Source organism: Sinohyriopsis cumingii, chromosome 2, assembly GCF_028554795.1.
Source record: "Sinohyriopsis cumingii isolate HCF-2022 chromosome 2, ASM2855479v2, whole genome shotgun sequence".
Taxonomy (NCBI): domain Eukaryota; kingdom Metazoa; phylum Mollusca; class Bivalvia; order Unionida; family Unionidae; genus Sinohyriopsis; species Sinohyriopsis cumingii.
In genome coordinates, this window is record NC_142962.1 from 15,099,416 (window position 1) to 15,171,504 (window position 72,089).

At 36.1% G+C, this 72,089-nt stretch overlaps 1 protein-coding gene across 1 annotated transcript; it reads right to left on the reverse strand.

Annotated features, from left to right (window-relative positions):
- Positions 1-4,209: 4,209 nt before the first annotated feature.
- On the reverse strand, positions 4,210-50,109 carry LOC149804372 (ribosome-releasing factor 2, mitochondrial-like). The gene is made up of 8 exons (XM_089939504.1): positions 49,744-50,109; positions 46,760-46,888; positions 36,799-36,879; positions 30,603-31,408; positions 25,458-25,760; positions 17,935-18,286; positions 6,880-7,046; positions 4,210-5,357 (listed from the first exon to the last, which is right to left on the reverse strand). The coding sequence occupies exons 1-8, from the start codon at positions 49,988-49,990 to the stop codon at positions 5,091-5,093; spliced, it is 2,352 nt and encodes a 783-aa protein (XP_089795630.1). The 5' UTR covers positions 49,991-50,109; the 3' UTR covers positions 4,210-5,090.
- Positions 50,110-72,089: the final 21,980 nt, after the last annotated feature.

Below are 72,089 nucleotides of genomic sequence, written 5' to 3' on the forward strand. Positions count from 1 at the left end.
GCAACAAGCACTTTAAGACATCTATTGACAGCATGACTTATGTCACGACAAGCAATTTATGACATCTATTGACAGCACAACTTATGTCATGACAAGCACTTTAAGACATAACAGTTAAAATAAAATTGCATACTGTACTGAGTCCCTTTTTAAGTGTATGACTTTAAACTAATTGGTGGGAGATTTTGCACATCACTGCTCTCCAAGTGGATGAATTTGCAAAACTTATGTGTGATTTACACACAAGTGTGCACTAGAAGCATCTCTGAATCTGCAACCCAAGATGGTCCCCTTTAGTGCCAAATGATATCCTACAAGGCTCAGTGGTTGTTTCAGACCAAATTTCATTTCAAAGACTTATGTGCTGCTCCTAGTTATAATTGATATTGAAAGGATATCATCAGATTTCACTGTCATTTTTGTGTGCAAACAACCTAAGGTTAATACTTCCTCAATTAATGAAGAGAAATATAATTGTATGCAAGTGATATTCAATCAGAAATGTTTTGACTTGAGCATGACACACTAACCTATTGAGTCATGAGAAATTGTAACATGTAAAAAGAAAACTCATAAATAAACTCAACAGCACTGGTTAAAACAATGTAATGCATCCTTCCTTATTTGTCATTGTAAAAATGAAGCCATTTCTGAAGTTCCATACAATAGCCTATTAATTTAAATACCATACGTATCAATATTAAAGACTCCATACATGGGCAACACATTTATCACAATTTATCAATGTTAAAGATCACATACATGGTCCCACATATCTGGTATCTTGGTATGATAATTCTGTCACAAATTATTAATTAGCTCTTTCACTAACAATTTTTTTAGTTTTTTCACATCAACAGTGGTCAAGACAGTTCAAGTCCAAAAATTTTCAGCTTCTTCTCCGAGAATTATATGCAACACAGAATACTTCATTTCTCGATTTCAGCTGTATTATTGAAGAGACAGAATACTGCAGGCAAGAGACAGTATAAGGCAAAACAATAATAACAGTGATACAACAAGATCATAGTGAGGGTGCTGATCTGACTGGAGCACTTCGTGGGAACTTCACTATGGGGGCTCACATGGGTTACAATCACAGATGCATGTTTGTGTAAAAATCCATAGTGAGAAAAAGGTCATGGGCTTTCGGAATTGGGAACAAAATTGGCCAGTCAGTCATATACACTAAAAAGCTACTACATACTACTCTAATGGTTTATGAGATTGAGTACCCTTTTCAAAGTGCTAAAAATGATGATAATTACATGAATACATGTACATACATGAAAGGTTTCTAACAGCATGAAGAGTAAGTTACTGACTGTGAGTCTTTGTGGTTTTGTTTATCGATCAACTTACTTATCTTCAGCTTCTCAAAAAATGCCATCAAACTCTCATGACAATACCTATTCCTCTAATTTCTGAATAACTCAAAGAATTATCTCAGCTTTACTTGAGTAATAATTCAGGTTCATATGTTTTTCATTAAACTGTCATAAGTAATTACTATCAATGCCAAGGTGTTAACTTGCTGTGTACATAGCACTTCAACAGAAAGCTTGTATTGCCAGATTTCTGGACAGTCAGAGTAGGACAAGTACAGCCTGGTCAGTCTAAATGATAGGTAGTACATGGAAACCCATTTCGTGCAAAGATGCCTGGTATTGAATAAAGTATCCAACAACCCATTTTCTTATTTATACTTAAGTAGTTTTAATTACAAGATGCAATATTATCGTTCTCATTGACCTAGTTTAATTTGTCCATTGCTGGTTGGTTACTAGATACATTCTTCCTCTAGGATCTACAAACATTAGAAACTGAGCAGTGGCCAAGTTTCATCAAATGCGCTGTGTTGAATATCCTTTTCCAAAGTTATATTATCAGATTCAGTGGATGTTGTTGTGGGTTTAATGCCATTTGTCAACACCAGTTGGACTATAAGTAGGGGCTAGTATAACTGGTGTAGTAAGAACATGGGAAGAACTACTGACCCACAGAAAGCTATTGGCAAGCTTTCTCACATATCCACATATGCTGTGCCTGAGACTCAAACCCATGCAGACAGAGGTGAAATGGCAGCATAAAGGTAAGTGCTTTAGACAAGTCAGCCACACAGGGCCTTCCTGGTAGCTGTTAACTCAACCTGATGCATTGAATAATAGAGGTATACACCCAATTTTTCCATGTGATGTCGCATTACCATACAAATTCAATTATAAGTCACGATCAACTGCAAACAACATAGACCCTGATCTGCCATCATATAATGTGCCAGTAGATCAGGGTCTATGTTGTTTTCTTCTTTTGATTAAAAACACTATAAATCCTGATCAGTCAGCTCATCATATAATAGCAGATCTGGGTCAATGATTTCCAACTCGACCAAAGTTAAAAGCAAATATATATATATATATATATATATATATATATATATATATATATATATATATATATATATATATATATATATATATATATATATGGTAAAGAATTAACAGATAAAATTACTAAACAGCCCTTAAGCTGAGATTTAGAAATATGTCGTTTGGTAAATTTTTACACTTATTTATTTAATTAAGCTAAACCTGTTTATAACCAGGTCACACCAACATTATAGGAAAGTTTTACAATTTCAAATGAAAAGACTCCAACTTTAAAGTGGCAACTAAACTAGAATAAAGAAAGTATATGACCATTCTACAAAGAAAGACAGGCAATAAAAGACAGTGATATAGACAGTCGTCAAAGAAAGCCAGGCTATAAAAGACAGTGATATAGACAGTCTTCAAAGAGACAAGCTATGAAGGTCAGTGATATGGACAGTCATCAAAGAAAGATGGGCTATAAAGGACAGTGATATGGACAGTCGTTAAAGAAAGACGTGCTATGAAGGACAGTGATATGGCCAGTCGTCAAAGAAAGACGGGCTATAAAGGATAGTGATATGGACAGTCATCAAAGAAAGACGGGCTATGAAGGACAGTGATATGGACAGTCATCAAAGAAAGACGGGCTATAAAGGATAGTGATATGGACAGTCATCAAAGAAAGACGGGCTATAAAGGATAGTGATATGGACAGTCATCAAAGAAAGACGGGCTATGAAGGACAGTGATATGGACAGTCATCAAAGAGACGTGATATGAAGGACAGTGATATGGACAGTCGTCAAAGAAAGATGGGCTATGAAGAACAGTGATATGGACAGTCGTCAAAGAAAGATGGGCTATGAAGAACAGTGATATGGACAGTCGTCAAAGAAAGATGGGCTATGAAGGACAGTGATATGGACAGTCATCAAAGAAAGATGGGCTATGAAGGACAGTGATATGGATAGCCGTTAAAGAAAGACATGCTATGAAGGACAGTGATATGGCCAGTCGTCAAAGAAAAACGGGCTATGAAGGACAGTGATATGAACAGTCATCAAAGAGACGGGCTATAAAGGATAGTGATATGGACAGTCATCAAATTAAGATGGACTATGAAGGACAGTGATATGGACAGTCATCAAAGAGACATGATATGAAGGACAGTGATATGGATAGTCGTCAAAGAAAGATGGGCTACGAAGGACAGTGATAGTTTAGGTAAGATTCACTGTACTAATTAATATCTTTTAGTTCAGAAAATTATTTTCCAACATGTAACTTTCGAATGATATAAAAGGTGTCCCACAAGTTACAATTTGAAAAATGTGTCCCAGAACATACAGAGCATGAAAATAATTAAATTAAAAATTAATTTTTGGTGTCCCAACAAATACGATGTCCAAACATTAATTAATCACTAAACAAAACAGTAATCTGTCACATGACAACACTTGTTAGACTGTCATTAGTGACCAAAAAGTATACATGTATGATTTTGCCTAACCATTTCTGCAAAAGTATCTAAGGAAATGAGCTATATTAAATATTTAAAAAATACTTATTAATGCAGAGCGGCAAATAAGTCAATGCCTCTGGTTGTGATGACCAGAACCCAACAAATCTTTGCAACGATGAAGATTTTAAGACCATTTGTTTATATATATACAGAAAGAAAGAGAAAGAGAAAGAGAGATTGGTTATGCTTAATACTCAATTTACACGATAGATTTGCTCCAGAGGTTATGGTGTAAATCAAAATTGGCCTGAATCAATAGCAATTTTCCCATAGAATAAGTGTAAATTAAGAAGTTCTTGGGCAAATTATACCACAATGTTTTCAATCTTTTATCTTCAGTATAAAAAGCATTAAAATGAAAGTGTGTAAACTGAATTGGTGAACAATATCATCATCTGTATACATGCACACACACACACACACATGCACACACACACAGAGCCTAAGAAATAAATTCACTGCAAAGACTGATATAATTGCTGGAATTATAAAAGTTAATGTTATCTATTTTCCAGTGTTGGGAAATATTATCACTTAAGATAAATCCATATGAAGTTTAAGAACTATAAATGTAATATTTTTCTTTAGAAAGAAGTATTTAAAGAAAAGATCTGAGTAACAATCATAATGAGAAAGATACCCCCAATTCCATGGGAACAGTGATGCTTCTGCCAAATTTTTCTTTGCTGTTTGAAAAATAAATAAAAAAGAAAATGTTCATAATGTTGAGAAAATGTATGCATTGTAGTAAATTTATTAGTCATATTGATGTATCTTTGGAAACCTTTGTCAATGAAAATACAGCTGACACACTTTAAAACAGACACATTTCCTTTCAGAAATAAGCGATGCTGTTTCTTCAGGCATTAGATTGATACCTATTTCATCACATTTTACCTTCATTTAGAAAACTAAGCTCAAACAGAATATCTATTTCCACATAAAGTATGGAAAATGTACACATACAGAAATCTCATAACATTTGGCTGCAGGGGAACTATCTGGCTGTTTATAAATACATTGGAATATAGCTGTTACAGCATGGCTAAAATATATCAGTGATATGAGTTTATTCCCTGTATCAGCAAGATTTTAAAACTCTTCACCAAAATCAGTTAAACTTTTCAAGGAAATAAATTAGTCCTTCTTTGTATTTCCAGTTAGCAAATAATCTCAATTTTGTTCATGTCAGTCAGTCAAATTGGGGAGAAGCCTGTGACTCTCTCCACAGCCTTGTTATGCTCCTCTGTGGACACTTTTTCATAATGAGACAGGTCCATTGTGAAGGTGGCAGTACCAGAGGATATAGTTCTGAGACTAGTGGAATATCCCATCATCTCAGCAAGTGGGGCGACAGCCTGGATTAGCTTGGCACCATGACGAGTCCCTATTTGTTCAATCTGACCTCGACGCCTGGATAAATCTCCAAGAATGGCATTCACATGGGTCTCTTCAGCAATTATCTGTAAAAGTTAATTAGGTAAGCTGTATAAAATACAATGTAGGTTTTGAGTATTAGGATATTTTACCTACTGTTAATTAAGCATCATCTCCTATAGCTATTTGGTTCAGGAGCTTGAGGGTGAGGTCCATATCCATACCCAAGTAAGAGCTAGTGAGAACAAGGAAATGGAATATCTTGGATAGAAATTACAACTAAATTTTTCTTCTTATCGTTCTATTTTGACTGACTGGTTTTGCATTACACAAAGGAACAGTAAAACATGGGTATAACTTTCCTAGTTATGTTGGCTGATGGTCCAAATAAGTTACCAATGGATTGAAAGTACAAGGGACATTTTTTTTAAAGATACATGGAAACCTTATAAAAAGGATGCTTGTAAACACAGAACTCTTTCAATAGGGAATAATTTTCCTAATTCTGAATGTAAATCCTCATACATATAAAGCACACTTTTATAACAAGGAAAGAGGAGTTTTATCCTGAATATTTTATCACCCAAGATACAGAATGTAATGCAATGCAAACAAAGTGAAAACTGTAAATTGTCTCATATTTATCATTCTCATACCTTGAATACACTTCCCATATACATGGTGGGGGCTTAGAATCAATAAATCAAAGATGTCTTTATAACAGTATTAATTCTACAAAAAGTACCAAGAGAAGAGAACAAATATGTGCATGGTAATGTAAAGATACAAAAAGCTTTCCTCCTCACAAAAGACTCCAGGCCAAAGGGATCAAAATCGTCATGGTACTTGACTAATGTTTATAGGCACAATTTATTTCAACACTTTTAAATTAACAATGATAAAAAAAAGATAGCCCCACTTCCAGGGTATATCAAAATCTTACAGATCCATCCAAGAGCTACAGTGAACCAAAGAAAACTCTTCAGGGCAAGAATGTTTTTACATGAAGCAGGTATTGTTTTAGAATGTCAATTGCCCATGGCCAGTGTCAGTAATACGTTTCTGTAGCACCGATTAACATCTGTGAAATTCAACAATCCTTCCAATTTCATCCATTGATACTCAGTTTTTTTTCCTCCAAAACCACTTATAGTGAACACTGTTCTCTGTATCAACAAGATAGACAATATTGCTTACATCAAAAACTGGTTGAGTTATATCCTCATTAAAACACTTTCTCCATTAAAGGTAAAAATAGCTATGTGCTTAGGGACTCATTCTCTCCATTTAAAAAAAGAGAAGAAATTGCTAACTCTAATTTTAGTTATTTAATAAATCAAAACAAAATATCAAGCTGAAGTTTAAAAAAATTCTCCTTGGACAGCAATTCATGAAGTTAGAAGAAAACTAGAGAATTATGAAGAGTTCAACAAAATTGGAAGAGTGATAACTAACCCTTAAACATGTCAGCTTCTGAGAGAAAACCTTGGACCACAGACTTTAGGGTGAAAACCAAGCATGTTACTACTATGTTACACTGGCAATGTGTTGCAATTTTATTTCTTCAAGAGTAAAAAATTTAATTTATTTTACATTAAATGATCTCACCTCCAATGACATGAGTGGTTCTAGCAAAATACAACCTGACTCCTGCAAGGCCTTTGTTACACACTGAAAAGCACAGGCTGACATCATGGGCAAGGAAGTTCCCATTCTAAACTGGAACTGGTGGAGTTTCACTCTCACATTGATTACTGGGAAACCCAGCACAGGCCCTGGACAGAACGGGAAATTTGTACAGACTATTTATAAAACAAATCTAAAAGCATTATGATATCCCCATTAGTAAATGTTAGTCTACAGTAAGTACAATCACATGTTAGCCTTCCTTTTATTTATTAAGAAAATCATTGTAAACTTACCTATCTGCAACAATCTGTAAATGATTTAACATTTTTAAATTGATACCAGTAAAAAAAATGCACCAATACTGGCTCTGAATAGACCCAATTAAACATCATTTAAAAGCATATTTGAATTTCATAAGGAGAGCCACAGTGGCTAAGTGGTTAGAATGCCATACTTATGACCAGAAGGGTGTAGTTCTCTTTCAGTACTAGTCAGGTATGTCCCATTATAAATCTTCTTTTCCATTTTAATTCTTCTTTTAGCACTAGTCTGGTAGGTCCCATTATAACTCTTCTTTTAGCACTAGTTGGGTATGTCCCATTATACATCTTCTTTTAGTACTTGTTAGATATGTCCCATTATAGCTCTTCTTTTAGAATTAGTTGGGTATTTCCCCATTATAATGCCTCTTAAAGCACTAGTCAGCAACTGCACAAAACAAACTCATATCAGTATGATTTATATTATTGGATCAATTAAAATGAGCAGGATACAAAAATCTTGTGTGGAATATAAGTTTAGCAGAGATCTAACACATGCAAGTATTTTATGTTTTAGCTAAATACTGCACTAAATATAATTAGTCATCTCATTATAACTCTTCTTTCAGTACTAGTTTTGCATGTCCCATTACGTCTCCCTTACAGCACAAGTCAGGTATGTCCTATTATAACTCCTCTTATAGCACTAGCTGGGTACGTCCCATTATAACTCTTCTTATAGCACTAGCTGGGTACGTCCCATTATAACTCTTCTTATAGCACTAGCTGGGTATGTCCCATTATAACTCCTCTTATAGCACTAGTTTGGTATGTCCCATTATAACTCCTCTTATAGCACTAGCTGGGTACGTCCCATTATAACTCCTCTTATAGCACTAGTTGGGTATGTCCCATTATAACTCCTCTTATAGCACTAGCTGGGTACGTCCCATTATAACTCTTCTTATAGCACTAGCTGGGTACGTCCCATTATAACTCCTCTTATAGCACTAGCTGGGTACGTCCCATTATAACTCCTCTTATAGCACTAGTTGGGTATGTCCCATTATAACTCCTCTTAAAGTAGTTATATCCCATTAAAACTTTTATAATACTAGCAGGACATGTCCATTTATGACTCTTCTGTTAGTACTAGTGGGACATGTCTCATTATAACTGTTGTGATAGTAATATTAGGCCATGTCCCATTAGGACTCCTTTGATAGTACTATTGGGTCATGTCCCATTGGGACTCCTTTGATAGCAATATTGGGACATGCCCCATTAGGACTTCTCTGATAGCACTAGTTGGACATGTTTGAATTTTGATATTTCAATGTGCCTGGTAGACAGTTCGGTCAATACATTAAGTATGTCAAGTCAATTAAAGTAATTTTTATATCGAGTTGCTACAGAGAAAACCGGATAAAAACACCAGTGCTTATCACCTTTTCCTATGGACCTCAAAACACAAATAAACGAAAACTTTAAAGAAAATTAATTTCAATAACAGAAATCATATATTTACAAGACACAGAACAACAAAGCAATCTAGGTACACATTACACACCATGCAGTAATAGTGGTGTACATACATACAATAAGTAAAGTAATATAATATTAATGCCTAATATATGCAAATAATAGCATAAATATATAATATCTAACTGAGCATGAATGCTAGTAAAGCTAAAAGCAGAAGGTACAATACTAAGAAGTTAGGTTATTTAGGCTACAATGACTATAAAAGAAACAAAACAAAAGGCAACAAAACCACAGCAATTAAAATCAATCAACAGACAGGCAAGATAGGAGTCAAATTTATACCCAGCATTAGCTATGCATACATCAGGCTCGTGACAGTCGCTTAATTAATTTTTAAAAGCGCTGCACTTGCAAGATTCAGCCTTCAAACAGCAATCAGTCTCCTTAATGTATTACACCTACTGGCATGTCTGGCTTTACCTGAACTCTACAGGTAAGCTGCTACATAGCTAAAACTGTTTATCTTTTACAAGTCTGAGGTATGAATTTAATTTTGTGTCAGGTCTTAGTGTTTTCTTCATTGTCAGTGTACACTTAAATCAACTACTGATTGCAAATATACGCTGTATATGAACTCATAGTATTGTACTTGAAATCACTTAGTGTTCAAAAGTATTTTAATGAGATGGCAAGCAAATAAACTGTCCCCTGTAGCTTCTTCAGTTATATAAACAAACATTAATTCTTTCACTGTAATCAATTTTAAATCAATTCATATACATATTTCACATACCATTTCCCTAATATCATCACAAATCTTGTAGTATCCTGTGTTTTTCATTGTCTTTTCATTATTAATTGAAAATTAGTCTATGATGTGGACTTGTACTCAGAAAGTACACACACACACACTCAGATGTCTGAACAGCCATCTTCCTATTGCAATGAAATGACCTGTTCTCAGATGACATTCTAATCTCCCTCTGGCAAATTTCTGCCATAAAAGATGCATATATAACAGTCACCTGAAAGCTACAGTCAGCAGCCAGGTATTTCCTTACCAAGCAATGGTTTCTCAACATCAAAAACCCGTCTTAACAGCCATCTTCCTATAGCAATGAAATGACCTGTTCTCAGCTGACATTCTAATCTCCCTCTGGCAATCTCTGCCATAAAAGTCATATAGGTAATAGCCACCAGCAAGCTGCAGTCACCAGCCAGGTATTTCCTTACCAAACAATGGTTTCTCAATGCTTTGGGTTGTCACTGTCACATATTGACAATGACTGCTCAGATTTTATTTGAACTAAACTTTTATTTTGATGCATTATTTAGATAAATGTGATAGGTTTAAATATAGCTACAAGTATTTCAGTTGGTATGGTATTTATATAAGTTTTAGAAGGGAAGATACATTTGTATATAAATTTCCTAAAACATTTAATAATGGTATATCTATGACTGGAGTACATCACTATTTACGGTTAAATTTAGGGGCTGTGATTCAGGTTAAATATGGTATTATCATCAGCAGTAGGGACAACGGTGTTAGGTTACAGTCCAGGCTGAGAAATTGACACAAGGAAGTCAGTATAGTAGTTGGATTATGTGTTTGTAAAGCTAATAAAAATCAATAATAGCAAGTTTGCCTTAGTATTCAAACATTAAAATTAGTGACCAGTTGTTGGTAAATCTAATCTTTTTTAGTATGTATGAAGTGCTTAAAACAAAGTTTGGTAGTTACAGTTTAATTTGGAATAAGGATAAAGATAAAGTTTACAAGTAATTTAATATAATAGTTTTGGAACTTCTTATATACAATGTTAGTTATAAAAGTGTGTGTGGAGAGTGGATATATGGCTTTATTTTGATTATATAATTTAGATTTTGTGCATTATGTTATGCAAACTAGAGTTAGATAAAAGTGTCTGCAATTAACACAATCAGACCATAAGTTTATCTCCAGAAAATGTCTCCAGGGAATGTGCTCTCTGAAATCCACTACTGTTCATAATCCAGGTCAAACATAGTACACAGGGAGTAGTTATTAGGGTTAAATTAAAATTAGAAAAGAAAACCCATCTCGCTTGTGACTAATTCTACTTAATGCAGTTACATTAGTTATGCGCTACTACATAAAATCATGTCATGTTAATTGATGTGTCCACATAAGTTTAAGAGAGATCAGCACATTTAAGTATTTTATGTTTTGATAAATATTGCACTAAATATAATCTGTTGACAACAAAATACTCTGGTGGCTTAGTGGTTAGAGTATCTACCTCGGATGCAGGAGGTCACAGGTTCAAATCCCGGCTGAGTCATACCAGAGACTTATAAAAATGGTATTAGCAGCTGCCTCGCTAGGCACTCAATATTAAGTTTGTATTAGGACTGGTCAGCCTGGTGTCAGGATAATGTGAATGGGTGGGACATGATGCTACCTGTATGTGGCATGATGCTAGACATCACTATAAACTGCCACACTGCAGACATGGTAGCAATATGACTTAAATGTTTTTAAAAGCTGCTATGATAAAAGCCCAAATCACAACACACAAATATCTGTTGACAACAAAAACAATAAAATAATAATAATAATAACAATAAAGAATAATAATAGAGTCCCTTCAGTGAACTAATACTCTGCGAGGTGAAAAGAATATCTAGGAATTCAAGATGAAGACATTTTTTTTTCCTTTAACTGCTGCTGAGTGTTGAAGCCATCTATAATTCTCTTCAGCAATAACAAGATTTTCAAATTAGCTGCTGCGGTGCTTATACTGGATATCAACTTGATATAATTTTCATTTAGGACAAACTTGAGCTCATTCCGATGAAAACCCCTTTCCATAATGATCCAATGTTCTTCTGGAATAGTGACAACAAGACTTTTCAGACAGTAGTCATAGTAACCATACTGGATGTATGACGTGCACCATTTTCATTTAATGCCAGCTAGGTATCATGATGACAACCTGATGCTGATCTACCATCCATATGGGAAGAAATAACAATGTTTTCAGCTTACTCAATTTCATTAAGAACCAACTAAACACCATAAGAACTCTTGTGATGAATATGCTATGACAAAATAACTTTCCATTCAAAAGGAATAGCAGAACCAAGATTTTCAAGATGGCCACACCCTGGATGTCAGATCAGCACCATTTCAATTTCAGACAAATAAAATATTATGTTTCTGAGACTGACAAGACAGCCCTTAGCCTTAATATGCCATCCCTTCTTTAATACACAAAACAGTGAATTAGCCTCAGTTCTGCACTAATCCATGTCACAAACCTGTCATAGTGATTTTACCTGGCATGCCAAAGGAACATTTCTGGGGCAGTGACATACTCATAAGCCTACAACAGTATCTTCCAACTATATATGATCTGGCCTTGCATTTGTCAGGTGTGTGTTTTACTTTACACATTACTGCAAGCTATTTCTGAACCATTCATATATAACATTTTATGGAATTTCACAGCTAAAATAAAAATCAAAATCATGAATTGTCATTTTGTATAAAAATTATTTTAGTGTAAATCTGAAATCTGGGACCAAAAATATATTTGATTTTCAATTTAACAGGCGTTTATAATGATGTTATTATTAAGGTAAAATTCCAGACCAAACAAAAGGTTTGATCTTATTGGGATTCCAGTATAGTGTGAGGATGGATGTTGTTATCCACTGTACTCAATCATAAGCATACCATGTGTAAGCTTAAAGAAACTAATACCATATGCTGATGTCTTGAGAAAAGACAAACATATATGATTCTTGTTTCTTTAAAGATTCACCTATTGGGTTTGGTAATACTGATTATGGTTATTTAATCAGATGATTAATAGCTGACACCTGTAGATTAGTGTAGCTTTCAATTAAAGCCAAATTTATTTAACAATACAGTGTGACCCCCCCCCCATTAGCATGCTCTGTTATAACATGATTTCGGATACAAAATGGTTGTGGTGCGGCTCCCAAAATTGTATATACAAGTATTTTTTTGGTACAAAAAAAAACAATTTCTTTCTTAAAAGGACCCCCAAAAAATGTAAAAAGTTTATTATCATTTTGGGGAAGAGACTGCAAAAGAATATTACAAGACGATCATGGCATGGCTCCTGAAATTTTATATGTACTTTTCTCGTACACTAAAAAAAGTTTTTTCTTCTTAAAAGTATGAAAATAACATGTAAAACGTTTATTCTAGGATCGCGTAGGGCTTTGCCAATGTCGCAAAGTGTGATTTTTTTTCCTTATTGGCAGCAAAATATAACATCGGGCAATTTTTTAAATTTATTGGTGACATTGTTGGCTGTTTAAACTTGTATATACAACCATTGGTTTGGAGTGGAGAAATTCTGAGGCCCCATGAAAGGAAGCTGCACACTTGTTATAAAATGCACTGAAATTTATCTATTGTTACATAAACAAATTCTTTGTCCATATTGACAAACCATCTTAACAGTGCATTGTTATATCATAATCCACTTACATTTACATCTAGCATGAGAACTGTATGTTGTGAAATATCCACTTTTTTTGCTGGTGACATTTCTGGTAGCGGAGATCAACCAGATAAGGCATTATCTTGCAATCTATCTTTGGTCAGATTTTGGCCACTCACTAGTAATTAATATATTTGCTTAGACTGATATTTGTAAGTAAAATTTCCTCTTCTTTCCACTCAGGATTAAATCTTTCAGAACAATCACATTTTCTTTAGTAATCCCTGTCATCAGACCACAACACTTGCATCTCTATCATCCACTGACCCTTTGTTAAATTTCTGATGCATGCATGGAAGCCAGCATCACTCCACTACCACAAACATAAAAAAACAAACCAAAACAACAGCATCTTACTTGTTGATCTATTCAATAGGCAGGGAGAAACAGTAACCACAATCGACCAAACGATGGCCAATTCCTTTTTTAAAAATGTACCCAGATAAAATAGTTTGCTGAAATTTCAAAGAAAACAGATTACCTTTGAAGCACCGATTGTTATGAAAACGTACTAAGCAAATGGGAAAAAAATCAATCTCAATCATGCAATACAATTATTAGATGTTGCCACAACAATAAGCGGGCATGTGTTTGGTTCTCCAACGCTGTCCCTTAGGAGTGACTTCAATAATGCATTCACCCTTCATCAAAGAAAGCCGACTACAATCTTCAATAAAAACAAAGAACCTTTCTTCAAAGGAAGTCAGTACCAAACTTAAATAAAAGCAATGAAATCTGATGGCTTTTTTCATTTTCCAACGTGACTGGAACATGTTTACTGTTAAATGAAAGTTTCCTTTTTTGAAGGGAAAATGTTTTTGCTTATGAACGCTACCAACGGCAGCTTAAAATGCAAAATAACTTTTACCGACTTGGGATGTATTGAAAAATAAATGTGCTTCATCATTCATTACATGATTGTTTTTCCCCTGAATTCAGACCTATACGACCTGTGTCAAAATTAATGAATATTAAAAATTTGTGCATGTGCATATTTTCGATGGAATTACTTGACTTTTTGGATTCAATGTCTGTAATAAGATTTGCGGGTGAGTACACGGTGTTGATACTCTATTCATGCTATACATGAGACATGTATATATAAACAGTACACATATATATATACACCAATCCATGGTTCTCTAAATAAAGAAAAATATTATATATACCTTCTCTGGTTTCACTACAGGAGTATTTCTCATTTAATATGCATCAATTTAAGATGGTAACTGTGCCAATGAAGCACATCTTTTACCACCCGCATTTATTACATACCCCCTCCCCCCATACATTTTTTAGGGTACATGCATCATTTTCTTCAGCTAACTGACCTGGTTGCTTATAACATGGTTCAGTCTATAACATGGTTGGGTAGTATGGCTACCAACTGCCGTGTTATAGTGGGGTTACACTGTATAATGTTTTATTGTCAGAAAATATTAAAAAATTCATTAAAATGTTTAACATTATCATTTTTTAAATAAAAATTAGACAAAAAATAGCTACCTGATTGTTGTTGTTTTAGGTCTATACATGGTGGCCAGTATTAATGGAGGAGGAAGAACCCGGGAAATCCCTGGAAAGAACCACCGACCCTTGAGAAGCTACTGGCAAGCTTTCTCACATACCCACATTGGCCAACTCCGAGACTCAAAACTACGCATAGCTGCCTGACATTAATATCTAGTTGCACAAGGCTCCTGTGTAACAGATGTATCTACCTTGCAGAGGCGTTAAAAAGTTCAATCCCAAAACTTAAGTCCCAATCTCAATGGGATATCTTTAGATATAGTAACATATTTATACATACATGTTCTTAAATTGAGTGTGCTTTGGGATTTTTAACATAGCTTTAACAATCCAATTCATACTGCTACAATGTCTTACAGTGTGGCAGTTGATTGTGATGTCTAGCAAGGGGCATCATGCTGCAGACATGTGGCATCATGTTGCACCAAGTCATATTATCCTGATAACAGGCTGACCAGTCCAAACACCAACCTCTTAATGCTGATGATCAAGCAAGGCAGTCGCTAGTACCATTTTTAAAACTCTTTGGTATGACTTTGCCAGGGTTCAAACCTGCAACCTCCAGCTTCCAAAGCTGATGCTATAATTGCCAAGGCAACCAGGGTCTCTTGAATTGAAGGTTAAATTCAAAACACTAGGAGGGAGAGTGAGTTTAGATGTCAATCTTGTGTGCAGGTCTGCCGAAGAATGACAACTACATGACTGTGCATTTTTAGTAAAGTTTGTCACTGAACTGCATACTGGATATTTGAGGGCTTTGTTCAGAGTGAGAATATAATACACATGATTTGACCTATCATTCTGCACAAGAAACATAAGCAAATTCAAATTTTAATACTGACAATATAAACAATAAAGTTTCAGATAAACAGTATGTGTGTGTGTTTTGGATTTTGAACATAGCTTTAACAATTTTCAGTCATATCGCTATGATATCTGCAGTGTAGCAGTTTATAGTGATGTCTAGCACTGGGGCATCATGCTGCAGACATGTAGCATGATGTCCAACCCAGTCACATTAACCTTACACCCGACCAACCAGTCCTAACACTAACCTCTTAATGATGAATGCCTAGCAAAGAAGCTGTTAGTACCATTTTTATATGACTCTGATATGACTCGGCCGGAGTTCAAACCCACGACCTGCTGCATCTGAGGCAGATGCTCTAACCACTAGACTACCGGAGTGGTCTTCAGATAAACTGAAAGCATTCCTATAAATAAATGAACTAAACCCTTAGATTTACTTCATGAGAGAGAGAGAGAGAGAGAGATCACAGATGAGCAGGCATTACTGAAAATGACAGCACTGTGTACTGATTGTATATTTCAACAAATTAATAAAATAGTAATAAATGTACAAATGAATACAGAGACTGAAATTCTTATGTCAATAGTTCTTACTTGTCAACTTTGTGTCCTTTTTTGACATACCATCAAAGAAAGCCTGTTAAACAATAACTGAAATATTTGTAAATTTTGTATTGTTCAAAGCTTTACTTTACTAACATGCCCTGTCTGAGAGAGATTCTGGATATTAAGATCCCATAGTTCCCAGCAAGATATGAATGTCATCCAAAACATCAAAGTGCAAGTGAGCAAACTGTAGTTGATGGAGGAAGGTGTTTCTTCTTTGTCAGAAAATAACTAATGCAATCTCTGAACATATCAGATTGTGATAGAATAATCATCTGACAGAAAGAGAATGAAAGAGAGATTAGCCCTTCAATCAGGACTATTTCATTTTCTATTATTCACTTGCCCATTAAATTTCATTACACTTATTAAAAGCAATTATCCAGCTTCAGCTATTAATTGCTGGACCATATTTAAGCTGTTTAATATACATTCCAATTAGATGGCTTTATATAGCAAGATAATGCTGGGATCTGAAAATGGCATCATTTTTTGTTTCTAATTATGTCAATACTTTATAACAGTGTTGATAATGGCTACATATACATTGAACTTTATTTCTGTTGAACATCCGATGAAGCCAGACCCAAAATTACAGTACACTGTATGCACTAATGCATTTAAATATAAGTCGGCTATAAAATGGTGTATTATACAACCAGGAGAATATGTACTACCGGTATTACTGACAGCGCATACCACCATTGCTAAAACATGGTTCACATTTCAGTATACATGTCTAATGAATTATGCATATTTTCTGTTCACTTGATTTTAATTAGCTGTGGCTCACTTTGAAATTTAGTTATGCAGATATCAGATGATTTCACCTTTCCAATAAAGGGATGCTGCTCTAATAGAAGTTGAAAATTTTGCCTCAGTGTGTAATTCAGATTTCTTTGAAATAACAAAAAAATGTAAACTTTCTAATTGACAACAACTTTCATCTGACCATGCCATAAATCAGTAGGCAACACTGGTTAAATTGTACTAGGAATGCACTCCGACATTTGACAACAGTGATTAAAACAAATATATAGTTAACAGAAGCAAAGCAAACTTGTCTAAATAAACATGGACTGAATGCACAAGTCTCTTATGAAAATGATCAGTTTCATTGATTAAACACTTAACCAACATAAAGGTCAAGCTGTATTTAATATCAATCAATTCTAAAAAAAACTATGACATCCCTGTCTTGCCATGATTGGTCTTTGTGTACTGGCATTTCAACAGTCAATCAATCTTATGTCTCCCACACTCTTAAATAAGATGAACACCATGTGCCTTGCAGAGTCTTGGTGGTGAGAGTCTGGGTAATTACCCCTCTTCTGTGGCTCATCAACAAGGAAAATGTGTGGAGGGGATTAACTGCCCCAGGGAATGGGTGGAGAAATGAAAAACTGTGGACTGTATCACATGCCTCAATTATGTGGGCTCAATAATACGTTAGAATACTGATTAAATAATAAAATTCGTTTACACAGGAACCTTGATTCTCATATGTTTACTCAAGGAACAGTATATCCATTAAAGAAAGAGCTACCAATGACTGATAGATTCTTAACATAGAGATCTTAACATTCCATTCTGGAAAAGGTCTATAAAACCACAATCCACACAGAAGGATTTTAAGAACAACAATTAAGTGTATTTTGAGTTCATAATGATGAATGAATGTGCATGTACTAACTAACCAGACTGGAAAGTTCAATATGCATTGAAAATAAATACGATAGGGCAACAACAAAATAACACCGGAGAAATCTTCAAGAAGATTTGAAGTTATATACATTCTTTATAAAATAATGATTAAAACCCACCATTATTTAATGCTGAGCTGACTCCACTATTAATGGCCTTCAGATGTTGCCACTTAATGATGAGAGGCTTGTCATGGGGAGCATCTAGCTCAACTTGCTTGAACTCGATGTTGTCCTTACTTGGGCAGATTGAAATTGTCAAAGAAACTTGATTATGTCTGTCCCCAACAGTCCGATCAAGAGTCTCACTGTACTGGGCTGTATTTTTTAGTGCCTCTTTGTATGCAATCTGCAAGGGACCCATGTATGCATCTACCCTGTACTCCTTCAGGATCCGGTTCTTTATGATGTCCAGGTGAAGCTCCCCCATCCCAGACAGGATGGTTTGGCCTGTGTCAGGGTTAGTCTCAACCTACATATAAACAGAAAGGAAGGTGGTATGGCCTGTGTCAGGGTTAGTCTCAACCTACAGATAAACAGAGAATAAGGTGGTAAGGCCTGTGTCTGGGTTAGTCTCAACCTACAGATAAACAGAAAGGAAGGTGGTATGGCCTGTGTCAGGGTTAGTCTCAACCTACAGATAAACAGAAAGGAAGGTGGTATGGCCTGTGTCAGGGTTAGTCTCAACCTACAGATAAACAGAGAATAAGGTGGTAAGGCCTGTGTCAGGGTTAGTCTCAACCTACATATAAAAAGAGAATATTGTGGCATGGCCTGTGTCAGGGTTAGTCTCAACCTACAGATAAACAGAAACGAAGGTGGTATGGCCTGTGCCAGGGTTAGTTTCTATCAACTGATAAAAAGGGATGCAAAGGCTCAATCTGGGCAAAATGTAGCTAACATTCTTCAGGTTTGATGTCTTGACTTAAGGCATTTCATTGGTTTGGAGAAAAAAATGAAGCCAGATCTACTTTTCATCCAAACCAATTGTTAGATTCAAGATCTAACTTCAGAATTCAAAATACTGTTGTCACACATTAATCTGTAAGAGTGTGTCAATGTCACATACTCTCATAAACCTTGCAAAAGACCATTTTAATGGAGTGTTCGTTTGCTAAGAGAAAGCATGAACATTAATTCAAGTTGCATCTTATGTAATGTAAGTGATTTTTTAAAGTCTATTACAGTATATACTCGCGTATAAGACAAATAATTTAGGAAAAAATAAAGGCCTGGAAGAAGGGGGGAGGTCGGCTTGTCTGCTGACCAATGTCTAAACTTGACAGTTTTTAGGTCATTTTGCTGGCTACTGTAATGGCTGTAAATCTTGGGACACAAAACAATAATTTTTCCGTGTCCTAAGACATAGGCATGTAAAAAAAAGTAACTTTCGGTGACCCGACAATTATTAAACTGTTATAAAGTACTATGACTGATTTTGTTATTATTTTGCATGTGCATATTTTCTGATTCCTCCAACACGAAGTTAAATAAAGGTAAATACAGACTTTATAATTCACGGGACAGTTTAGCTACGATGTCGTAGCCTCATCTTGATTTGTTGTGGTTGAGGCTGTTAACTGATCCCATATCATGTAATGGAGCAAAAAAGCCCTTACACGATAAAATAAATTGGCATGGTTATACTAACCTCACCATGTCCGCCATGACATATAATGTGATACTCTTGCCATGACTCCTTTTCTATATGAGGCTTGCCAGACCATATCTGGATATTCTACGCACTGTTATTATCAATCAAGTGGCAAATAATGGCTTCTTGTTGGAATTTCAAAGTTGCCGATAAACTGTATATACTTTCAATGCGCAGAATTTCTGACTCAAACTGCACCATATTTTTACTACGATTTGTTTACGTTTTCAAATAAGGCCTCAATGTCCTTAAATGTCACACAAACAAACAAGGCTGAGAATGGAAGTAATCTTTATTTGATTAATATGGTGGACGATCTAAATAAAAATATCGGATAAGAAAGGTAAACGAGATTTTACAACTATTTCTACAATGATTTGTGATACTTCCGGTATTAAATAAGAGGACTACTCAATTTATTTCATTATATGCAAGGAATATGTTCAAATTGTTGATATTAGGCTAAAAGAGCACTGGGTGTGAATCACACCTGGTTTGCTCCACTGACAAATATATGCTCAAGTTAGTACCCCGTCCACGAGGTAGGAGTAGGGGTACTAATATTAATACTAGTGTTGCGCAAGCACCAGCAACTGATTGGCAAATAAAGGATTCTCAATTTTGTTGAACTAAAGGTACCAAAATAGCCAGCCTCATGGTACCATACACGTGGCCACTATTTTCCCCTCTTTGGATATCTGACCTTATTCCCTTACTGTCAACTCGTAAAGCATTTAGTATTGTTTATAATAAAACATGTATTCTGAATTAGTTTTTGAGGACACATTTGCTGTGTGGTACATATTTTCATTCCTTCTTTTAATTTAATAATGGTAATTATCATTGGTATATATGGTATAAAAATGCCAGGTGTTCACTCATGTAAGTTTCTTTTGTGGGAATGGCGCTATAGCAGATGGAGTTACAGCATTCACAGTCATCATTCTTGGGATTGAAATTAATTGTGGATAACATTATCGTTGTGGTTTACTTTCTTGTTCTGGTTTATTTTTTTAATTTTTGTATTACTGTAGAGGTAAAACAAAATCATTAATTTATGTGAATAATGTTTAAATTTAACATTCTATTTAGTAAAGAAGCGAATTCTTTCTAGTACAGTAATTATTTTGTCACAACAATAATTCACAGGTGATACAACAGAACATGTAGGACTTTCCTTGTCTAGAAGAAATGAAAATTGAAGATATAATGTAATAATCGGGAGTTCTCTGCAAAACACGGAAGATATTATGAAATCAGGAGGTAGGCATGGAGTGACCCCAAATATCAGGCGATATTTTACTCCTGGCATGAAAGTTGACAAGTTTGGTGTAAAGTTGCTTACATCAAAGCAAACTATAACTCAGCTTTTACGGTATTAGCATCGAACCGTATTGTTTGTTCGTTGTGCTGTCATACTGGGATTACTATGTAATGAATTATATATTTACAGTTTCAAAGCAAAGTAAAAACATAATTACCGGTGCACTGATATAAAATGTTTGATGCAATAGTGCATAAACAAACAATAATTGAGTCAAAAGGGAGAGGTAGTGTTACAGCAACTCGCAACTGCTAAATTCTTGTCATCGTTTGATCAAATTATACACAAATCTAAATTATGCAGAAACAATAAAACAGAAAATTAAATTACTTTTCAAACAAATGTATATCTTTTCTTTTTAATAATCATGCATGCCAGCCTTCAGATAATTATACATGCAATTTAAAAAAAAATAACTTTACTTAAATAAATGCATTTTGAACTTACATTGTGCATCTTGAGATGTCTCGGAGTTGTAGTTCGGCTTATACGCAGGTCATGCACTTTTCAGTGTTTATACCTGTTCAGTTTGGGGACAGCTTATATGCGAACAGGCTTATACATGAGTATATAAGATAGACTGAAATTGTAATCTGTATTAATATAAAGGCTTGTTTGAAATTAACCCTACTTTGTTAAGTGAACCATTAATGGTATTATATTTCTCACGTGAGCCTTAAGCAGATTAAGAAAGAGTCCATTAATGAAACGAAACAAGTTGGTTGTAGTAGGTAAAGCTAGTTGATTCTGTCCCCCATACCCAATTTGTTAGAGGCTCATTATACATATACTTCATTTTAGGCCTTAAGCATATAACCAATGAAAAAAATATTATTTGGTTGCTGGAGGATAGAATCAGTTAACCCTCCCCTTATTTGTTAAGTGACCCAATACATGTATATTTCACATGTGGCAATTAAGCTTCTTATCAAAATATCCATTTATAAAAAGAAACTGATTGGTTGTAAGGCAGTGGGGAAAAGAAAAACTAAAGGGAAAGAATAAGCAAACCAATTCTTTCCCCATGGAAACTTTTAGAAGGGGGGAAAGAATTGACTGTTACACCAGGACATTTGTACAGAATTTGTATGAAAACATCACTGATACTTAGCTTTCTGTAAATAAAGCACTGGCAAAACCCGGATCACCAGTGCAACCTGATAGATGGTCATTTTATCTTGCAAGATTGAGGAAGTACCAAAACAAATAGTGTTTTTTTCTCATCAAGGACGTCTACCACTCACTTGGCAGAAAGAGACCAATTCAATGCAAACAAGAGCTGGGTATGGTCAATGAATGGTATGGATCAAGAATTGGATGTCAGTATGGTTGGTAGCCTAGACAGTATCAAATCTGAAGAGCAACTAGCTGGTATGGATTGAGGTTTGTATGGCTGAATGGTATTGTTGGTAGTCAAGATGGCATCAACGCTGAAGAGTGACCAGACAGCATGGATCAAGATCTGGATGGCTGGAAGGAATGGTCAGCAGCTGAGATGGTACCAAAACTGAGGTGTGGCTAAATGGCACAGATCATTCAAGTCAATTTATTTCCTCTATCTTGCCAGCCAACAGCAAAGGCAATCCTTTTGAAATGGGTATTATTGACTAATTTGGCTGACTCCGTCAGTCGCATGTGTCTCACATGGGCAGATGGATGGTTTGCCGGGTGAATATTCAGTATGGATGCCAGCTGTATAACATCTGGTCCAGTATTAACTGGTACACTGGCCCATACAGAAATGTCTCATGGATTCCATACGGAATACTTCAGGAATCCATAACAGAAGAGATATGGACTGAAAAACATATGGAATCAGACAATTTATTCCATATCAATTCCATAAGTACTTCCCAGCAAGTGAAAATTCCATATGAAATAAAGTTGTAACTTTAATCCATTAGCACCAGTTTTTTCCAAATAGAAAGTAGACTCATGTGTTATAGTATCATGGAAAATACTCTCTGAAGAATTAATAACCAAACTATCTGATTCAAATAGAAATGTTGGTGGAGTTAGAGTATATGTATATGTAAGCGTAGCTGATGTGGAAGGATGAATATATTCTTGTATAAATTTGAAGAAAACATATGCATGTCAGTTTTCTTTAATTTATTTCCACAGATGTTTAAAAACAGGCAAAGACATGACCAAAAAAGTAGAGAAAATGTGAACATGATCAGAATATTAATATTTGGTAGTACAAGCATAGATGAATCTTTGGTGCAAGATGGATTTTGATCTGATGCTTACTCTGAAAAATATTTTTGTTTGCTTCATATTAAAATATGCTCAACAAAAATCATACTCAGGTGAAAATGTGACTGAAATTTCAGCAAAATCACAGAGAAATGTCCTTTTTTCACTAAAATTATGGTATTTTAGGAGATTTTACCAAAATTTCTGAAAATATCAGTGAAATTTTGTGACTGAAATATCAATGACTCTACCAACGTTTCTGAAAATATCAGTGAGAATTTGTGATTGAAATTTCGCTGAATTTGTCAAAAAATTCTGAAAATATAGTCATATTTTGTGATTGTAATATAACTGAAATTTCATTAAAAAAATATCAATTAAGATAGAATAACATTTACTTTTTGTTTTTTGTACAATCTGAATGATTTTCAGCAACATTTATATTTCCTGCTCCTGATAGCTGTAATTTTATTGTTCATTTTGGGAACAACAACTTCTGTCCATATCTTTCCTGTTATATTTCTTTTTCAAATTTTTGTTGTTGTTGTAATTTTGTTTAACTAAAATTGGATCTGACTGCCTTCAAATAAGTTTTCATGTTTTCCATTTTAAAACAGAATTTCACTTTGCTCCTGACCTGAATCTGATTTTCCTTGATATAGACCCTTTTTTTAATATCGTCTCCGAAACTGTTTTTTATTAAATAAAGCTCTATCTGGTCCCATTCCACAACAAACTTTTTAGTAAGTATTTGTTCTGTTTATTATTTAACAGATGATCGCTGTAAAGAGCTTTCTGATTGGTCAAAATTTTGTACTTGCCCAATGAATCATCACATAATGGAAACTGATGGGAATGAACATGCTTGCTAAACATGGCAATTCAAATTTTCGAGCAGTAAACGAGTTTGAATAACCATTTGAAAAATGTGCAGCAATGAGAATAGCTTGAATGCAAAGTTGATGGGAACATAATTGGTCAATCTGTATGAAAACTGAATGCCAGGACTAGCATTTGCTTTCTGTGCCATAAAGAGCGCTACAGTAGTGGCTAACGTGCTAAATATGACAAGGAATTGAACCAGGATGATTTAGAAGTTATGTAACTCCAAACTGATTAACTTGGAGAATTTAAGAAGGGACAACGTATAGGTCACTGGTGGAAATTGTTGCCAGATGTCCATCTCTATCAAAGTCATATCTTTGTGGAGATTCTTGGCCCACAAGTAGAATCATCCTTCAATATCGTGAGTGGTATTATTGTGTATATTATCAAAATATTCTAGGTGTGTTAGAATTCAGTGTAAAATAAGAGTAATTATATCACAATAAATGTTTGTCACAGCTCTTATGGAACAAGAAGTAATTCAAGAGAACACAACAGCATCATAGTTTGTACATTAATCAAAAATCAAGTCTCTGATGGTTATATCAACCACTACGCCCAAGTCAAAACCAGGGTTTATGTGGTGAATACAAAACATAAATAGCATTTTTATATTATTTTTATTTTATAATTTACAAGAAAAATAATTGTTTGAACCAACACAATGCCAAGTGGTGTGTGTGTGTGATTTGGATTTTTAACATAGCTTTAACAATTTTTCAGTCATATCACTAAGATGTCTGCAGTGTGGCAGTTTATAGTGATGTCCAGCACTGGGGCATCATGCCGCAGACATGTAGCATGATGTCCCACCCAGTCACATTATCCTGACACCAGCAATGCCAAGTGGTAATTGTCATAACATCTTCATACATGTATGTTCATGTTCATTTTATAATAAATGTACCTATGGACTATAAAGTCATGAATGATATTTAAAGCCTAATGTACCTATGGACTATAAAGTCTTGAATGATATTTAAAGCCTAATGTACCTATGGACTATAAAGTCATGAATGATATTTAAAGCCTAATGTACCTATGGACTTAAAGTCATGAATGATATTTAAAGCCTAATGTACCTATGGACTATAAGTCATGAATGATATTTAAAGCCTAATGTACCTATGGACTATAAAGTCATGAATGATATTTAAAGCCTAATGTACCTATGGACTATAAAGTCATGAATGATATTTAAAGCCTAATGTACCTATGGACTATAAAGTCATGAATGATATTTAAAGCCTAATGTACCTATGGACTATAAAGTCAAGAATGATATTTAAAACCTAATGTACCTATAGACTATAAAGTCATGAATGATATTTAAAGCCTAATGTACCTATGGACTATAAAGTCATGAATGATATTTAAAGCCTAATGTACCTATGGACTATAAAGTCATGAATGATATTTAAAGCCTAATGTACCTAAGGACTATAAAGTCATGAATGATATTTAAAGCCTAATGTAACTATGGACTATAAAGTCATGAATGATATTTAAAGCCTAACCAAATATTTGGAACATCATTACCCTGTTTCCATTTTCATTTGAGCTGAAAGACTCAACCCTTACCCTAAGACTAGGATCTTCTCTCTGGAGACACTGTAAGGCCAGATCTAGCATCTTCTGACTGCTGATAGAGGGGGCCTCAATAGAACAGAAGAAGACTGGAGGAGGGATCTGAAGTCCTGCCAGAACATAGGAACTATGCCCAGTATTCTCTACCCATCCCTCCCCTTCCTCCTCATCCTCCTCTGCTGCATCTTCCTCCTCCTGAGAAGTGACTGATTTTCTACTACCATGCTTTTTCATCCAGAGTGTCTTGGCAGCCTTAGCTGTTTTATAGCTTGTTGTCAAGGTGTCACCTGACCTGGTCTGGGATAAGATAAGATATTAAATTCAGATATGTTTATAAATCAATGTTTTTATTTATTTCTCTCGACCTGAATAAGATAAATTACACATTTTTTAAGGACATTATTCACATAGTGATGTGATAATGTAGAATTCTGCATAAATGTACATTGCATAAATAAGATAATGTCCAGTAAATATGCTGGATTCACTTAATTAAAACTAATAACCACAGAATTACATGATTCTATTTTTGTTTCTAACTTTTATATTACCACAGAAAACCTAACATATCCTATATCCTACTACTATGATGTGGCTGCAGGGAAATAATTCATTCCCAAAGACCATAATGTGAAGGCATAGCCCAATAACTAAACTTTTGTGATAAAACTGGCAAATGACACTTATATCCTATGAACAACTGATCCATGAGTAACTTTTAAAACAATGAAAATAACATATTGTACCTATGCACAACAGCCATAGAATGAACACAGTTCTAGGTTCAAGCATATTAATAACATAGTATTCTTCTAAACAAAATTTCATCTTTATTTCCAGGTAATTTATTTTCAGCCAATCAGCAACATTTGTTCTTTTCAAATACATAATTTAAAAAGCCAATGTAGCAAATAAATTAGTTGCTTGTGACCTAAACTCAAATTTTACTGACTTAATTATGCATAGATTACATTTTACTGACTTAACTATGCATAGATTACATTTTACTGACTTAGCTGTGCATAGATTACATTTTTACTGACTTAACTATGCATAGATTACATTTTACTGACTTAGCTATGCATAGATTACATTTTACTGAATTAACTATGCATAGATTACATTTTACTGACTTAACTATGCATAGATTACATATTTCCTTTGTAGCTCCTGCAAAGCATGGGTATCTTATGATACGATTTTGAAGATATCAAGGATTTTATTTTAATCTGAAGTCTGCTGTAATGATAATATAAATTTTCACAAAAGAACAAGTTTTCCTCTGAAACTTCCAGATATCTGCAAAAAGTATTTTGGTTCCTATATGGATATGTTCTAAGTTAAATGAATTTCAACACACAATGTAACATGACTCTGACAATTAGAGGTAATCTGGTATCAGTACACAGGCTCAAGACAATATAAAATATTCACACTTTGTGCATTTCTTAAAATACTACTCCTTTTTAAATGTGCTTACATAAAATCAGTATAATTTGCCCTGCATCCTATTGTAAGGATAATGCTTACATGAACACAAAAGGCAAGTCAACAAATGTTTCCATGAACTAAGCATTCAGTGTGACTGCCATGGAAAAGGGAAGTAAATCTTGAAACCATCAGCTCCTCTTTCACAGACCTCAATTTTCACCCTCTTTGGGAGACCAAGTGGTCCAGTTTGGCATTAATCCCACGTATTTTATAAGTATCAAAGGAAACTGTTGCCTAAACCATCTGCATCACTGTCTGAAGGTGGACAGAGATCCACCAATGATAAAATCAGTCAAACATTCCAGAAAATTTATGAAAAGTACAGAGAAATCTGAAGAAAAAATTATCATAAATCAGCAAGTTACACTGATCAAGTAAACTCGTTTAGTGGTGGGTTTTTTTCTCCATGCAGATGTACCCAGTTTGACAAACCATGGAAAAAGGAACTTTTTTAATACTAACTGTACAAATTTTTACATTTTTCTTCCTTAACTTTCAAAATTGCGTTATCTAGTTCCATATTTCCTAGTCAAGAAATGTTATTTATACATTGATGTGCCCAACTTGGTGACTGATTTTTTGAGGTATGTCATTGATAATGCTGCTGACAAAATGCATTAAGCAGCATTTTATTAAGCTATCCGAAGATAGGATTTTAAAATCCAGTGCAACTAAAAGTTGGTACTGTAAGTAAAAATGTCTAAAACATACCCAGCCGACAAATTATTCCTAAAATTACAAACAAATTCACCCCAAATTCCTGATAAAATGGCTGGGCATATTTTTCCAAGTCCTTTTCCACTCAGTTTATCTGTAGCTATAAGACAGAAGCAAGTAATTCAATTTCCATAGATCATATTTTTAATGTTTGGCCAAACTGCTATACATGTGTGGTAACACCAGCAAATGATGCTTACAGCCTATGACACGATCTATCCAACAGGAAACTTTTAAAACAATGAAGATGGTATACAGCTCAACTCATTATAACTTGCTTTGCTATAATACAATTCTGGACACAGTACCAAAATTACATGTGCAGGTGGGGGGAATTCAGAACACACAACATGTGAAAACTTTACATAAATAACCACTATACTTGATTTGGACATCACCAGGACATTATTTTAAAGTCCAAGTTTGGGGCCCGGAGTGGTGGAGTGGTCTAAAGCGCTCTCCGTTATGGATCACTGGTGTCTCACCTCTGTCTGCATGGGTTCGAGTCTTGGATTTGGCCAACGTTGGTATGTGAGAAAGCTTGCCAGTTGCTTCTTGTGGGTCTGTGTTTCTTTCCAGGGTTTTCCAGGGTTCTTCCTCCACCATTAATACTGGCCACCATGTATAGTTTATTGTGTGCTTAAAAATGACATTAGACCCCACAACAACAACAGTCCAAGTTTGACTCTAATAAGCCACTATCATATTCAGTATCAGATATTGTCATCCTAACAGTCTACAACATTCCAGAAATTACAAATGCCTCTAATTTGTTACTTTTACCATCAAACCATGCCAACTGTTGTATTTAGTAACCATACAATTCTATTAAAAACATGCTTTTAATTTTGTTTTCCTTTAGAACTAATGCTACTCCAGCAAATCAAGCAAATCGATTTATTCTTTTAAGTTGGGTGTTCTAATGTGACTTAAATCTAACAAAACACAAAACCAAGTTGCTAAGGACTAAAGTTGTACCAAGAAAACCATGTTCAGTACTTGATCAAGACTGAGGCAGCAGTTCTGTATAAAATGCAGTCTGCATAATATATAGACCAAAGTATTGTTATAATGGGGGATGGCTGTACTGTGCATATATGGGACCAAATATTCTGTTATAATGGGGTACAGCTGTACTGTGCATATATGGATCCAAGTGTTGTGTTATGATGGGGAAAGGATGTACTGTACATAGATGGATCCAAAATATTGTGTAATAATGGGGAACGGCTGTACTGTGCATATATATATATATATATATATATATATATATATATATATACACACTCAAGTATTGTGTTATAATGGGAGATGGCTATACTGTGCATCCAAAATATTGTTATAATGGGAGACGGCTATACTGTGCATTTATGTTACTAAGTACTGTGTTATAATGGGGGATGGCTATACTGTGCATATATGTGACCAAGTACTGTGTTATAATGGGGGATGGCTATAATGTGCATATATGTTACCAAGTACTGTTATAATGGGGGATGGCTGTACTAGTGTGCAATAACAGGGGTTGGCTGTAATATGTATATATGGGACCAAGTATTGTGTAACAATGGGGACAGCTGTACAATCCATATATGAATCCAAGTATTGTTATAATGGGGAATGGCCTTAATATGCATATATGGATCCAAGTCGTGTTACAATGGTGGATGGCTGTACTATGCATAGATGGATCCAAGTATTGTTATAATGGGGGATGGCTGTACTATGCATATATGGATCCAAGTATTGTTATAATGGGGGATGGCTGTAATATGCATATATGGATCCAAGCATTGTTATAATGGTGGATGGCTGTATTATGCATATATGGATCCAAGCATTGTTATAATGGTGGATGGCTGTACTACGCATAGATGGAGCCAAGTATTTATAATGGGGGATGGCTGTACTATGTATATATGGATCCAAGTATTGTTATAATGGGGGATGACTGTAATATGCATATATGGATCCAAGTATTGTTATAAAGGTGGATGGCTGTACTATGCATATATGGATCCAAGCATTGTTATAACAGGGGATGGCTGTACTATGCATATATGGGACCAAGTATTGTGTAACAATGGGGACAGCTGTACTATGCATATATGGATCCAAGTAGTGTTATAATGGTGGATGGCTGTACTATGCATATATGGATCCAAGTAGTGTTATAATGGTGGATGGCTGTACTATGCATATATGGATCCAAGTATTATTATTATAATGGTGGATGGCTGTACTATGCATATATGGATCCAAGTATTATTATAATGGTGGATGGCTGTACTATGCATATATGGATCCAAGTATTATTACAATGGTGGATGGCTGTACTATGCATATATGGCAACAAAATGAAGATGGTTTTACAGTCAAGCCGATTATTGTATTTAAATGTAGGTTTCTTTTGAAAATTAAAACAATATTTTTGGGTAATTATTTTCAGCTAATCAGTAACTTTCATTTCTAAAACAAAGTACTTAATATACAATCACACACAGACTGGTTCCATAGCTCATAAAGTACCTTATTGATTGTGACTATGTACAGACAAGGAAAAATATAAGTCTCCCTTGATATTTTGTGACAATTATTGCTTCTGCACAACTCTTGGACATTTCTGAGTGATAATTCATCAGCTTGAAAGTTTTCATAAAAGAGGGAAAGCAACCTAAAATTCTAGTTCAAGATAAATTGGAAAGGATATTGTAAGTTGTCAAATATATGTCAATCAATTTAATCAGTGCAATCCCAGGTTTAGTTCAAGTTCTAACACATGCAAGGGGTACTGATGACCCATTTCTACAGCTCAGAAATCTTATGCTACTATTTAGGTCACTGATTGCAGCTCTCATCTGTTCTAACAATATGCTACACAATTTTTCAAAGAAAAGCAAAATGTGCAGACCAAAAAACATAAGCACTTACAGAGAGAAAACCTGACAGACAGACAATGTTTCCAGCCCCAGCTTGGTTGATTTCCTTATAGTGATTGGCATACACCTGCAGAAGACGACTTATCTTCTCCTCACAACCCATGTTGATGTTGTAGAGAGTACCAGTGTTCTTGATAGTGCCTGAATAAATCCTCAGAAATGTTAGTGGACCTCTGATCTTGTCATGAATAATTTTAAAAGCCAATGCACACAAGTCATCTCTGTAATAATCTGTAAAATCATACTTTACATCCAGGGGAGAAGGGAGATAATCTACCACAGCATCCATCAACTCTTGCACACCCTTGTTTTTCAGAGAACTACCACACAACACTACTACAGCATGTCTTTGAAGGGTAACCTTTCTCAAGGCAGATTTTATATCCTGTTCTGGTACTTCTGCTAGATTTGTATCAGAAAGTATATGCTCAGCTATCCTGTCATCCAAATCTGCTAATTGCTCCAATAACTGAATTCTAGCTAATTCACATTTTTCTACTATAGACTGATCCTGGATTTCATGCAATGGAATTCTGTCATAAACTCTCCCATCTGGTGACTTCTGGGAGTCCCAGATTAAAGCTTCCATACTGATCAAGTTTACAACACCTTTAAATGTTTTCTCTATACCAACTGGAAAATTGACAAGGAGTGGTTCCACATGGAATCTCTCACGGAGGGACTTCAAACAAAGATCCAAGTTAGCCCCCATTTTGTCCATCTTGTTAAGAAATACAATGCGAGGAATGTCATAGTGATCTGCCTGTCTCCATACTGTCAAAGTCTGTGCTTCAACTCCTGAAAAAGATAAACACCATACATCCATGAGATCATTATAATTATTGACATCAAGAATTTTCTGCAAGATATACTGTCACAAAATGGATAGGAAAATAAAGCTATTCTTACTTTATGTTTCTATGGAAATGAAACAGTATTTCACAATGATTAAACTTCATTAAAACAAAGAAATCTATTTAATAAAGTAAATCATTACGCAGCTGTCCATTTTTAAAGCAAAAGAGGCACTATCATATTAAAATACATAGGGCTTATAAAAGCAGATATTTAAATTTACATCTTAAAAATAAGTGCCAGCACATGAGCCCCAGGCCAACATCCAATGTTTTTCTACTTGGACCAGTAAATATTAAATGAAATTAAAAATGCAAACAAAAATGCTGATGCAAACATAAAATACTATTGTCCAAAATCTATTGTCTTTTCATCATATCTGAAATGCCAAGTATCTAAACAGAATAATCCAGTTCTTATATTCTGCCTCTCTCCATGTCGTAAGGCAGAGTCAATTCAAACGCATCAGACCAGAAATCAATGCATGAGTATTATTTCCTAACTTAAATAATTCAGTGTTGTTGAGCAGCAAATGGAGAAAGGTGGAAAATAATAACTGGATTGTTTGAGTTAATTATTGTCTTTCTTTATGGAGTGAAAAGATGGCGTTGTTAGAGAAAACACATCCAGTGGAGAAAATAAGATAACTTGTTAACACTGAAATAGCTTGTCTTCCATTTTGAATTTTCAATAATGATATGGATATTTGAACTGTAAAGACTCATTAGTACCATCCTTATCGGACATATCTGATTGGCTATCTACTTCAAACAGCGTGTGACACACGTTTTAGGACGAAATATTCAAGCCCTCATGTAGTGGATGGATGGCACTGAATTATTAAAGTTGCTAAGTATCCAAATTAATTGCTTTGTGACATCATCCTATTTTGTTTCTACTTTTGGTAACAAATTCAATTCATAACAAATGAATGAATTTTCTATCACATTTTGAGGAATTCAGGTCTGACTAAAGGCTCCTGCCTATACCAGATGAATCTCAATCTGAGCAAGCTAAATGTTTGTATGAAAAAACTAGTCGACAGCATTCCTTTCAACCTAAATGGAAGAAAGAATCTTAATGGCTGAGGTGGGATGAGAAACAAATTATGTTCTGTTCTTCATGTAAACAAATTCAACAGTTGATGAACCCTCACTAATTGTCAAAGAAACATGTGTGTTGGCATGTGGCATGTTTTTTTGATTTTTAACATAGTTTTACCAATTTTTCAATCATATCACTATGATGTCTGCAGTGTGGCAGTTTATAGTTATGTCTCGCACTGGGGCATCATGCCACAGACATGTAGCATCACGTCCCACCCAGTCACATTATTCTGACACCAGGCCAACCAGTCCTAACAATAACCTCTTAATGTTGAGCACCTAGTGAGGCATCTGTTAGTATAATTTTTATAAATCTTTGGTATGACTTGACTGGGGATCAAACCTCCAACCTCCTGCATCAGAGGCAAATACTCTAACCACAAAGGAATGGACAACTTCAAACCTGATGCCATAAATCCTCATCCAGATTCTCAAATGCATATTAGATGCATTTCTCTTTTTAAAAAGCTGCAATCAAACCAGTGGCAACAAGTGCAGCAGGTCAGTGTTTATTCAAGCTACAGCAAGCAAAAAAGACAGACTGGCTATGAAATTTATAACTGCACATACCCTAGCAAAATGTCACCTGACCTTTAATATCAACAGAACTGTATTTCAATGACCAAAGCAAATGGCGTCAGTGTTAGTTGAAACTATCAGAATGATAAGCCAGCAGACACATTTATAATTCACACTGGTAATACTGTCAAAGTGCAGCAAAGAAGCTGGAGACATTCAGATTTCGCAGTCTCAAGACTGATACAAATGACTTCACTCATATGACCTTGAGAACATACTTGTTTGAAAATGCAACCAGGGTCAAATTGAGGAAGCGTTTTCATACTTGACCTGCAAATTCCTCAGACAGACAAGACATATATCAACATGTCAAACAGATCTTCAAAACATTTGAAGTGGAGACCATTATAAAAGAGAAACAAGTAGGATTTACAACTGACAGTACATCAAAATAAGCAAGGTAAACAAAATTAAAAGTGTGTTTCAAAATAACCAGAATTAAGTTGTGATGAGTCCAATGACAGCAGTTCTAAAAGTGATGAAAATATGATTATGAAATGGAAATGTCAGAAGAGTTTGTTGATTCTATGATATATTCTTTCATGCAGGAGTACATAATAAGAAAAACACAATGCTTTTTTAACACAATGTACAGTACAGCTCAAGCAATCTTTGAAACCCCATGCTTTATGGTGTAGGTGGAGAGTAGAGAGGAATAGGAAAAAAAAAAACTCCACCATCTCTCTGCAAGTAATGACAGAGCTGCTGTGGCGACTTGTGGAGAATTGTTCTGTACACCATGCTTTCTCGCAGTTGTTGCATATGAACACTGCAGAATGAACATAGTTTCTATCAAATGGGTGTGGTTTACTGTGTATAATCCTTACAAGCATTTTCTTAGAGATTCAGAGAGAAAGAGAGGCACAGTTTTATATTGTTATCAGCTGATTATAAACATTTCCAAGCTCTAATGAAAATAATGTAATAAACATAATGCCAAATTAAATTTGAGATAATATTAACATATTGAAATGCTTCATGAACTGTATTAATAGTACTGAACATTTTTAATTTAGGAAAGGTTGATCGACTTCTTTTTGCAACAAGTTTACACTTTAACTTTATTAAATGAAATCTTAACAAACTCATGCACTGACTTGATGATAGGCAGAACTTTCCTTGAACAGTGTATACTTTTTACCCACTGTTAAACATGAAAAGTAATGGTTTGAAGTATTGACAATTAAATTCCAGATTACAGTCACTAAAACAAACAACAAGACAGAAAGCAATGAATTTACACTTAAAGCAAACAAAGTATTTAGTCCTTTTTTCAAGCATTAATTCCCCCCACCCTCCCCAGTAGAAATTTAAATGGTGTCTCCCTAATACAGACTTGACTTTAGTGCATGTTCTGCAAAAATCAAGGCAGTATACCACTGTAAACACTGTCATAAAACATTTGCATCACAAGATGTGGACTATAGTAAAATCTAAGATGTTCACAGATTTTAATTTCCAGCAAAATTTAGGGCATTCTGTGTGGATTTCTCTACATGTATCCTATTATTTGCTCATTTTTGTAAGGGAAAAATATAAAAACAATATGACAGTACCGGTAACCTAGAAATAACATACATATTATTCTTATAATTATTTTGATGCAATTTCCTGTTTGTTACTGTGGAAACTAATTTCTTTGAATAGTAATTGGTATGTTTGTAAACATCTGAGATTTGACTACTGTCTACATCATTATTCATCTGAACAATACACTGATTAGGAACAATTATCAAACTTCCATTATTAATGACAGGACCATAATTGTAGTTGTTAAGTACAACATGCCAAGTCCGAGGGCTTCATGTGATAGAATGCACTGTTGATAGAATGCACTGTTCATAAGTTGAAACTTACATCATTTTCCAAAGCTAATATTTTATGACAGTGTTGACAAAGGTTACTGCTTTGATTCTGTAGAACATCCACTGAAGTTAAAGTCTTTATTAGGAAGGGACCATTTAATTTTCTAAGATGGGTTCATGCTTGAAAACATTTTATCTTGCTCTGATTTTTAGAATAACAACAAGGACATTATGCCATTCTTTTTCTTACTTAAAATAAATTTCTCTTGAGAGGAATGAAACAATAAAAAATATCCCTTTTAGAAAGAACAACCAACCAAAAAACTTTTTCATTGCAAACCCATGCTGACATGGCAATTCATTAAGGAGACAAAGTGACAGCAAGATTTTCGAGTTGGCCAGTGTGGAAAGCAGAGTGAATGTCTGAATGGCATCAAATGGACAAATTATTAATAAGTTGTTTAGCTCAGAAGGAGTAGTGATAACAACATTTCAACACAGCTGTTGTTGTGACATATTGGACATTAGAGCAGGACCATTTTCATTTGGATAGTCAATATTACTTTTCATTCAGGAGGATTAGCAATAAAAAGATTTTCAAGATGGCCACTGTGGCAGGCATATCGGACAACAGACTGGAACCATTTTCATTTAGGACCAACTAGACATCATGGTGAAAACCCCATACTGATATGGCTCCATTCTGAAGGAATAGCAATAATACCAAGATTTTCAAAATGGCTGCTCTGTGTATTAACTGCAACTTGAAAAGACATGTAGGCAATATCATTACAATTGCTGAATGTGTTGAAATGGGCATCAGCAGCGATGTGGAGAAGTGTTATGGGGATGAACCCAAGAAAATTGAGTTTGCAATTAAGAATCTAGATTGCTTAAAGAGTTTCAATTAAACATAGTACCTGTATGCATGTTTGTTCAGCAGTACTTACATTATGTTCTCTGATATTTGCAGTGTAAATGAAAGGTTTAGAGTTTTGGAATTAAGATGTTTATCATTCATTCTGTACTTTCACTATCTATCTCAGCAGCTTTCATCAGTAAATCTTTCTCTACATATATATAGACACTCACACTCTCTCTCATCAATTGTTGCAAAAATGCTGAAAACTGAACAAGACACTCTGTAGAAGCTTAAAGTTGAAATTGCTTTCATATGAACATATGACCCCTTATCAGAACTCTTGTTCTTAAAATGTCTGCAGTTACAAAGAAACAAATAAATAAACAACAGTGAAAGCAGCTTTTTAGCTTAATTTTAAAAAAAAAGTCTGACAGCATTTTTGACCATGCAAACTATTATTATTAATTTCTTCATTTTCAAATCCAATAACTGATACTCTCTATTAATCATTTTTGCCAGCTAAAAATTGATATCATGATTTGGAACAAGTGTCCCAAATTACTAAGCACAAAAGATTTTTTTTTACAGAACATAAGTACATATAAAAAAGTTTCTTTACAAACTGATGCAATGGTGACTCTACATATATGCGGTGTCACAATATATGGTAAATATGGTACTTTTAGCAATACTGTCAGGACATGGCTCAAAAGTGAACCTGACAATCTTGTGAACCAAGCATTATCTCTCTGTCAATGGCTGAAATTTAAACCTGGTAACCTTATGGAATAAACATGGTCTATTCTCTGACGAAGCTGGAAATTTATAAATGACAATATTCTGAACTAAGCATGGTCTACTCTGTCAACAGTTGAAATTTTTACCACACTATTTTCAAACCTAAGCCTGATCTCCTCTCTGTTAATTGCTGAAATTAAACCTGACAGTCTTTCGATCTATGTGTGATCTCTCTATTAATACCTGCTGAGGCATCCAGGATGGCTACAGCTCCATCCAGAACCCGTAGAGCTCTCTCAACCTCCACTGTAAAATCCACATGACCTGCAGAGACAAAATCAGCTGATTATCTAAGGTATAAATAGTAATGTTCACTTCTATCTTTGTCTCTTTCAAAACATGACTAGAATGAAATGGAAGGCACGCGCGTGTGTGTGTGTGTGTGTGTGTTTTAGATATTTAATGTAGCTTTAACAATTTGTCAGTCATATTGCTATGATGTCTGCAGTGTAGCATTTTATAGTGATGACTAGCACTGGGGCATCATGTCACAGACATATAGCATGTCCCAATCAGTCATATTATCTTGATACCAGGCTGACCAGTCCTAACACTAATCTCTTTAAAAGCTGAGCGCCTAGCAAGCCAGCTGATAGTATCATTTGTACAAGTCTTTAGTATGACTTGGCCGGGGTTCAAACCCACGACGTCCCGCATCTGATGCGGATGCTCTAACCACTAGGCCATGACAGCAGTCGAAATGGAAGGTTGTTGTTGTTGTTGTTGTTGGGTTTAACGCCATTTTTCAGCACACGATAGGCTATTCATGGCGGCCAGTATTAATGGTGGAGGAAGAACCCTGGAAAACCCCGGGAAGAACCACCGACCCACGAGAAGCTACTGGCAAGCCTTCTCACATACCCACATTGGCCGAATCCTAGCCTCAAACCCACGCAGACAGAGGTGAAATGGAAGTGATCCGTAATGGAGAGCGATTTAGACCACTCGGCCACTCGGGGCCCCGAAATGGAAGGTAATGTAAATTTAACTGGCAGTATTGTCAATATGACTTCTTCAGTTATTCTTACACCATGCATGCTCCTCTCCCAACCCACTAATTTTATTGTATGATGGCTTGAATAAATTATAAAAAAGTAGGTACACTTAAAATAATTCAAATACAAAAGCATACATCACCAGCAGGTTTTCAAAGTTCACATATATAAGTTGTTGTTGTTGTTGTTGTAGGGTTTAACACCATTTTTCAGCACAAGATAGGCTACACATGGTGGCCAGTATAACTGGTGGAGGAAGAACCCTGGCAAACACTGGGAAGAACCACAGATAAACGAAAAGCTACTGGCAAGCTTTGTCATGTACCCATGTTAGCCAAGCCTGAGACTCGAAACCACACAGACTGAGGTGAGATGGCAGTGATCCGGAACGGTGAGTGCTTAAAACCACTCGTCCACTTGAGGCCCACTTTGAAAAAGTATGTGAACAACAAGAAGACATTATTGTTTCTCAGCCTGTCTAGATTTTTGGGGGGTTTAATGATGAAACTTTCAGAGGGTATGCAAAGGACCACAAAACTATTTTCTTTGTAACACTTCTACTTTTGCACATGAAAATCAAATCTTTTGAATCTTAAAGTTTGTGAATACATTTGAGAAACATCAGGTAAAATACTGCATTCCATCCAGATATTGAAAACCAAATAAGTTATCCATCTCAGAACTATCAGCATAACATAAATATTTAGCAGTACTCGGACAAACTGAGAATTTTTGTTAAGAAATTTAATAAATAAGCCTTATTCGTTTTGTTTAAGTTATTAATACTCGAGCTTCAACCGGACATATAACACATAAGAAAATGCAGAAAAAAACATCAAAATTATTATTGCAAAACAGTGTTTCATTTTTCATCTGTATGTAAAATGGATTCAAACAGAGCTCCTGCAGACCTTTTGCAGTGGGAGTCATGGACCCTAAGTCACCAGAAACGGGGGGGGGGGGGGCAGGGGTATTGACTGGAAATTGGTGGTCCAGGTGAGATAGAAGGGAAGTGAATTAACAGCTCAAAATAATAATAATAATAATAATGATAATAATAATAATGCTTTATTTATAGAGGGTGACTCATTAGTCAAGGACTATCCTCCCTTAAGGCCCTTTTAAGAAGAGTATAACAATGCACATTATATAAAGATAGCAATAATTACTGTTTATTTTAACATGATTAATATTAAAATACTAAATTCCATTATCTATTAGAAACACATACAAATCATGATATCTCTTCTTAAATACTCTAATATTTTCAGGAGATTTTACATGTAGTGGAAGCTTGTTCCAGAGAACTGTACCAGAGTTTTGGAAGTTCATTTTAAGTTGCTGTTCTTGGTTTGGGTGCTAGGTTTCCATGTGATATTGATCTCAACTGGTATTGTGTTGAAAAAGACCTGAATAAGTCCTGAAGATACTCTGGTGCAGTTCCATGTAGACATTTATATGAAAGAACTGCCTTGTGAAAATCTATCCTGTCATATATTGTGAACCATCTGAATTCTGTAAATAATGCTTTTGAGGGATGATCAATAAATTTATATAAAATTATGCATGCTGCTCATTTATGAATTTTATAAATCCTGTCAAGCTCAGATTTAGCACAGCTTCCCCATACATTTGAATAATAATCCATTGTTGGAAGAATATATGACTTGTAGTATAGATTGCAAGTTTCCATAGGTAAACATTTCTTGATTCTGCCGAGTAGGGCAATTCTGGATGACAGTGTTTTACAAAGCTTATCAATATGGTCATTCCATAATAAATTATTATCTACGGACAAATTTACAAGCCTTTCATGTTTGACATTTTCTAATGGATGATTATTTATTGCAAGAGATAGTTTTAGGTTCCCTGACTTGTGTAGCTTTTGTGATGTCCACAAAATCATACATTTTGTTTTACCTTCAGTAATTACCATCCTACACCTCTCCCTCGATAACTTGCGCACAACGGGGTCCAAAAACATAGACCACACTATAAGTGAGGCACAAGTTACAGAGTGACCTCCATAAATTGAAAAAAAAAATCATTTTTACATCAAGAAAACCATAGGGAGAGTGGCATTAGGAAACTGGGCTGTTTATTGACTAAATCCTCGTTTTACAATCACGTCAATAATAATTTTTAATAATGCGTTTTTTCTAATGAAGTTGTTTGTCATTCTGATTAAATAACATTTATTTTCAAAATGTCCAACATATGAAAGATCGTTCCAACTGGTTTCAACAACATTCACATGTACATGAAAAAATCTGTGTGTTACATCACTGCTTTTTGTTTTCTTGATGAGTCTGGTTCCCACAGTGGTGTTTAATATTATCCTGCCAAATCGGGAGTCCACAGAGCAGGGAACTAGACTAACTGTTGATACACCACCAAACAAGATTCCTTTTTTTTAAAAACACACAACATTTATTTCATAAGACAATCGTTTATGTTGAAACTCAATTTTTTCATTGTTCAATTAGTACAATATTGATGTCATGATTTCACTGGAAGTAATAATGAAACTTCTTACCATTGCCAGTTCAAGAATGATCCATATCTGTGAAATCAAGCTCTTTATTTTATGAAGTATTCATTTCGCTTGGCTGCCTTGTTGTCTTTGATCACAGTTATGAAAGAGTTGGTTAATTTAAGGGAGTTTATGTTACATACAAAATAACATTTATAAGTGTTTGATTGATCAAATGAAGTGAGTTCACCTGATATACAACCGAGGGCACTAGATTTTAAGTTTTGTTGGATTTTCGTTCCTTTTAACTTTTCTTTTATTCCAACTCCTTTATTTGATTCAAAAGACATACTTAACATGGTAATAAAAGGAGGCCAGCTTTTACTTTAGTGCAACAATACAGCAAATACTTCCGGAAGTCAGTTATCAAAACAGAGTCGGCACTTAATCAGAGAAATGCTCGCAGCCATAGCTATTACGGTAGACTGATGCATTTTACGTTTAATTACAAGAGGACACATTCCATTTATGAAAATTACACTTAAAAGGAACTAAAAGATAGAACTAGAACACAAATTTCAATTGATAAAAAAATTATTTAATTTGTATTTATTTATTAAAGCACTTCTCCACTCGGCATAAGTGACATTTTCATTGATCTAAATTTCCTTAAAAATCGTTAATTGCGGTGTACTAAGAATGTCGCTTGGAAAGAAAATGTAAAAAATTGTATGACCTATCTTTAAATTTGATATTTCAAAGTGCTGATTAAAATTTCCAGGTCCTATTTACTGTTTTCGATGATAAAAGGAGCGATACATTAAAGTTTCCATTACCAATTTCGATTGCAGTTTTCTTCAAGTTCAACAAATAGGGATCAATTTTTGTGGTATTTTCTGGTTTTAAAAACGGGAGCCATGCCTGACCCCACATTATAAGCGGGTTCGGGGGTTATCAGGGTACGTGTTATCGAGGGAGTGGTACATTTTGTTGTGCCCAGTTTTGGACTCTAATAGGGTCTGAGTTTAATCTTGCTTGGATAACTTCAGTATCAGAACTAGATGTATACAAGGTTGCATTGTCTGCAAACAGATCTGTATTTGTGGATTCACTATTTAATGGTAGATCATTGATATAGATAAGGAAGAGGAGAGGGCACAAAAACTGAGCCTTGAGGGACCCCTGAATGAATAGTGCAAGCCTGAGATCTAATACTGCCAATGCTTACTTGTTGAGACTTTTGGTTTAGGTATGTTCTAAACCAGTTTAAAGAAGGATTGTCAAACCTGTAACACTTCAACTTCTGCAGGAGAATTTCATGATCAACAAGATCAAAGGCTTTCTTGAAGTCAAAGAAAACAATCCCAGTCATATGTCCATTATCCATTTCCATCAGCTAAAGATCAATTAATTTGGTAAGTTCTGTTTGGCACGAGTGATACTTTCTAAATCCTGATTGCATTTTATGAAATAGAGAGTATGCTTCAAACAATTTATAGACCTGAATGGCTACATGCTTTTCAAACATTTTGACAATACAGGTAGAATTGATATTGGTCTGTAATGCCCTGGATCCTCCTTTTCTCCTGCTTCCTCCTCAGTTTTCTCCTCAGCAACATAGGGGTCTGCTGTGACCCAGTCATTCTTTATCCTACAATGCTTGCCAAGGATCTTGTCTATTATTGCCATGTTGAAGGTGGTGATCAAGAAGTATTGGTTCATTTCTTCAGCACCCAGAATTGTGAGTGGTGCAAATTTGCCAGCTATTGATGCCTCACATGCTTGTGCCATGCATGGATCTCTAAGTTTTCAGGTCCAAAAAACTCCTAATCCTAACCTGTATCAGTTTCAGGTTTTCCTCAGACAAAGTTTGATAGTCATCATCTGCAAGTCATGGTCACTTCCCATGTCATCTCCTTGGAAGCTACTCATTCTGGCAATGTTGACGCTAGACCAGAAGCACTTTTTCACAAAGATGTAATCAACCTTGTTGTTATGTTTTTTGTCTGGACTATTCCACGTCCATCTTCTGGATTGTGGGGGCCAAGGGTATTCATTAGCACCAGGTTATTGTAGGTGGCAAAGTCCAGGAGCTTCAGTTCTCTCTCATTGGTCTGCTTATTACAGTATGGACCACTGACTTCTTAACAGTCTGCCTGTGTCTTTTCTCCTACTCTGGCATTCCAGTCTGCTTGTAGAACTAGAATATCCTCCTTGGATGTCTGGTCAATGAGAGTTTGAAGCTGGTCGCAGAATGCATCCACTTCCTCGTCATCATGTTTAGATGTTGAAGCATAATCCTCTATGATGGTGATGTTGAAGGGAGATGCCCTAAAGTGTATGGTAATCATCCTGTTAGAAACTGGTCAGCAACTCATGACTGCAATCACAATGTCCTTATATACCATAAATTAAATCCATGTTCATACTTGTCTTCATGTCCAATGAAGTAAATCCTGTGTCCTTCAATTGTTGATCTCTCACCTAATCTTCTTGCCAAGTCCAAGGAGGTGCCATTGGCATCTTACCATCTCTCATAGGTTAGTTCCTAGAGTTTGCATGCTGGTCTTAATGTCCTGACATTCCATGTTCCAGTGGTGTTATTTCTTGCCTGTACTTTGATGGCCATTGAACCAGTGGCATACTTGTCACCTCCATCCTGGTGTCCACTGGATGGTGCAGACATTGGTAACCTGGGCTGTGACAAATCTAGTCTTTGGCATATCATGGACAGCTGCAAACTGATGAAGCCCATCCTCTCCAGGCTTTAGACAGCTGATATCCATATTACCGTATGATTCACCCTGGTCTTTAACATGCAGCCATTGAGTTCATCTTGGAATCCCTATGCCTGGCTGAAGACTTCCACCCTGTGATGTCATGTTACTACCACCCTATTTCTCCCATAAGTAGGAAGATTCATGAAGGTGTGAGTGTTTTAAATCTTCCCTTGCAAATTTTATATTGCCCACTGCCCGTAAAGTCCAAGTTGCAACAGGGGATGATTTTTTCATAATTACAGAATATATAAAAATGTAATGTTTTCTGCATAATTTGAGTGTGCAGATTTCAAAAATGAACCCATCTTTATGATATCTTTTCAAATAAATTCACAGGAAGCATTCAAACACATGTACCATCCACCATTTTTAATATTGGTCTTTGGCAATTTTTGAAAATTCGTGACCTCATGTTATTTCAAGCTGAAATTTGCATATTTCTTATATATATTTTATATAAAAATGTTTTGTGAACACTCAGCTTTAAGAATAGATTGACTTTTTATATGTTCCAGGTAATTCAGAAGCCCCCTTGTGCCTTTTTATCAACCCCCCCCCAACTTTTTTGCATGAAATACTATATTTTTGAGTCATATACAAGTTGAAATTATATGTTGCTTTTAAAATGGAATGTTTTCTGCTTAATTTGAGTGTGCAGATTTCAAAAATGAACCCATCTTTATGATATCTTTTCAAATAAATTCACAGGAAGCATTCAAACACATGTACCATCCACCATTTTTAATATTGGTCTTTGGCAATTTTTGAAAATTCGTGACCTCATGTTATTTCAAGCTGAAATTTGCATATTTCTTATATATATTTTATATAAAAATGTTTTGTGAACACTCAGCTTTAAGAACAGATTGACTTTTTATATGTTCCGGGTAATTCAGAAGCCCCCTTGTGCCTTTTTATCAACCCCCCGCCAACTTTTTTGCATGAAATACTATATTTTTGAGTCATATACAAGTTGAAATTAAATGTTGCTTTTAAAATGGAATGTTTTCTGCTTAATTTGAGTGTGCAGATTTCAAAAATGAACCCATCTTTATGATATCTTTTCAAATAAATTCACAGGAAGCATTCAAACACATGTACCATCCACCATTTTTAATATTGGTCTTTGGCAATTTTTGAAAATTCGTGACCTCATGTTATTTCAAGCTGAAATTTGCATATTTCTTATATATATTTTATATAAAAATGTTTTGTGAACACTCAGCTTTAAGAATAAATTGACTTTTTATATGTTCCAGGTAATTCAGAAGCCCCCTTGTGCCTTTTTATCAACCCCCCCCAACTTTTTTGCATGAAATACTATATTTTTGAGTCATATACAAGTTGAAATTATATGTTGCTTTTAAAATGGAATGTTTTCTGCTTAATTTGAGTGTGCAGATTTCAAAAATGAACCCATCTTTATGATATCTTTTCAAATAAATTCACAGGAAGCATTCAAACACATGTACCATCCACCATTTTTAATATTGGTCTTTGGCAATTTTTGAAAATTCTTGACCTCATGTTATTTCAAGCTGAAATTTGCATAGTTCTTACATATATTTTATATAGAAATGTTTTGTGAACATTCAGCTTTAAGAATAAATTTACTTTTTATACTTTTTATATGTTCCAGGTAATTCAGCAAACCCCCTGTGCCTTTTTATCCCCCCCCCCAACAATTTTGCATGAAATACTATATTTTTGAGTCATACACAAGTTGAAATTATATGTTGCTTTTAAAATGGAATATTTTCTGCTTAATTAGAGTGTACAGATTTCAAAAATGAGCCTATCTTTATTATATCTTTTCAAACAAATTCACAGGAAGCATTCAAACACATGTACCGTCCACCATTTTTAATATTGGTCTTTAGTCGCTTATTGAAAATTCTTTGACCTCATGTTACTTCATGCTGAAAGTTGCATATTTTTTTACATATGGTTATATATAAATGTGTTGTGAACATTTAGCTTCAAGAATAAATTTACTTTTTCTATGTTCCAGGTACTTCTGAAGACCTTCTGTGCCTTTTTATCACATGCCCCCTAACATTTTTGCATGAAATAGCATAATCATGAGTCATACCAAGTTGAAATTGTATGTTACTCTTAAAACCAATTGTGCATATTCATTACAGTGTTCTTGTACATGTATACATTTATCTGAAATCACAATTTAGTAAATAACGATTGCTACTTTAGAATTTAGTTATCATAAGATATATTTGGTCAGTTGTCATATCTATAAAATAAAATCAATGACAAAAGGTTTTCCACTAAGTTTTCATTACAATAAGTCAGGATTTCTATAGTGTCAACTTAGGATGGTACAACATTAAATTTTGGTTTTCCTAAATTTGCAATATTTTCATAATAATTCTGACCATTGTTTTGAGCATTATTACATAGTTCATGAAGTAAAGACAATTGTGGTAACAGAGATAGAGAAGAAACTGGCACTGAGTTGGTTCTCAAGAAATATTTATGATTATGTATTTGTTTAAATGGAGAAATACTACAGATCGATTCTCTATTCCTTGGCTTATGATGACAATATTCATATTGATATTCACAAAAAATGGCATGATAATTTTAAATGAATTTGTTTTCATTCTTCAAAATAGTTGAACTTTTACCTCTTTTCTGCCCCTACTAAACATGAACCTTTAAATTTTAATACCAGTGTCTCTAGATAAGAATCATACGTAGAACAGATGACCTGACATTGATAATATCTCAGTGATCACAATCACATACATATTAACAATACGTCTAGTATCACTGAATCGGTGAGTGATACTCCCGTCGAGTTTCTAACCTCGAAAATATATTACACAACAAAAGTTGTACAAATATTTTGTAATAAGTTTGGTATAATGAATGACAGTACGTCTGTATAATCCGATTCCTTGCTATAAACGTCTGCCTTTTCAAACAATCAAGTTTTCGTGTGTTTTTGAACCCAAATTATGTCATATTGTTGTCATTGTTTACATTTTGTACGTACCCATGTGCCGGGAAGAGTTACCGTTCTTGCTGGCATGGGTGACCTTAGAAAAAGACATAATTTGTGGGTTTTCCGCAAATATTCGCACACATTTTACCATTATTCGCGTAGAAAGAGCTCCAAAATATTTAAAAAGTAGGCGAAGGTGAGCGTATATGTTCGTTTATTTAGTTTTTCAGCGTTTGGAAAAATTTGGTTTTTGTTTTTTTCCGCTGAATAAGTTGTAGAAATGACCCAGTGTCATATACGCTAAATATAGCCGTTTGACTTTTCAACCATGATCACATTCGGATGTAATACTGTCGGCTTTTTACATATTAAAGCGGAGAAAGTACCAGGTGTAATGAGGTTGACATTTTGAGAAAACATTAATCTTGATTGCCAGTGCCCTCTAGTGGCGTCCCCTGTTGCTAGTGCAAGCAAGTTCCTAATGCTAAATATCAAGCAAAGTAGCTCTTGGGTTTTTTTTAATTTAAATTTTACGATGACTAGGGACATAATAAGGGATGATTTTTATCATGAGAAGCTTATTTTTCTAAAATCTTAGGTTGACTAGGGACATAATAAGAGTTGATTTTTATCATGAGATGCTCACTTTTTTAAATCTTAGGATGACTAGGGACATAATAAGAGATGATTTTTATCATGAGATACTCAGTTTTTTAAATCTTAGGATGACTAGGTACATAATAAGGGATGATTTTTATCATGAGATGATCATGCCTCTTGATGAGGAGCCCTTAGAATTGCGACAATTTCACAAAATCTTTTTTCCCCTCAAGAATCTGCTGATTCATTTTGATAGCACTCTGAAAGTCTTCCTTGCCCCCCTACTAGATGCTGGTGCATTATGATAGCAACTGAATGTCTTCCCGACCCTTACCAGGTGTGTCTATCAGGTTCATTTTGAACTTCTTCCACATAAAAGTAATGGCTGCAGAAGTGATGGTGATTCCCCTGGCCCTCTCTTGCTCCATGTAGTCCATGACTGTATCCCCATCATCCACATCACCTAAAATATACAATCACAAATTTATTCTCAATTGTTTCCCTCAAAATCAAAAAATTTCCTCAAGACTACCATTGCCAGGAAAGCATTACTTTTTGTGCATTCCTCCAAAAATCTCTGCTAGAACATCAATGTTGAAAATTCAGTCAATTCAAAAATGGCTTCATTAAACTGAAGACTGAAGTACTAAGCCTGAATTGTTTGTACCAATGTTCGTACAAAACAAAGGTAACCAAAATTATAACAATTTCCAAGGATATATGATTCCAACTAAAAATATCAACATTTAAAAAGAATAAACAAATGACTTGAAATACCAAACAATGAACAGTGCTCTGTATATCTTTTAAACACTAGCAATAGTCAATCTGTGAACACTCAGACATAAAACTAAGACAAAAAAGAATGACAAATCATAGTCCAAGAATCCACTACTCAGTATTGTGCATTCAGAATTCACCAGAAAGTACTATTTATCTCTCAATATTTTTTAAAATATTTTCCATTGGAATCCCACCAGAAGTAGGCAGTGGGAAACTACACATAAATATTTTCTTATAACACCTATCCCATACATGTCTGAATACATTTCAATGTGCTCTGGCTAAAACCTTGGGTTTATAGAGACCTACTTTAAAACTGTAGCTTCCATTTTAAAGTTTAGGTTGATTATCCGTAATATTTTAGTCACCACAGGAACTGGCAATGGAAATAAATTCCATTGGGAATTAAAGGTGGAAGATGGAATTAGAGGTGGAATGACATTTACCTTCAGTTCTTCTGACAATACTTGATATTATTCAAGCTTCACTCATATCTGCCTTTTATGCTGTCTACAATAATTTTTCCATCTTTGTTTCCATGCCTATATTTAAAGTTATTTGCTTGTGTTATAATTGTCACAAGAGTTGTACTGTTCTACTGGTACATATATATTGTGGTAAATCCTGTCTGTACAAAACACAGTATGAGATTTACTTATATACTATGGTACAATTCTATCTGTATGCATACCGTGGAACAATGCATCACTTTTACCAGGACACTGTGGTACAAACCTTCCTGTACATTACAGCAGAACACTGTAAATGAACAGTTTGTATGGTGTTTCTATATATAATATACACAACAATGTTAAACATTAGTCTTCCCTTGATTTGGTTTAAGTTTGTTGTCTCTTTCAGTGTTATTCTAAAATCCATAATGTTTGCTGAAATATGTTACTTTATGTATCTGTAAAAAAAATGGTTGAACTGCATGCTACACCCTGTGTAGTACATAGTACTAACTCCAAATAGTGGACATCAAGTATGATGTCTTGTACAAGCTATTGCTGACTAAAAAATGTAAAATCTCTCATGAAGCAGCAGTTGTCTTTGGAATTCTCAAAAGAAAGATGGAAAAATAATCAAAAACTTCACCATCTGTGAGAAACAATATGTTGACATGAAATTCACTGGCTGAATGACATGCATGTCTGGCCTCTTTTGCCAACATCATCTACCATTGCTGCCAACATAGATAGAGTTGAGAAGCTGTAGCAAGAAACTTGATGTTGTCCACATATAGAGATATTTCCCAATCTTTTGAGTTGAAGCTACAGCACACACTGATTTGACGTGATGTATTTCAAAACAAGTCTAATCTAGTCATAGTCGACTTTAAAAGATGAAAATTATATGGTGAAACCTGTCCTGAGAAACTAAACTGAAAGAATGAAGCCACTACCCATCATGCTATAGTGAAAGCTCAGTGAAATGAGCTCTCCTTATGGCATTATCTGCCCTGCATGGATTTTTCATAATAGATAAGCAAACAATACCAACCTTAAAATAATGTGCATAAATGACTGATAACCATTCAATGACAAATGGCTGACACTACAATGGCATTTGTAACAAGTATAGTACACAAATTTGATTTATGATCTTTGGCAATACAACATTTTAATATACACAAATTCTTTTCAAAATCAAACAAAACCAAACATGTTTTCAAGTTCTGATGGCCTACATTTCATCTGGATGGAATGTGATGGAAGACGGGAATTCCAAAACTGGTTAATAGGATCATAAGAATCTTGAACAAAATGAAGCTATTGAACACTTTCTTCAATATTAATATCTTTTTTTTAGTTTAAAAGAAGAAATATATTTCAACCCAATTGTGGCATTCCAGGCTTCCATTGCTATCCAGCCAATTCCAATGTAGGCCAAAGAAACTTGAAAACAAGTCCATTTGCTTTTGTGTGTGTGTGTGTGTGTGTGAATAGGATTTTTAATGTAGCTTTAACAATTTTTAAGTCATATCACTATGATGTCTGCAGTGTGGCAGTTTATAGTGATGTCTAGCACTGGGGCACCATGCTGCAGTCATGAAGCATGATGTCACACCCAGTCACATTATCCTGACACCAGGCCAGCCAGTCCTAACACTAACTTCTTAATGTCAAACACTTCTGAGGCTCTAACCACTAGGCCACTGGAGCGATCCCATTTGCATCTGTGAGAATTTAAATTTATTTGAGAAAAAATGACATCAGAAAAAGCAATGTCCGACTAAAACATTATGACTAATTTGTAGAAAAGCGTCGTTATAGGCTGCCAAGTGTTTGAGATATTCCTGAATATTTTACTTTCATTATGATGTTAGTCGACATCAAAAAACGCTACAGAGCGCCAATATTTAGCCAGTAAGACCTCGACGCCCAATACATAAATATCAAGGTCGAAGTCTTGTTGGAGGCAGACAAAATGATGAAAAATCTGAATACCACGATATCATAGGAACTTCTGTGTATTTTATTTTTTGAGTGTATTACGGTTTTGCTAGTAACCTTGCTTGGACCACCCACCTACCTAGATGATTAGAAAACCCTGAATAATAAAGCATCCTCTCTGTGGTTGTTGTTTTACCAGCATCAATATGCGCCATAATACCGATGTTACGAATTTTTGACAAGTCCTCATTCTTTAGAACATCCTGAGCCAACGGCAGGCCGGTTGACAGCAGACGAACTTTCTCATGGTCAGGCCATTTCAAACGCAAGCTTCTAAACATACTATAAGTTAGACTCCTCATAAGATATCGGCGAAGAGGTATCATTTTTTAATTTCAAAAGGAAGTCATCGTTTCTCATAATAACATAGGTACCACATGTAACATTGCATTGATTCCGATCAATAGTATTTTGCACTACACATCCGTAACAAGAACCGGAAGTCCATAGCTAGAACCACTGCCAAATATCCACACTGGTAACCAATTCAAGAGTAATGTCCCTTTCTTAACGTTTGTACCTAGAATAACAACAACAAAAGAGTTAATAAATCTGTTACCCATGTCTCTTCAAGTAAAGTGAAATAACAATAATTCTTTATAAAGTGATTTTTTTTTCCATCACGGCTAAAGCGACGGCACACGAAAACACACTTCTCTCTCTCTCTCTCTCTCTCTCTCTCTCTCTCTCTCTCTCTCATTTAGGTCTATCCGCAATAGAAATTAAATAATCGCACGAGCTACCGCACTTACAGTAGGTATTGTGCCTGTCCAAAATTCAGGTGAAATTAAGGGACCTTTTGGAATCCGGGATTAATATGGGTAAACTCTGAGATCGAAGAAACAACTCCTAGTACAATAGACGTAATTATATTTCGTATTGCAATTTGCAGGCTTCCTTACACCATCCTCACCTCTAACTAACCCTGGTTTCAAAATGTTTAAAAAACATTTATACGTCTCGCATACAGATCTCAGACGAAATGTCAAGTATAAGATCCCTATAGCCCCATACAAGTTCACGACTATTTTTTATTGATTTATTTGGGTTTTCTTTAATCATGTACCCCTAATATGTGGAATACGAGCATTACATCAGCGATCAATACATTCTCACCAGGAAACAAAACAATCAAAGGCATTATCTAGCAGTAGTCTAAAAGCAGCAGAGAGGGTGAACAGACCACTTGCTGGAAGGACCAGTTTTGAAGAAAAATAGCTTCCTTCGAAAAATGAAAATAAAAGGTCAATAACGTCAAACTGAAGTCTCTAACCAAAACCGAGACCTTCTATAATTGAGTTAGTTTGTTTTGTTACTTTACCTTTATCGTTCGTGTTTTTCAAAATTTTGTTTACCCACCGTGACACTCATTTGTGGTCGCACTCTCCCTGATGCTATAAATGTGTGAGTAATTAAATCATTATTATATCAGTAATGGAATCTTATACTAGTAGATTAGCTCGAGAAAGATTAGAAGCAATTAGAAGAAATCTTCCTGTTCGTGATGCTCTCAAACAAAAACTGCAGGAACGTCAAGAAGCACAAGTTGAATATGCAGAAGATAAAGACAAATTATTAAAGTCTGTTACAAAGGTTACTGAGAGAGTTGCAGAAGCTACTGAAGGTCTTCTTCCGGCATTAAAAAAAAAACAACACAAAAAACAACAAAAAAACAAAACAACAAAAACGGCTGAGCAAACTAAAAAGACAGCAAGAAAAACCAAACAGACAAAAATAATTTTAAGAGATATTCCAGCTGGAATAGATGCCGCTCAACCTCCTGGCAAGGAAGAAGAGATGCTTGAAGGTATTGGTGAAATAACAAAGATTTACCAAAACCTAAAGTAAGAAAAAAAATATTGCATAGATTAAAAAGTTTAGGAAAGGTGCTTTTGAAGAATTTAAGCAAGTTAAGGAGGAAATATTGCCTCATACTGCAATGATAGGTTTTCTTCTAATGAAAAACTTTAAAACCTGAGCATGATGATGTAAACTTTGATATTTTTTTAAAATGGGTATATCTCATATATTACAACAAAAGACAGGTTAGAGATGATGATGCAATATATCATCAATATAGTGCAGAGATAAATAGATTGTATGCAGAGTCACAGAAGCAACAACCTCTTCAACTTACTAAACCTAAACCTAAAAAGAAAAACAACCAAAAACTGAAATTGCTCTTTAAAATAAATTTACTATTACGGGTTTTAATGTTATCGCCAATGCAAGAGCAAAACAAGTTTATGATACTGCTGCAAATTATGATAATATATGGAAATGTATAAGAACGAAACATGCCAAATCTTGGATTAAAGATGATCGGGTTAGAGATGAATATCTCATCTTTACTAACTAAAGTTCTCTCAGAGCTGATGACACTAATTATCCAAGATTTCAAGATAATGTAAGAAAAATAGAACAGCATTTACAGCAACCTCAACAACCACAAATTGTAACTGAAGCTAAACCTCAACCAAAAACTGAAGTTGCTCTTGAAGATAAATTTACGACTGAGGGTTTAAGGCGTATTAGGAATGCGGATTAAGATAGACTAGGAGATAGTGCTGCAAATCATAATGAAATGCTTAGATATTTAAAACCTGAATATGCTGGATCCTTGACAAAAGATGATTGGGTTAGAGATGTAGTTTTTATTAATACTAATTTTAATACTGATGATCTTAAAGATGCTGATAATAAAGAATATTTTGAATTGTTTCAAGATCGTGTAAAAAGAATAGAACAACAATTACAAGAAGAAGAAAAAGAGGAAGAAGCTTTCTATACTGGACTGACTGGAAAACCTCCTGAACCAAAAACACGAGGTGGATTAGGAATAGGTCCTGACAGTGTTCTTGCCGATGTTAATCGATTAGAAATTTTGATCGGAGAAAAACGAGCTGGAAATAATTCTCAAGAAATTATTAATGAAATATCTGATATTTGCCGAACATTATTTACAGGCGGTGTTATGGATCGTAATGTTTATCATTCTCTCATTAATGAAATTGCTGCTGATTATTACAGCGACTGAAAACAATTAATTAATTATCTTGTAATTTAAAAATATACACACTGCTCAATGTGGGCCTGTAATAGTTATGGTAGTAAACTCACAATTGCGAACGTACAAAGCGATTTACGGAGATGGACTTTGTGATGTTGTTCAAGGTTTATTTAAGAGAATAGCTCCAAAAGAAATACCAACTACAAAACGATTAGGAATGAAAGCTATAGACACTATTCGCGATAAAGATATCAGTGCTGTTGGTAATGTTGCCGGTAAGGCATTTTCAGCAATCAAAGAAAGTTTAGCTCGATTACTCCGAAGAAAACAACAACCAGTAAAATTACCCAGCGCTGAAATTATGCATGCCAATATCAGTAAAATAATAAATCAAGCTGCAAATAAAAGACTAGCAGAGCTGACTGTTAATGAAGTCGTTTCTGCAATGTTGACTAATGAAATTATGCCGGTAAATACAAGTATCATTTCAGGAAGTGGTCTTCGTGTCAGACTATAGCAATCATAATAAAAATGTTTAAGCATATATCCGATCCAACGTTTGATATGGACACACCAATTCTCCTTGTGGTCTAAGGTTGACATTGCCCGGGGTGGGATTGGGAGACAAGCACCCCAATCCTCCAAAAATGCCCCATACGGCTTGCGTCTCTGATTACCTCTGTCAACTAAAATCCAGCTCCTGGCCTTCGCGAGTGGCTTAGATTTGAAGTCCGGCAGACCACGTTTTCCACTAACAGGAGAAAGGGGTGAAGGCGGGCTGGCGCCTTAAAACCAGTTGCTTCGGGTAGATGGGACTCGTAAACCTTGGATAGTAGCTCATCTAGGAGAAGGAAAACTCCGATTCCAATCCTCTGCTGCCTTGTGGCTATATCCACTCATGGGAAAGGCTAAGGGAGTAAACCCCGACAGAAAATCCGGAGACGGAGTCCCTAAGGCGGTCTGACATTGACTTCAACGTCATTCCGGCAACTCCTGCGACGCTGTTGGTGCCAAGCTGTATCGGCATTCGTCTTTCCCTTGGGCCTACCAGCTGCGTGGAGAAGGGGGATCTGCTGCATGGACAACAGCTGATTCTCCACACCACCATGCCCAAGCTTCATAGCTCCACTGGAGAGGACACTCCAGCGTCGTCGTACGGCATCGGCACAACACGAGAAGTAGCAGTTTACCGGTTCTAAGTCAAAGCTCGATTGGCGTAGAGCTTGGCGCCAGGGGTTACTTCTGACGGTGGGAGAGATCACTAGGACTCACTGGACAGCTACCGCCCGCCTCAAGCTGGGCAGCGCTCAGTCAGTAAGGTGCTGCCCGCCATGGCCTGGCTGCTTCACTGGGTGCGTGGAGCTTAGAGAACCATCTCGACAAGTGGGCCACAAAACTCCACACCAGGAAAGACTAAAGAAAGAAATAAGAAGACTCCAACTCTTCGTTTTGCAACCTGGAACATCAGGACCATGTGTCCTGGATTGATCGCTGACCTACAGCAGATCGACGATGCACGAAAGACTGACGTCATTGACAGAAAACTCTCCCGACTCAACATCGACATTGCCTGCCTCCAGGAGATCCGACTGGCTGACAGCCGCACCATCAGGGAAGCAAATTGCACGTTCTTTTGGCAGGGGAAGCCCTCGGATGAACCTAGGCAGCATGGTGTAGGCTTTGCCGTAAAGAACACGCTAATCGCCTTCATTGAACCTCCATCATCAGGTACTGAGAGAATTCTTGCCCTCCGACTGTCAACATCCTTGGGCCCGGTCAACATCTCCAGCGTGTACGCCCCAACCCTCTGCTCCACGCACGAGGAGAAAGACAAGTTTTATGAGGCTCTGGATCAGGCAATATCCAGTATCCCCAACAATGAAAGCCTTTACTTACTAGAGGACTTAAATGCTAGACTGGGAGCTGACCATGAAGCCTGGTCCACCTGTCTCGTCTTTTACGGAAGGGGCAAGATCAACGAGAATGGTCAGCGACTGCTGGAGATGTCCTGCTCCCACAGCCTATGTGTGACCAACACTTTCTTCAAATGCAAGGAGATCCACCAGGTGTCGTGGAGACACCCACGTTCACGCCACTGGTACCAGCTAGACCTCGTCATCACCAGGCGTGCAGAACTGGCCAGTGTCCTGCTCACCCGGAGCTACAACAGTGCCGATTGCGACACGGACCATTCCCTCGTGGCCAGCAAGGTGCGAATATTACCCAAGAAGCTGCACCACGCCAAGAAGAAGGGTCATCCACGAATCAACACCTGCTGTGCAAGCAACCCAGAGAAAACACAGCAGTTCATCAGCAAACTGAAGGAAGCCCTCACGTGATGACACCATTAACTCCAAGTGGTCCCATATCCATGACTCTGTGTACATTTCAGCCATTACAGCTTACGGGAAAAGGGAGCGAAAGAATGTTGACTGGCATAAGGCAAACTGGAAGAAGATGGAGCCTGTGACTGAGGCAAAGAGGAAAGCCCTCCTGGCATACAAGGTTGCACCTAGCCCCAGAACACTACAAGCCCTCAGGATTGCAAGGAACAACGCCCAGAAGACCGCCCGCCTCTGTGCCAACACCTACTGGCTGAAACTTTGCAATAGTATACAGACAGCTGCCGACACCGGCTATGCAAGAGCAATGTACGAGGGTATCAAAAAGGCGACAGGCTCCCCCAGCTACAAGACCGCCCCCCTCAAGTCCAAGACGGGCGAAGTCATCACAGACCAGGGGAAACAACTGCAGCGATGGGTTGAGCACTATCTCGACCTATATGCAACCCAAAACAATGTCACCGGAACTGCCTTGGACACCATTCTAGACCTGCCTGTCATGGAGGAGCTAGACACACAGCCCACCCTGGAAGAGCTCGGAAAAGCCATCGATTGCCTTGCCTGTGGGAAGGCTCCTGGAAGCGACGGCATTCCGCATGAAGTCCTCAAGAGCGGAAAACCAGCACTGCTCCGGCCCCTACACATACTCCTCTGCCTTTGCTGGGAACTGGGATACATCCCACAGGACATACGTGACGCCAACATCGTCACTTTGTACAAAAACAAAGGAGACCGTAGCGACTGCAACAACTACCGGGGCATCTCCCTCCTCAGCATCGTCGGAAAGGCTTTCGCCCGTGTTGCCTTGGCGCGCTTGCAGATCCTAGCCTTCCGCATCTACTCAGAGTCCCAGTGTGGATTTCGAGCCGGCAGGTCAACTGTAGACATGATATTCTCACTACGTCAGCTGCAGGAGAAGTGTCGCGAGCAGCAGATGCCCCTCTACATTGCCTTCATAGACCTGACGAAGGCGTTTGACCTGGTTAGTCGGAGTGGACTCTTCATACTCCTGCAGAAGATTGGCTGCCCCCCACGTCTGCTTGCTGTCATCATGTCGTTCCAAGAGAACATGCACAGCACAGTGTGCTTCAATGGCGCAACATCTGAAGCATTCCCAGTCATCAGCGGAGTCAAACAAGGCTGTGTCCTTGCGCCGACGCTCTTTGCCATCTTCTTCTCCATGCTTCTCCAGTACGCATTCAAGGACTGCAGCGAGGGAGTGTAAATCCCTACCAGGGCTGACGGCAAGCTGTTCAACATCGCCTGTTTCCGTGCTAAGACTAAAGTCACAGAGGTACTCATCCGTGAATTGCTCTTCGCCGACGATGCAAACTTGACATCACACACGGAAGATGGACTTCAGCAGCTGGTATGCCGCCTCTCCCATGCTTGTAAGGAATTTGGACTGACCATTAGTTTGAAGAAAACGAACATCATGGTGCAGGACGCAGACTCCCCTCCCTCTGTCACCATCGATGGGTAAAATTTGGAAGTTGTCGAGAACTTCACATACCTCGCGTCTAACATCTCCAGCTCACTCTCCATTGATTATAACGTGAACGGCAGGATTGCCAAGGCAGCAGCAGTGATGGCCAAACTTAACCAGAGAGTCTGGAACAACCCCAACCTCACGGAGAAGACCAAACTGCGTGTCTACCAAGCCTGCGTGCTCAGCTCACTTCTCTACAGCAGCGAAACATGGACCACCTGTGCAAGACACGAGAGGAAACTCAACAGCTTCCACCTGAGATGTCCGCGGCGCATTCTGCACATCCAGTGGCAGGACAAAATACCCAACACAGAGGTTTTAGAACGCGCCAACATGAACAGCATGTTCTCCATTCTCAACGAGAGGCGCCTTCGTTGGCTTGGCCATGTCAAGAGAATGGACCCAGGGCGCATTCCCAAGGACCTGTTATATGGGGAGTTAGCAGAAGGTGCACGACCAACTGGACGACCACATCTGCGCTACAAAGATGTTTGCAAGAAGGATATGAAGACATCAAACATCATTGTCTACGACTGGGAGAGCTGTGCAAACAACCGTTCCAGCTGGCGTCTAGCTGTCAGGCAGGGATTCAAAACGCAGTGGAAGAGAGAAAAATAAAACAAGCTGAAAAGAGAGCTAGAAAGAAGGATAAACAAAAGCTTACTTTGGAGCTACGCCATCGTCTCCCGTAGATGGACGGATGCCAAGACAATTCTCAAAGATGAATGTATACGCGATTATCAATATTATTCTTATGACGTACGTCGAATAGAATTACAAGTTCAAGGTACAAGCAGATATTTCTAACTTGCTGAAGTAGAAGGTAAAATTATAAAAGGAGACGATACACCATATGGAGCTGATGTTAAATTTGGTTTTGTTAACAATGTTATTATGGAGTTGTTTGACAGCGTTACGTACATGATTGACGGAAGAAATATTGAAACAGTTCAAAAAGACGCTGATGTTGCTACAACGATATTAAATTTAGCAATATATTCAGATGGTTACACACGATCAGCTGGTCCGTAAATGATGTTTGTTAAGGATAACACTGATCATCCAGAACACGTTAGGAAGTTGTGGGTGAAGTAGGAAACGCTGAAAATATAGCTGCTACACCAGCAATAGTATCAACGAACACAACTTAAAATTTAAGATTTGCAACACGTCGATCAACGTTAAAAGATAATCGCAGATTTTCTTGCGCAATTCCACTGTCACAAATCTTTGGATTTTGTAGAAATGATAGAAAAGTTATCTTTGGTGCGAAACATATGGTTGTACTGGTAAGAAAAGCACCTGATGATGATGCTGTCTGACATGTTGTAGTACCTGACCATAGTGTAACTGCAACACTACATGCAAAAATGATATTATCAAAACTTTCCCTGTGGATGCCAGTATTGATCCATCAATTGATGAAGAAGAAAAAATAATTACATTTATGAATTTAGGCGGAAAATCATTGTTATCATGGTTGACTGTGACAACAGATAACATTCAAAGTAATGGTGATGGTTATTTACATGGAATATAACATCACAACAAGGAGTTTCTGCACCAGGACATATTTTTATTGCTTTACAAAATGCAATACGAGTAAATTCACAAATATATAGTCATATGATATTTGACAAACTTGGAGTTAGTGAAGTTTCTTTAAGGATAAGCGGACATCAAGAACTATCTGAAGATATATTGGTAAATTATGATCTGAATCATGTAGCACGTGCATATCATCGTTTAATGACTTTTATTGGACGTGATCAAAATACAGATACTGATTTGCAAATATCACAGTTAGATTTTACAAGTCTGTATCCGATCTATTACTTTTCACTAGAACATATAGACCTATTTAAACAATCTGTCGTTGATATTCATTTTCGAGCTGATGTGATTAAGGGAGCTATTCCTAATTACAGAGCAATTGATGTCATGCTTAGTGATAAAGCAATGTTACTTGAAGGTACTGGTGGACAAATGCGAGATATTGACGCACAGATAGAAAACATGTAATTAAATTGCTCACGATATTTAAAATGTCATATCATAATGTTCGTGTCAGACTAACTCCTGGTCAGATTAAAAAGCTTCAATCAAATTCAGCAAAGAACTGTGGAATAAAAATATCACTAAAAGATCAGATCACAGGCGGTCAAAATAAAGTATCATCGTCAGAACGTCAACTCAGGCATTTCAATGAGACTTCCAGGAACACTTCGCGGATTCTTCCTATGTCAAATTTTGATTTACTTGATGCTGATAAAAAAATTAAACATCAAAAGATTTAGAGGTGACTTTATGCGTGATCAATTACCAAAACAACTAAATAATATTGAAACTGGTATCATAAATCTCGATATAAGTTCCGGTCCTGGTACTCGTTGAGTGGCATACGCAATTGATTCATGTGGAATTATTTATTTTTATTCGTATGAACTGACTCCACCAGAAGAATTTTCAAATTAGGTAAACACAATAAAATCTCCAGTGTGGTATTTAACATTACCTGTACAAACAATAACCGATCCGCCGATATGTGGCCGGGAAGTAGTTTCTGTACTCGACGCTGTGTCATCATGAACATTACCACCTCATAAAGTCGTGCACGATTATACAAGTAGACGCGGCGTTTTAAACAGATCTTAAAGTATAATGGTAGATATTTACGGAAGAGCATCCTCTAAACAAAAACAAACAACCAACGAAATAACTCATGAGAATGTGGGTAAACAGATTAGTGATCAAATATTTGAATTATTAAACCTTGCAAATGTAGATCCAAACGAAGTGGTTGTATCTCAAGATAAGCAAGGAAAATTAAAAGCAAGCAATCTTCATTGAAAGATATTATCGTTAAAATTAATGGAGTAACTGAAAATAGCATAGATTTGTTTAATGATAATGGAAAAGTTAAACCAGCTGTTATAATGTCAACGATATTAGATAATATTCGTTTTCGAGCACAAAACTCAGGTGATACAATGACTTGTTCTCTCAATATGTCTAATAATAAAATTACTGATCTTGGAGAATCAGAATCAGACAATGACTCTGTAACAACAAAAATACATCCTTCCAATGACCTCATTTAGAACTGATTATTTTAATGATGTACAGCTGTTTAAGAGTTTTCGTAGAAACATAAATAGATCCATTAATACAATTTTTGGAAGTCCACCAGCCATCGATATTAAACTCTCTGACATAAATAAATTACCGACAGCATAGTATAGTATATACAGTAACTTCTGGACAAGCATTATGGTCACCACTTAATAAATATATCAAACATCGCGCTGAGGTTACCGGTATATACAGGCACAATATCTACCACAATTTCACGGGGCTATCCACTACTGACTCCATCAGGTGGATCTCCTGGATTTATGTTATTGATGTTCGAGCAAAATGACGAGGAAACATTTACTGTGGAACCCGAAGGAAAAAAGTTGGTTTGATTTACTATTGGTGTATTGAACTAGTCTCTAAATTCGCACCTAATTAAAATATAATAAACATTCCGATGAACGTTCAACGTGAAGCGCAACATTACAGATATAATGAAGTACGCGACAACGTGCAGTGCAACATTACAGATATAATTAAGTACGCGAATGGCAAACAAAACTAAAAAATATCTTTGACTAATATATATTAAAAGTAAAAATTATCGCAGACGTATAGTTGTTGTTGACATAATTGTGTATTCGGCGTCTGCTATTATCGCTGGAACCGGTGTATTATTATCAACAATGTCCATTTATTGGTAAGGAAACCTCACTAACATTAAAATTGTCAAATATCGTATGACAACGTGTTTGTGAATTTAGTCGTTCAGTACTTTGCCTCAGTGCAGAAAATCCTTGTTGCGACGCAATATGCCATGTAAATAACCCAGCAATACTACTCTGAATGCTATATGTGGTCATTGTCAACTATGATAACAATGATTTCCGCCCGAATTCATAAAATTACTTAACTTTTCTTCTTCAGCAATTGATGGAGTCATTACTGGCATCCACAGTGAAAGTTTTGTTAATATTACTTTACCAGCATCGCCGATAGGATGCCAGAGTGCATCATCGACAGTAGTGTTTCTTACAAGTACAACTGTATGTTTCGCTCCAAAGGTAACCTTTCTGACATTTCTACAAAATCCAACATGATTCGATAATGGAATTGTGCATGAAAATCCTCTACGATTACCTTTCAAAACTGATTTACGTATAACAAATCCTAAGTTGAAATTATTGTTCATCGATTCAACTGCGTTCTCAGCTGCATTTAGTCTCACGTTGTTACTCTCGGGGTGATTAGTGGCATCCTTTGCAAATATCATTAACGGTCCGCCTGACCTCGAGAAATCATCGCTGTATCTTGCAAGGTCATGAATCATCGTAACAACATCAACATCTTTTTAAATTGTTTCAATATTTCTTCTGTCAATCATGTACGTAGCGCTGTCAAACAACGCCATAATACCAATGTCAACGAAACCAACTCTAGCATCGGCCCTGTATTTAGTATCGTCTGTTCTTAAACTTTCGCCTTCTACTTCAATAAACACTTCAGCAAGTAAGAAATATATGCTTGTATCTTGAACTTGTAATTCAATTCGACCACGCTGATCTGGTTAATATTGATAATCGCGTCTAGATTCATCTTTGAGAATTGGTGCGTCCATATCAAACTCTGGATCGGATACACGTTTGAACATTTTATTATACCTGTTATCATCTAACACGAAGACCACTTCCTGCTATTAAACTTGCCGTATTATGTTTTCTTTTCCTGACACTGGTATATTGGCCAGCTACGTTAGTTTTTTATTTGCAACTTGATTTATTATTTTAGTGATATTTGCATGCATAACTTCAGTGCTGGGTAATTTTACTGGCTGTGATTTTCTTCCTATTAATCGAGGTAATCTTTGATTACTGAAAATGCTTTACCAGCAACATTATCAACATCACCAATACCTTTATCGCGAATAGTTTCAATAGCTTTCATCCCGAATTGTTTTGCAATCGGTATTGCTTTTTGAGCTATTCTCTTAAATACACCCATAACGACATCGCCAAGTCCATCTCCTTAAATCGCTTTGTAAGTTGGCAATCGTGAGTTTACTACCCTAACTATTACAGGCCCACGCTGAGCAGTGCGTATAATTATTTTTAAATGACATACTGATTAATTACGTGTTTTCAGTTGCTGTAATAATCATCAGCAATTTAATTAATAAGAGAATGTCATTATGATCCATAACACCGGCTGTAAACAACCTTCCACAAATATCAGATATTTCATTAATAAGTTCTGGAGAATTATTTCCTGCGTGTATTTCTCCGATCAAATTTTTTAGTCGGTCAACATCGGCAAGAACACTGTCAGGACAAGTAATAAGACCACTTCCTTGAGTAGAAAAACCACTTCCAGTTGTTTCTTCTGCATCTTTCTTACGTGGCGAAGAACGTAATTCCCACACTTGTCTAATTCTCTTAAACTTCGTTTTTATTTTCGTTCTCTCTCTCTCTCTCTCTCTCTCTCTCTCTCTCTCTCGTTTAGCTTTCTTTTTCTGTTCACTTTTTGTTCAGCTTCTTCATTACTTATTGTTTGAGAAGGTTGCTCTTGTAACCCTAATAGTTTTCGTGATTCTAGTCTTTGTAATTTGTTAACATAGTTATTTTACTCCATCAATAAAATCATTATATCTTGCATCGTTGTTTCTATCGATCCTATCAATTTTACGGTATACTTTATAAACCCAATCGTGCCAGGTTTCACTTTTATCATATTTATTAGAGTACTCAGGTTTTAAAAATGCTTCTCTATCATTATAACTATCCACGGCAAAAGAAGGGTAAATCTAGCTCTTTAAATTCCTTATGCAGAGAATACTATCATTGCTAAATTTGCCAATTGCATTAACTATTTCTTCTCTTCATACATCACCCTCTTTAATACGAGCTTGTTCAATATCTTCAAGTACTTATTTATCTAAGTCATTAAGCTGAGCATCATCTTCGTTAATAGGCTGAGCAGCATCTACTTCATCTCAAATATCTTTCAAAATCGTTTTTGTTTGTTTAATTCTTCTTGCTATCTTTTCAGTTTGCTCAGCAGTTTGTTTTAACGTTGGAAGAAGACCTACAGTAGCTTCTGCAACTCTGCCAGTAACCTTTGTAACAGGTTTGCGTAATTTTTCTGCACCTTCTTCATATTCAGCTTGTGCTTCTTGTCATTCTTGCAGTTTTTGTTTGACAGCATCAGCAACAGGAAGATATCTTCTAATTGCTTCTAATCTTTCTCTAGCTAGTCTACTAGTGTAAGATACATATATTTATTTTGGTATTAGCCTGTGCTGTGACAGTCAGTGGTAAAAAGATGACGGTTCTGAGTGCAGATGCATAGGTTCGCAGAAACGAGCATTGGTACCTTACATATGAACCAACTCTTGTGAGCAATGAATAAAGAATAAAAGTACTAAAGTGCGATACCTAAGAATCAAGAGATGTCAGATGATATACATGGAGATAATTTGACGTCTACAGATGTAAAGGAAAGACAACATATGTTACTCAGGCATTCACAAAGACAAATGTTCAATTGGTTCTGAGCACGGGTGTTAATATTGATAAGGTACTTTATTGCATAGTTCCACGAAGCTTTGATTAATGTGAAGCAGCGTGGGAAAAAATTACGTGATACTCATTGATTAATACAGAACACTGAATTTTAAATTTCCATGTAGATATAATAAATATGGCATGATAATACATGAACTCCATTTGGTTTCCAAACATGATGCTATTATTGATGACTGAAATGTCACATTTACACATCTTGTCGACGCATTATTGGAAAAAGGGACGTGAATTTGTATTCGGCTTTATGTCAGATATACCTATATGATTTATAATTATCTTTCAACAAGAAGTTTTGGTTTCAGGTCCGAATGATGTGAGGAAACATGTAGTAATAAATAGACTTATATTGTCATGTACGGTTTTCAGAAAGATTTAAATTTTTATCTATGTCTGTCGATGATATCTAAATAGCGGTCGTAGTCAGTAATTCTAACATAATTTTTTGGAAGCAAATTTACTGAATATAATGAGATAAATTGTGTATATATTTCATTTTTGTGCGAATGTAGCTGAATGGAGGGGGGGGGGGGCATGGAGGACACTGCTGTTGCTTTTCCTTTAGTCAAGTTTAATTAAATGTCTGTACAGCTAATTGTCTTTTTTTCTTCTCCTGAAAATGAAAGAGTGTTTATTTAGGAATTTTATTAGGATATCTTTGTTGTAGTTGAAACAACATGAAAAGAACTAACTGTGTTACCTTTGTTGATTTATACTGCGCTTTCACATGTCCTAGTAAAGATGTTAACTATGGCATGGTAATTCATGCATGAAGTTGTGTTGGTTCCCAGCGGGTATGTTATGATCGGTGATGTTAATGACCGTATTGTACGTGTTATCGGCACATGATTGGGAAATGCTCTGTGGCAATGAAGATATTTGTGTTTCCTTTGTCATTTGTTCTGATTGCTGTGTAGGAGTAGGACCTCTACTATTTGCATTGAACGAGAGTCTCCTTCAGAATTTTATTAGGGTATCTTTGTTTACGAATTTCGTGGTTCTGAGCACCGATGCATATCTTTAAATACACGTGTATAGGTACCTTACATAAAAACACGTTTTTCTGAAGAACGATTTAAGAATACTGATGGTAAATTGTATTATCTAAAGAACAGGAAAGTATTTGCTTGTACAAATGTGGGGGTCGCACAAAGTATTTTACTCAAGCATTTATAAACACAGAAACGCACGTTGGTTCTGAGCACTGATGCTAATATTGATGTCCAGGAAAATTTGATGTAAGTGAAAGAACATAAAAAGAACGAACAGTATGAAAAATGTTGATTAGTACTGCCCGCTGAATTTTCAAATTTCCTGGTAAATATATTCAGTATGGCATGATAATAAATGAAATACAATTTAGTTCCCAGCGATGATGTTATCACTAATGGCATAAATGTCCCTGTTACATATGTTATCGATGTATTATTGGGGAAAGGGACATGAACTTGTATGAATAGCTGATTGACGTATATAATTTATAATTATCTTTCAACAAGAAGGTTTGGTTCCAGGGGCTTAAGCTATGAGGAAACCTGCAGTAATAGAGAGATTAAGGTAGATTGTCATTTGTGGCTGTCAATAACACATTTTTATGTATGTCTATCGATGATATCTAAGAGTTTACAGACAATAATTCTAACTTAAAATTGTGGAAGCAAATGTACTTAATATTTGAGATAACTTGTGTGTATATTTCACTTCCAGTGCGAATGTATTGTAATGAGAGAGAGAGAGAGAGAGAGAGAGAGAGAGAGAGAGAGAGGTGGGGACAGGGTGGACACGGATGTTGCTTTTCCTTAAGTCAGTGTTTATTAAATGTTGTCGCAGCCAGTTTTTTTGTTCTTCTCAATAACTTAAAAAGTCTATAATTAGGAATTAATGTTAGGATATCTTTGAGTATGAGTGTTGTGGTTCTGAGTGCCGATGTGTATCTTCAAATATACCTGTACAGGTACCTTAAATAGAAACCATGCTTTTCTGCGCAATGACTAAAGAATAAAGATGTTAAATTATATTACGAAATGAGCAGGAGATGCTAGACTATTTAAAGGAGATAATTTGACTTGTACCAATGTGCGGGAAGCACAATATATTTTACTCACATATTTACAAACACATATGTTAAGTTGGTTCTGAGCGTGGATGCTAAAATTGATACGGTATTATAGCACACGTCCTGAAATATTTGATGTTTCTGAAACAAAACATAAAAACAAAGGAAGAAATGTGTGAAACTTGATGATTTATACTGCCCACTGAATTAAAAATATCCTACTCAAGATGCTAACTATGGCATGATAATGCATGTTTGAAGTTGATTTGGTTCTCAGCGGGGATGTTGTCATCGAAGACGCCAACGAGGATGCTATCACCGATGACGTAAATATCCGTATTCCACATATTATCAGAACATTATTGGAAAATGTACGTGACGTTGTATGGAGCAATACAGCTCTTTTTACGTTGTCATTTGTTCTGATAGATGTATAGGAGACGGATCTGTATTATTTACAATTCCCTTTCAAGAAGAGGTTTAGTTACTGGCGCGGATGCTATTCGAAACTTGTGGTAATGGATAGACTTAGGTGGATTATTACACATACTATCGTTATATCCTTTCTGTCTAAAAGAAGGACTAGTGTTCATTTTATATTACGGGTGCATAGTTTAAAATATCATATATGCAGATATGTATTTTGGTATCAACTTGGGCAGTGATACGCAATGCTTAGAATGTCGTGGTTCAGAGCGCGGATTCATATCTTCAAATATAGGTGTAAGTTGGTTCTGAGAATGTAAGCTAAAATTGATACGGTACTTCATAGCTCAGGTGCATGAATCTTTAATGTAAGTAACACAACATGAGAAAAACGAACTGTAAGAAATTTGTTGGTCTCTAACGCACACCGAACTTCAAATATCCTAGTAAAGATGTTACCTAGAGCATGGTATTTCATATATGAAGTTGGTTTCGTTCCCAGCGGGGATTTAATCATTGACGAAGAAAATGTCCGTATTCTACATGTTATCGGCACATGACTGGGAAAAGGACGTGAATTTATATGCGGTAATAAAGATCTAATTCATTTTGTAATTTGCTCTGTATAATCTAATGATAACCTTTTCGTCTAAAATAAAAAATAGTACTTTAATTTACTGGTGGTTAGTGTCAGATGGTTAGTGCCAAAATCATAATATACCTTTTTTGGTATCAACTTTTGCTGTATCAGGCAGTGATAAGAAGGTCGTGGTTCTAAGCGAAGATGCATCGCTTCAAGGGAACAAGTATAGGTACCTCACCTAGGAGCCAGCTCTTGTGAGCAATGATTTAAGAATAAAGCTACTAAATTGCAGTTCCTACGGATCAAGAGATATCAAATGATATACATGGAAAAAATCTGACGTCTACAAATGTAAAGTAAACCCAATTTATATTCCCGAGGCATTACATTCGGTACGTTGTAGAACTTGCAGAAATAACAAATTGCAAAAATTCCGTCTGAGCGGGTAAATAGACTGATGTGGGAAAATTGTCTGTCTAATGACGTACATAGACCCAGAAGGTAGTCTGTAAGAAATGATGAAGACTCACTTTGAGATTCTGGTGGAACGCAAAAACTAGACGTATGACCATTACTGGCTGTGTCCTAAGAAACTGTGTATAAAATGCGAGGAGATTTGTTTGGCGAATTAGTCCGTTCGTCGGAATCTCAAGACGCTGGTATCGTTACAGGTAAGATACCGTCTGCGTACGATTTTTTTATATAGAATATGAATTTTTAGTGTTATGCTGTTCAGCAAACATCGGTACGCTGCAACATTGGATAATTTTAATATTTCTTTACTATTCTTCAATATGATGTATTTGAAAGTTTAATTGTTTGAAGAACTTATATTTACTTGTAATTATATTATTGATTATAGTAAAAAAAACGACGTTCACTGCCAACTTCATACTCAGTAATAGTTAATTCAGAAATAAAATACTCTTTAAATAATAGAGTTTGATATGTTGACATTTTAGATTAAATTCAGTAAAATATATTTCTATCAAATGATTGCGGTATTAGTCTGAAATATTGAATTTTAGATTCCTTAGCTATCGTGAATTTGTTCGATACTTACTTATCTGTATTATACTCTAAAAGGCAGAAATGATACAAATGTATGATGTTGGCAAGTGAAGAAATGTCATAGTTTTATATGTATCTCTTATATCCGTAATTTCAGTTTGCGTAGATTGATATTGGAATGTAATTTTATATGTTGAGTATCTCAATAAAATTAAGCCGTTTCATCGGAACTCAAAGAGGCTTGTATCGTTACTTCTTCTTCTTCTCTCTCTCTCTCTCTCTCTCTCTCTCTCTCTCTCTCTCTCTCTCTCTCCTTCTGGTCATGGAAAACAGCATTGCTAAGAATTTATGAGAAAACTATTGCCATAAAAGTCGGGTGGAGAATAAACAAAAGATTAGTGGAAAATATCATGTATAAAGGTGTCACTCCGCATAATTATGATCTACGGAACAGACTCGCACCGAAACTCTTGCGACCATCAGACTTCAAGCCGCCCAGCTATGATACATCAACTCAGGAACGACTTGACAACTCTTCTGTGATTTTAGTACTTTTTGCCCACAAGAAGGATCTGTTCTGAAACACGTTACAACTGAGACGATTTCCAGCATAAAATATATACATCGCCGGTGAAAATTCGTCTTGCAGTAACACCTGAAATTCCCGACATGTCGAAAGCATACTATACCTAGTCCAGTCCCGAAGTCGAGCTACTTACAACCCAGGCTGAAATATATTTATCCATGCCAAAACAGAGAATGTCATGATTGCAATAGCGACCACCAGGCCCCAAGTCAACGACAGCCACATTGACAGTTTCCTTTCAAGTGATAGTGACTTGAACTTTTACAATTTTAACTCTTTCTCTATTACAGACAATACATATATTGCTTACTATTCATTTAATATACAATTCGTTTCATAAGGAGACTATTTCTGGACTGTGGTAATTCTCACACAGGTATGTTTTGCTATATCTTATTTTGTTTCTTGAAATACAAAATTTCAAATTTCAAAATATTTTGACCAACTGATATAATTTATGCTGTATTTAATTTCTTATTTAGTAACAATAACTTTTTCTGTACCTACTATAGTATCATTCATCGCAGTTGCTAAGGTTTCCACTACAGAGTGTGTGAATGAACCTACTGACTTTAACCTGTATTCCATAGACTAAGCTTTTACATCAAACCTGTTCGTACTGAAATTGGAAACCACCGTATACATGTAACTATAATTCGTTTTATTTAGTAGATTGACGAGAATGACCTGTCCGTGTGACCTTTCGTTGAATATTTGTGAGTATTTAGTCCACTCAGGTCTCTCCAGAGGGTCCATCCAAATCGACGACCGGACCGCTAACTTCCCTGCTGGTATGTACTTGTTTGAATACTGCAGAGTAAGGTTCTTTTTACTAACAGCAGTATACTTCACTATTATTCAGTAATAGAGAACCATTGTCATGTAGGTATTGTCCGCTCGTGCAGCATGATTATCATGTCCACATCATGCAACTTCGTCACAGTTTCAGCTGGGGCTCTAAAATAACCCCTAAATGGTGCTGTAGAAAACTATATTCCATCAAAGGCCGCTTTACCGTGAAGTCCTCACTATCCACTGCGTACATATAGTTCTTGTAGGGCTGGTGCCATTCTCTCCATACGATTCGTATGGTAAGTTCCTGGTCGCACTTGGTAGCTCGTCCCCGCTCTGTCATGTTCAATAGTCGACGTCCTCTTGCTGTGGGATGGACAAGGGTCGTCTGACTGACTGACTATTTGAATTTAGGACGCTTGCGCCCATCAGGGCATGTGCGTCCAGTTAATGTCCGATACGGACTATTTAATTAATCCTGCGAGGAAGGAATTGAGCCTCATCCAGCAGGCATTTCTGTGCTCTTAGAGCAATATTTAATTTAGCTGTCAGACCGTGGGTTATTGAATTAGTCATGAGGGGAGGAAAGGTGCCTCACCCCTCACACCTTAGCGTGCGTTAAGCATATTTTTTAAAATAGTGTCCGGCGGAGGCAGAACCAGTCGGGGGAGCCAGTCGGCACAGGCATCACTATTGATTTCCAGGATATATTTTTGTCCCCCTTTGCCAGAAGGTAAGAATATGGTCGTCTTGACGCCATTTATTAAGATATATTCTGTGCTGTTTATATAGCAGTTTGTATCACGCTACTGACCGCTTAGTAATTTTCTGATGATAGTGTATTATTCTATTTGTTACCTTGTGTACTTGGTTTCTTTAATTAATACTTGAGTTGTCTTGAAAGTTTCCTGAGCTGTTTGATGTTATGTTTTGTGCAGCTGGGCCTGATGGTCCTGGGCTTTAGACCACCTTATATTATCTAGGCTGTGGATCTTAACTAAATTTCCTAGCTATTTATGTGCCGCCTTGTGCGGTCGGGCCTGATGGTCCATGATTTCGAGATCATCTAGCATTTTCTATTGTTGAGGGTCGTGCATAGGTTCTCCTATTTCTTGGTTTTGTTTTGCCGCATTGTGCAGCCTGTCCTGATGGTCCTGGGTATTAGGCCACCTCATGTATTCTAGGATATAGGGTTATATTTGTGTATTTTGTGTAGTCAATGTTCTTGTAAGTATGGTTATTGATTTATTGGTAATCTGCGGTCACTTTTTAGGTGTACTGGGGAGGATTTTTAATAGGACAGACATCTTTGCCGAGTGTTCGGGTGCCGTTAGGACTTGTCGAAGACATCTATCCTATATTAATTGCTATTTAGTTATTCGTGACCGATTTAGGTTTATGTAAGGCCCCCTTTTTATGTGCATTTGGGTGAAAGTTTAGTAGTATACAGACATCTTTGCCGAGTTTTCGTGTGCCGTTAGGACTTGTCAAAGACATCTATCCTATAGTGATTCCTATTTGGTTATTTGTTCTATGTTTGAATTATAACTTTATACAGGTCTAAGGGGCAGGTCTTGTTTGTGATTTAGATGCCTCCCTTTTTCCAATATCAGTGAGGACATTTATTATGTTTTGATAAGTAACTCCTATATTTGGGTTTTTGTTTTTGAGGAACTCTGGCTGGGTAGGTCTGTGGAGACCCTATATTGTTTTGTTTTATCCTAAATATTAATACTTGTCCTCTGTACTTTGGGAAGGAAATGAAGACATGCTGTAGATCTTTTTTGGCTATTGCAGTGTGGGCAGTTGCCATTTCAGTAGGTATTGTTTGTCAAATATTTTCCAAAGCTGTTGGCCAATTTGGTTTTTCCTAGTATTATCCTGTTAATGATTTTTTGGTCCTGGCTCCTGACAGATGATTGTGGTTTTGTTTTTCTTATGATTTTGCTTTGTGTAGAGTAGAGGGTGCGCCCCTTATTGCTTCTTTCCCATGATGCTTACCATTGGTTGTCGATCTTAGTTAGGATAATACTGTAGAGGTCTTGTACGTTGTACTTTAATGCTATTGTACTAGGGTTTTATAGATATTGTTTGGCCATTTGTTCAGCTTTTCGTTGCCTGCTAGACTAATGTGCCAGGGTACCCACACGAATTATATTGAATGGGTGGTGTTTAATAGTTTTTAATTAGATTTTTGGTTTCTTTTAGGAAAGTATTCCTTGTGATAGAGTTGTTGAACTTGATCGAGGTTATCACACTTAGGGAGTCGCAGATGATAACTGCTTTGCTAGTATTTGTTTGTTGGGTCCATTTTAGCGCTTCTATTATGGCACAGAATTCGGCTGTATAAATTGAGCAGTTGTCCGGTAATCTGGCTCCGAATACTGAATTAGCTTCAGGTATGAGTATTGCCTTAAGTTTTACTAGGGTTTGTGATTTTGGAGCCGTCGGTGTAGATCTTGGTAAACCCTGTGTATTTTTCTTCTAGCTCGGCTAGTATTTTGACTCAAATTTCATGTTCCTGTTCTTGTTTATAACCGTATGTTAGGGCTATTGTGATAGTATTTGATGACCTGCCCAAACAGGGTGTCGGGTCCGGATAACTGTATTACTCGGCTTGCAATGTTTTTATGGTATGGTCTTTACTAAGCTCGCGGATTTTCTTTGCGCCTGATGGTTGTGATACTAGTTTACGAATAAATAGGATATTACTTTGTTGTATAATTTTCCTGGTGAGGTGGTTGGGTGAATGGATTCATACGCTTGCAGCATATCTTAAAATGGAATCATTTCTTTTTATTTGTAGAGGTGTTTCTCCTGTTATTATTTGTAATTCCTCTAGTGAGGTTGATTTTAATGCTCTTCTGCATAGGGACAGTGCCTTGTACTGGATGTTGTCAAGTTTTTTATGAGTGCTTTTGTTTGCATATGCGTATGATTGGCATGCGCAGTCGATCTTAGATCTTATTAGTGATTTATACAGTGTAATTAGGATTTCTTGGTTATCTCCCCACGTGGTTCCCTTGAGATTTCGCAATAAGTTTAAGTTAGCTTTACATTTTTGTGTTAGCTCCTTTATGTGGTATTTCCATGTTAGGTTTTCATCAAAGTACATTCCTAGGAATCTGGCTATTTTCACAAATTTTATTATTTTCTCATGCATGTACAGTTTAGGGTATTCTATGATCTTTCAACTGTGTGGCGAGAACATAATGGCTTCAGGTTTAATGTAGGATAGTTTGAAACCCCATTTATCTGCCCACCGACCTATTAGGTTTAGACTATCTTGTACATGCCCTATGACTGTTTTGCTGTTTGGATTTCCTGCTTTCCATATCCCGCTATCGTCAGCGAATTGGGATAGGTCTACTTTATCTTTGTTAATTATAGTGTCACGGTCGTTTACCATGATGTTGAATAAAGTGGAGCTACGTACGCTACCTTGTGGTGTACCGTTTTCTAGGTGGTATGTGTTTG

Excerpts from the sequence above, each read along its gene's own strand:
- LOC149804372 (XM_089939504.1), bottom strand. The coding sequence starts at position 49,990 with ATGATACCTCTTCGCCGATATCTTATGAGGAGTCTAACTTATAGTATG. Across the intron at positions 46,889-49,743 it reads AGGGTTTTCTAATCATCTAG|GTGATGTGGATGATGGGGAT; the intron begins GTAGGTGGGTGG and ends TGTATATTTTAG. Across the intron at positions 25,761-30,602 it reads GTCTGTCAGGTTTTCTCTCT|ACCAGGTCAGGTGACACCTT; the intron begins GTAAGTGCTTAT and ends ATCTTATCCCAG.